The following is a 72089-nucleotide window of genomic DNA, read 5'->3' on the forward strand; positions in this document are numbered from 1 at the left end:
AAGTGAACCCCTGATCCAGCAGCTTCAGCAGCAGTGAGTGTAAAACTAAGTGAACCCCTGATCCAGCAGCTTCAGCAGCAGTGTGTTGAAAAACTAAGTGAACCCCTGATCCAGCAGCTTCAGCAGCAGCTTCAGCAGCAGTGAGTGTAAAACTAAGTGAACCCCTGATCCAGCAGCTTCAGCAGCAGTGTGTTGAAAAACTAAGTGAACCCCTGATCCAGCAGCTTCAGCAGCAGTGAGTGTAAAACTAAGTGAACCCCTGATCCAGCAGCTTCAGCAGCAGTGTGTTGAAAAACTAAGTGAACCCCTGATCCAGCAGCTTCAGCAGCAGTGAGTGTAAAACTAAGTGAACCCCTGATCCAGCAGCTTCAGCAGCAGTGAGAGTAAAACTAAGTGAACCCCTGATCCAGCAGCTTGCAGCAGCAGTGAGTGTAAAACTAAGTGAACCCCTGATCCAGCAGCTTGTAGCAGCAGTGAGTGTAAAACTAAGTGAACCCCTGATCCAGCAGCTTCAGCAGCAGTGAGTGTAAAACTAAGTGAACCCCTGATCCAGCAGCTTCAGCAGCAGTGAGTGAGAAACTAAGTGAACCCCTGATCCAGCAGCTTCAGCAGCAGTGAGTGTAAAACTAAGTGAACCCCTGATCCAGCAGCTTCAGCAGCAGTGAGTGTAAAACTAAGTGAACCCCTGATCCAGCAGCTTCAGCAGCAGTGAGTGAGAAACTAAGTGAACCCCTGATCCAGCAGCTTCAGCAGCAGTGAGTGTAAAACTAAGTGAACCCCTGATCCAGCAGCTTCAGCAGCAGTGAGAGAGAAACTAAGTGAACCCCTGATCCAGCAGCTTGCAGCAGCAGCAGAGCTTGATTTGGATGCCGACTGACCCACGAAAAACACTCTGATAAAACACTGACACACGCTGAGTTAATTTAGACGTCCAGGAAATCCTCTAAAAGGTCTTTTACAGAAAGAAAATGAGCTCCAGAAAGGTCACATCAATAATATTCAAGTCATCATGTGAAATTCAACTGAACTGAAACACCTGAAAATCTATTTGACCCATTATTCAACTCTCCCCAGCCGCCTCCCCCAGCTTTTCCCAAGCCAAGTGAGAGATAGAGTCTTTTTAGCAGGTCCTCGGTCTACCCCGAGGCATCGTCCCAGTAGGACATGTCCGAAACACCTAACCAGGGAGGCATCCCGAAGGATACCCGAACCACCCAAACTGGATCATTACAATGTGTAGGAGACTCACCTGATTGCTAAGGGTGAGCCTAGCAACCCTTTGGAAGAAGCTCATTTCTGCCAATTACAATTGTGATCCCATTCATTTGATTACTACCCACAGCTCATGGCCATAGATGAGAGATGGAACGCAGATCGGCCGGTAAATCAACAGTTTCGCCTTCCCTCTTATTCCGGCTGTACAGAGACCAAACAGCCTAGAAGAAGATGCACCATCATTATCCTTGTGAGGGTAAAGAGCTGCTCCAGTGTTAGACGACCAGGACGAAAACCTCATTGCTCCTCCTGAATCTGAGGTCCGCCTGAATGGCATCGATGAAAAGGTTTCCTTTGGTTTTAGACACTATCACAGCACTGAAACAGCTCTTTTAGGAGTTTTAATGACCTATTTTTAAATGTTGACTCAGAGAACTCTACTGTTCTTCTGCTTGTGATGCTATCAATGACACGATCCTCTTATCACAGCCTGAACTGTCACGGTTTATGTTCTGTTCCATGTCTCGTCATTTCCGGTTTTATTTTGAAAAACCACCGACCTTCTCCTCTCGTTTCAGGTATCTTGCCCTTCCTCCCGTGTCAAGCGTCTGATTGCCTTCCCTGATTCCCAAAGTGTTTCCACCTGTTCCTCTTGGTTCCTCATGTGTTCAAATAGTCTGCGTTTCCCTTGTCTTGTGCCAGTATTTTGTCTCCTTTTGAGCTTCATTATCAGCCCTTTGTCTAGTTCTTTGAGCCATAGTTTCCAGGAGCCTGCAGCGAGTGACTCTACTGCAGTGCTTTCTTGTTTTGTAACTTATTCTTACCCATAGCCTTAGTTTATTTATTCTAAAAGTTTCATAGCTTTGTTTTTCCTCCGTTTGCAAGGAGTGATTTTTGTTGTAACGTTTCACCTCTGTTAAAGGAGAATTTTAAGTTTATCGTTATAAAGCCTCTGTTTGGTCAGAGTGCGTCTTTTGTTTTGAAAGCGTGACTTTGTTTTGTTTAATGTTCACAGCTTTTCTGTTTTCCTCCCAGTTGGAGAGTTTTATGTTTGTAGCTTTCATAGCTGCGCTCTTCCTCCGCTTATCGGATGTGGAAGACCCTGTTCTACATAATAACTTAAATGATTTAAAGAAGTGAACAGTAGAGAAAATAGAGGAATAAAAAGTATAATTTCCTTGAATCTGCAATTCTTCTGGAGCTAGAATGAATAACATTTATATGGGCTTTCCAGCTAATTTCATCATCTGTTGAAATCAGTTTTTCTGTTGGTTAAGACGATCGCTCGAAAGGTTACGGGTGGATTTGCACGAAATTTTCCGATATGGAACATGGCCCAATTTACAAAGGGTTGAATTTTGGATTCAAGTCAAACGTTTGATTCTGTAAGTGTCAGATACAAAAAAAAGTTTTTTTCTGATTTCCTCATGGGAGCTTGTAAAATTCCACCTTTAAGGAAGAAATTTTAACTGGAAACCTTCAAAAGTTGGAAGAACCTCAGCAGCCCCAGCCTTAAAATCCAAAATGGTTGCCACGGACAGACCCGCATTAAGGCACCATGGGCCCCGGGCTAACCACTTTCTCAAGGCCCTCCACGGACTTACAAAAATATACATAATTTATTATAACCTAAGACAAAACACAGAAGCAGTGAGTGAAAAAGTAAGTGAATCCTTCCTGCTTCCACAGGAAATAAGATGTGTTTATCCACATTCTAAAATTGTATCCGTACTCATATTCTTTAAGGGTTTTAACAGAGGTGTAAAAAAGCTGTATTTTCTGATTTAAGGAGTGATGACGAGGAGCTAAAGCTGTCCTCTATGTGTATGTTTATATGACAATTTTAACCCTTTTTAACCCTCTTTTTCATTATCATAACATGGTTATGAGAATGTAATTACAGTGTAATAACACTTGTTATTGCAGTGTTAGAATCACTCTCAGTCGGTATAAATGAACAATGAGACATTCAGTGGTTTTGAATATGCTTTTATTGTTAGTAGACAGGAACTTCATTGTAAAATTAATTGAGTTACAGAGCAAAGGTAAAATCTCATTAATTTGAATCAAGAAAGACTGGGATTAGGTTCATTTCCATTATTTGAATTAACAGATTTAGTTTCCAGACAGAAAGGAAGCTTTAATGTGACCCTTGTGAGACAGTTTCTGGTTGTTTATTGACTGAAAATATTTGTAATTTATATAGAGAATAATTTAATCTTATTCTTCGTGCACTACTTTAAACAAATTAATTAATTAATTAGTTAGTCAGAAACGTTTATCTGTTATGGTTTAGTTTGTATAGAATTATCTGGGATATTGAAAAGGAATTTAATTCAAAAGTACTAAGACAAAACTTTGATTTGTTTTCTAAAGTTAAATAATTATTTCAACTAAAGTTCATGACAAAGTGTGGGCGGATAAATTATACATTACAGTTGGTATTTTATCACTTAAATAGTTTTGATATAACACAGAATGTTGTTTTAATCTAGTCATCTTATGTTGGGGAATTGTTGCCTTAAAGTGTTTAAACCATTTTTAAAGCCAATATCTAAATTATATATCATGTATAAATCAATGTCAATCTTTAAAATCTGAATTGGAAACTAGAGGGAAAAGTAGGCATTTAAGAATAAAGAATCTGATATTTTATTGATTAGATTATGAATTATACATTTTACGCATTTTCTTGACCTTAATGTTTAGTTTCTCCATTTTGCCAAATGATTAAAATGTATCCTGTATTTCAAGGAATCCTATTTATAAACATTTAGTTAATGATTTATCCCACAAAATCTTTAAAGCATTTTTCATCTGTTTAGTTCAGCCATTGATAAACCAAAAATGCTAAAAAAATCTGACTTTAAAAGCTCACACAAACCTCCATATCTGTGGAAAAAAATATCAAAATGTTGATTTCTGAATTAAATTGATTTTGAAGTAGAAAATTAATCACTGAAGAAGCTGTGTTCATCGGCTCTCTGCGCTCAGCCAGAAGTTTATAGACTAACGTTCACCTCAAGCGTTTCCTGCACCTGAAAAATAGATACAAATAAGAAGAAATTAATAAAACTTTGGTGTCAAAAGTATAAATTGTGACCACTTAAGGACATTAGTCCCTCATTGGGTTAGGGATAAGACCTGGACTACATGTTAAAACAAGCTAACGTATCAGTTTTTATTTTCCAAGTTTAACGTGCTAAAATGCAAATTAGCATGTTTAAAGACAGCAAAATGATGTAATCCATGAAGATTATTAGATGTATGATTTTTGCAATGCTACATAAATGGAGAGTAAAGTACAGAGTTGGAAATTAGCAGAAGGTCAGTTTTAACAACTGTTGGATGTTAAATCTATAGTGAACCTTGTTAGCAGGCATGCTAACACATACGTTACATTTCTCCTGCTAATCCTGAAGCTGATTTAATTTAGTAGCTGTGTTTTGAAATGGATACATATCACAGTAATAGTTAGCATGCTAATGATTAATTTCAGATATGAAATATTAGCATGTTGATGGTGAGCAAATTATTAGCAATTGATGCTCAAGATAAATCAAGTCAAACTGCATGCTTTACATGTTAGCACACTAGCTAACATCAAAAGAATGTAGAATAAAGTAATAAAGAGTATACTCGCTAAAAGATCCACTCGGAAGATTTGCTATTCTTTGCTGTGTCGGTTTCCCTTCTATTTACAAAGACAATAGTTGGGAGATCAAAGGGTAGCCCCAAGCTAATAACTCAAAGGATGCCATGCAGATGGTCGCACATATGAGTAATTAACATTTTGCTGCCTGAAGTGGGAAAAAGTATGCCTTATGTTGCAAAATACATCTACTAAAACACCATCATAGTAACACAAATATGTCTAATGAACATCTCCTGACAGTTAACGGGTGATAAAAGACCAGAACTCTTGTTTTTGGGGGACCAAAGGGGAATGTTAACGAGTAAACGACAGCATGTTACAGATGTCAATAAAGCTCGAGTAACTGATACCAGATAACACAAAAGTCCTCTGGGCAATGATTTTGAGGAGCTCCTGGAAGTTTAAGCAACTGTGAGCAGAGTTTTAGTTTCACTTACATCATTCAGGTTGTCGCAGTCCAGCTGTGCCACGATGTATTTGAGTCCCGGCTTCTTGGGCGTTAACTCCACAGTCTGGGAGATCTCAGCATTCGGTCCAATGACACTAAAACAAATAAAGATGTTGAATATACAGCACATGAGGTTGCAAGCTCAGGTGCTATCTGTGGCGTACTTACCTGTAGGGAAACACCCTCACATTCATCAGTCCAGCTGCCTCCATGGTCAGCGTGGCGTTGTGCAGGGTCATGTTGAGGGGGTTCTTGAACCGAACAGTCACAAACATTTTCTTTTGCACCTGGGGTGTGCCCATTACCTGGAGGAAGATCAGCACAATATGTTATGATTTTCATGTTTCCGTGCCATTTTTATAACTTAAAAATGCTCATTCCTACTGGATCGGAAAGTGGAATTGCACACAATTATTAAGGTATCGAGGTAATAAATGCTCTTTTTGCATTAAATCATCCTGTTTTTAATCTGTCTTTGGTTTTCATGTGATAACGATTAATAGTTGCTTGTTGTCGTCAGAGCTTTGGGTTTTTGAGCTTTGGGTCAGCTTGAAACACCTAATTTCATCGTACATTATGGCTAACTTAGAGGAGGATCTATGACATTAAGTCAAGGCATACATGTGTGATTCTGTTTTCTGGGCTGAGTTTAGTAAACGTCTGTTCTTGAGCTCAGACATTTTTTCAAGAGGTAAAGCAGCTACGCCGCAGCCTGTAGCTACCCTTCAGGCACTGAAAACAAACTTTTCCCGGGTCAAACTAACAAAATGTTAAAGGGATAGTTCGTGGGTTCTTGAAGTGGGATTGTGTGACATTCTTATGAGCAGTTCGTACCTTACCTTCAAAAGGAAAACTAAAAAACACTCAAACCTCAGGAAACCCTACGTTGTAGATTATTTTACAACTCGTTACTTTCGCTTATAGTTTTTTTTTGTTGCTATTTTCTTAATCGAAGAACATACGCGTTCCACAGCTGCGTATCCTCCAGCGGTTGTATCAGACTCGTTGGATATATTCCTGCTGAGCATCACTTCTGCAGAGATTCACAAGACGTTAAGTGTTTGATCTTTACAAGTTTGTTCCAATAATGCGATATCTTGGTCACCAAAGAGACTTCGTAGTCCTTCATTTTTACTGTCTCGTAGTTGTTGTTTTGGGATTAAAGCGGCGGAACTGTGAGTCACAGCTGATGAGTGGCGGGATACGCTAGTCGGCCGCAGTGCACGCAACATAACCCAGGTGTTGTTTGGTTGAGAGAATAGCGACAAAGTTAGTGACGGCCTGATGCATTAGTGATGGATTATTAAAAAATCTACAATTTTTGAGGTTTAAGTTGTAGCTGTTAGCTTGGTTTCTCCAAACAGAGAGTGTTCTGACCGCTGCCGACTGCAGGTAAGATACTAACTACTCATAAGTATGTTGCACAACCCCACCTAAAAAAACTGAATTATCCCTTTAACCTGTTATGTTAACCAGTCATCACTATGAAGTCTATGATCATATAAAAATATATTTTCAGTAATCTTTTGAATAATTTCACAGTACATTTAGACATTAATTTGAAAGATTTCTGCATAATTCCACGCTGAATATATCCAAACATTAACATGACAAAAAAATATATGAAAGATTCTTTTCAAGCTTTAATATTTGTGTTTTACCGTTATGGTGATGCGATGAGCTGTCAGCGAGACCACTTTGAAGTCAGACACTTCTTCATCACCACTATTTCCATTGACCACAAACTGCAGGGAGTTCTTAGAGCCCAGGAGAGGCATGTACACCTGAGGTGGGACCTCAAACACTGCACTGTTACCTGCCACACAAACACAAATCTGAGGTGTCAAAGGGTTCATCTTCAGATCCACGAAAAGGACTGTCATGGATATTTTGCTCACTCTGGTGGGCCGCCACATGAAGAGTGAAGTTCTCCTCTTTGAAGCTATTGGATGCGACTCCAGTGTAGAAGACGACCGATACTTCCAGGTGGGCTTGCACAGTTTTGTTGAGTTCACTCTGGTTGTTGAAGGTCACCAGCACTTTCACGGTGTCACCCAGAGAGCACTGGACACAGGGATGGAGGGGAAGATGGACAGTTACGGCCGAAATGTTTAGCTTTTTATTATTCAACTGTTAGCCAGTTGCCTCTCGGCTCCGTATATCTGGTACAGTTAATTTAAGGGAAGCACTTTTCTGTTCACTTGTTTGGATGGATGATTATGAAAACCCCGAGGTGTTCCTCAGGAAAGGATCCTTAGTTTATAGTAGATTCTATTTGCAAAGTTTGAGAGAGAGCATGAAAAAATTTGTTTTCCTGTCCCGCTTTTCTTTTCCTGTTTATAGATCCCAAACCTTTGTTTCATCTCTTACTTTGTCGCTATACAATTAAACTGACGCCTACAGGGACACAAATGAATCGGCTGATGGTAGCAGATATATTACCGGTTCAGCCGTGATCTCAACCGAGAACTTGGCCTCAGGCAGCTCGGGGTGGTCCCTCTCACAGCCGTACTGCTCCGCCAAAGTCATAGTCCTCTCGTCCTCTGGACTACCTGTAGACACAAATCAATGCACTGCTAAGTCGGATGATCACTTCATTTGTTAGACTGGTCATCTGGAAGTTACATCTCTGTGTATGTTACCTTCAGGGTACTTGTAGGTAAATGTGACGTTCTGAGCTGTCATTGAGCCGATAGCTTTGGTTAGAATCAGCTTTCCAATATAAGTGGTGTCCACCCTGAACGGGGTCATAGTGCCGTATCTGTCTCTCTTTAAGTAGATAATGTCACTGTTGACCTGGAAGAAGGACACTTTATCACATCTGAAGCCAAAGTCTGTCCTGATTTGGTTTTGCAGAGACAGTAAAGAAACATTACGGGAATGCCGTGGCATGTTCCCTGAACCAGTCTGATACAGTTCGAGCCCACTGAATCATCATCAAGACCGCATCTTTTGATGGAAAAACCTGGTCAGTCAGAATATTCAGGTAGTCAGCTGACCTAATCGTCAGACCACATGACCTTTTTCCATCGCTCCGTCACTAAAGCCGGATATTTACAGCTGCGACACTCGACCTCGTTCCCCACTAACCTCAGCAAAGACGAACCCACAGTCAAATGGGTGACACAGCTCACCGTCCTTGATGGCGATGACAGGGGCTGGACCACAGCGGTAATGTCCTTGAAAATAAACAGAGTCGATTGAATTGCACATTCAGCCATCTATGAGTTGATGTGTCCATCTTTTTGTCTGTCCTACCATCACTGGTCTCTTGGGGTGTGGCATCCACCACCTGCCATCCTTTGTATTTTGGTGGCAGGTCAAAGCGGTTCATGAACGCCTCACACCAGCAGTGGTAGTTCCTAAATAACGAGGGCTAGTTAGTACACTTGTATGGGTAAACACTGGGATGGAGACAACTGATCACAGAGACTGAAGAAAGGAGCGAGAAGACTTGAAAAATAAATATATTAAACAGTGAAATTACTTCAAATTCACATGAGAAAGAAAACAGAATAAGATTACATTATCTAAAAACAACTAAATGAAATGACAAGTTATTTTTACTGCTATAACAGTCAAACTACAAAATAACTGATATTCAGACATGTAGGCGCATTTTGAAGTTTCTGTTCTATTTAGATTGATTCAGCCAAAGTTGGGGCTAAAGGCCACTTTCAAATGTTCAAATACTTCAAAACCATCGAATATAAATTAATCAAGACCAAAAATGTCATATTGTGTGCTCTTAATGTGACTACAAGCTGTGAATTTGACAAGATTCTGTCTGAGATGGCTAATCTGCTAACATAGCTTAGCTGTTTTTTAGCTGCTTGTTTTTTATCCATCATAAGCGTCATTAAACCTCTGCATGTGAGAGAAATAATAAGTTATTGCAATACTGAAATGTACCTTTTTATTCATTAGGAAGGAAGGTAGAAAGTGGATTAATTAAACTGAGGCAAACTTTCGTTTTCTTGCTAACTAGCTTAAATTTAGCATCATTATCTTTATTGATAGCTGCCTGGTTTGGAGGTTTTAAAGGAAACCAGGACACATTGAGAGCTGTTTTACTGATATTGTATACGTCTAAGGTATTTTTTTTATGGTACAATAAAATCTAAAAAGGTGTTTGTGTAATTAATTGTTATCCTCAGATCTTAGCTGTAAAACTGCATGATTTCTGGAAGTGTTGTCAGAGTTTTTCATTAAAATCTGACCCAAAATGGAGTTTTGTTTGCTGACTGTGGAATACACTTCATTTGTGGGAAGTTAAGTGGCCTACCACAGGGCTTTCTTGAAGAAAATAGTTTTTTAATAAATCAACTCGCTGTTTTTCGCTGTTTTTAAATTCAGACCAACCAGATAGAGTCCCTGGTGTTGCGTCTGTCTGGAAGGCCAGCTTCGTTGAAGATGAGTTCACAGCTCAGGTTTCCTGTGTTGTCGTGGGCTGAGTTGAAGTTGGAGATGACCCTCCCTGGAATGCCGAGGCATCTTAGGACTGAAGAAACACAAAGTCAGTAATATTGTTTCATACAATTAATCTGGTTAAATGCCTTTGATGAATGTGGCTATGTCGAAAAAGTACTTAATTATGTACTTTACTACAATTTTGAGGCGCTCTACACCTAAGGACAAGAAAGTCTTTTACTTTCTAACTGTTGAGATAACATCTTAAACGACACTAGAACATTTCTGAAGAAATTTTGATTGGTGCCAAGCTACTTCCCGCCGAGACAGAGAGGCTCTGCTGTGCTGAGAGAGCTGCTTCTTGCCAGTCAAGCATTAGATATTTCAAATCCAGTCTGAAATATGAGATTCTGCCTTGTTATGGTGAAACCTGCCTGCTTTAGACAGCATAAGTGAGGTTAACCACACAGAAGATCGGCCTAAACCAGAGAGACTCAGAGGACAGGTTGTGCCCCCTGAGAACAAACAGCTGTTTGGATTTATAAGTCGCAGTAAAAAAAAAAAAGTTCAACCCGTTAAAAGCAGAATAGTCTGCTGAAGACTGTTATGTAATTTATATCAAGGTCCTGTGTAGAATACAGGTTTATGGCAGCCCTCACTATCAGTGTAAAGGAGAGAAGGACAGCTTCTTTATAATGGAAATGTGTGATGTGATGTGTAAGAGGCCGAGGCTGTCATGTTATTTTGTATTAGGAGCAGAGATAATACAGGTTGGCATGAAGCTTTTACAATAGGCCAGCCATGTTGGTCTGCCCTCATCAGCTGTATCAGAACAGGGCAGCCATCTTGGCTCTGGCCCCTCATTAGTTGCTATGGGCAACAGCTGCGTGTGCCAACTGTCAAATCTGCACCTGACTTTGTCCCCTTAAAATCATGGGCTTTAATAATGAAGCACAAGTCTGGAACAAACGGTTGCTGTTCGAAAAGTAGAAGACCTATCCGAATAATTCTTGAACCGTGAGCGCCAGAAGGGATGGGGGAAGCCAGCGGTGTAATTTTTATTCTGCTCTTGCGTGTGGCTCGTTTTTTTATGGCAGTTTAAAAATTAGTCTTTCACACTGATTTCATGGCTCGGCCTGTTTATAATTGAGAAGTATGGGAGTGCGCCTCTCCTCACTCAGAGGTGATTTGTGAGAAATATGTGAGGCCAAGCTCAATGAGAGTTACTTTGGGTGAAAGAGGACTAAAATACCTACATTTAGATGTAAAATTTGTCCAGATCAGGCAGATAGTTTGGACGTGAGAGGCATTTGTTTGAGAAAATCTTTTTAAATCATTGAGTTAGAGGGTGAGAGGCATGAGATGAGCTCCTCTGGCTACATAAAACGTAAACTGCCGTTGTTTCAAAGCTGTATAATCTATTGACAAGCCCTTTACCACAGTTAAAGTTGAGTCTTTCCTGTCACATACAAACTTTGAATGATGTGTCTGTGATGTTGTATGGCTGAGTTAGGAGGCCTCCAAGAGCAGGTAGTTGAGCCCAAAACTGCCTCGTTAAGGCCTTTTAAATGCATTATTCCAATGGAAATTTTCCAAGTTTTTCCCATGTAACGATGTGTTTTTTATTCCAGTCGGACAATCGTTGTGGAAGGAGTAGCGAGTCGAAATTTGTGACGGAAACAGGAAAATAATAAGTATTTACAATAGTAATATGTGGGCCTTGCCTTTGGCATTGGCACCCAAAATTAAAACTTTATGTCCATTTTAAACATCATTCACATTCACCAATGTTTGTACTTGAATATTATATTGAATCTTAATTACTTTTTCTGATTGCTTTTATGTTTCTTTGTTGTCATTTTAAGTCCCATCGTGGTCATGTTTTTTGTTGTTATGGTAAGCCGCTTTGTGTTCATATTTTTTCTTGTTATGTTCTTGTCAGTCTTTTTTAAGCTCTATTTTAGCTCTTTTTGCATCTCCCTTGAGGCTGTGTGGGATCTATTTTTGGTTCCTTAGTCTATCTGTACTTTAAATTCTTTAGAGACATGACAATAGCACTTTAAGGTGTATCGTGGTAACCATGCGTGCTCTTACAGGTGCAGAGAACTCCAGCAAACACCCAACACTGGGCATAACAGACAGGAACTCCGGTGGCGTAGTATCTCTGCAGAATTGCGATGCTGCCAATCCAAGCTGATGGGTTTCTACCCATGGAGTAGTCATCACTCCAGTTCCCAACCAACACACCTTGATCATCCAGAGAATTGATCTGAAACAAAAAGGAAGTCAAAGTTGAGTCAACATACATAAATGCCAAATATAATGATTTACTAAAAAAATTAGGCCCATTTCCTCTTCAAACCTAATTTCCAGAATTAAGGAGCACGTTTAAAGGCCTCCTTAAAAAATGCATGCACTTTTGTTTGGATTAAAAGTTTTAGTAAACATAGATCTAAATGTGACTGACTGGCTTCTTTATTTAGAAAATTTATATTTTTTATGCGACTATAATATCGGGTAAGTCTGTTTTCCCGCTCTGCGTCCTCACCATGGCAGATGCCTTCCGAACAATCTTGATTACATTGCCACGACTCTGGATTGGCATCTGACATGCATCCAAGATATAAATGCAGGCATCCAAAATGTGTTCCTCAAACTGCAGGGAGACAACACATAATCTGTTAACACTTGCCAGCTTTATCCTTTATGATATGATATCTCTGTTACCTGTACCTGTCCATAAATCCAGCTGCGTTGTCCTACAAAATCCGCTGAGCCCTGGTAGATAATACCAATTGGGTTCATGACGTACTCAAAGCGTCCAGCGTCATCAGGATAAAAGACGTCATCCTCTGCAAACAGTCCAACAGGAATCATTTCACTAACATCAGCTTAACTGCCTTCAACTTCAGAGCCAACAGTCTACGATGTTTCAACACTGAATCCAATTTCCATTATTTTACTTTGCTTCACTGTTTGTGTTGAGCAATAATGAATTAATCTGATCAAAAAGAAAATTGAGCTTAAAAAGATGGATGGAAACATTCTTCCACATTGTTTCTGAGGAGCAATGTCCTATGTTGTCATGTCAACATGAAACTGCAGCAGCTTTAACCCTCCAACCATCAGGTGGCAGTGAAAGCAGACGGGCTTCTACCTGGACACCAGGGGTTGAACAGCAGGTACATGTTGGTGTTGGGGTCCTTTCTGGTTCGTATCATGCCGTTGGCCGCTGATATGGCCACATACGTCCGATACATCCCCACAATAGCTTTGGCGTGCGGTTTGACACTGAGCGACATGATATTACCCTGAACGCCCAGTATCTCGCCCGACCATCGACCGCCTCGGCGGTTACCGAAGGTCACTACCACATGGGAGCCCCTGTTGGGTGAGGGGTAAGCACCTGGGGGATAGCAAACAGAGAGAGGGCGAACATATGAAATAAGCACTGTACCATTCATTTCACTGGTTCAGCAGAATTTCATGGTTGAATTACGTTGAATGAAAGTTTAGTAAAAGGTGATTTCTTTAGTCCCAACATGCGTCAATCCACTGAAAAAGAGCCATCCCTGTGTTCCGGTACCTTCTCATTTCAAAGGTCACGGGTTTTTCTCGCTTAATTTAGAAAATAAACGCTTCACAGCGCTTGAAATTCAAACTCACCAATGAGGAACTCCAACTGGAAGTCATCCTGTGGCATCAGTGGACGGCTGAGGGTGACGTCTATGACAAAACTCTGACCACGACGGACTACCAGGAGGTTGGTCATGTACTCCATTGTGTAGTGGTTCCGTGTATTGACGTCCTTACGCATGTTGACCTCAATCACCTGCAGGGGCTCTGAAAGAGGGAAAAATGCAGATTAAGGCAACTAAAGACGCTTAAATCGTCTACACGGACTGATGGTGAGTCGTGTGACTCTTACCACCACCATCAGGAAAACCTCTGGGCCCAGCATCAGGTGAACTGTCAAATGGTTCAAAGTCCTTAAAGTCGTCCTTATCATCTATGTGAAGGTTGGAAGTCGGTACCTACAAATCATCAGAAACAATAAACAAAGACATGGTGAACTATCCGTGCTTAGCTGCTCCGAATCAAGTGCAATGCTTTGATCGTGATGCGTACCGGCCCACTGTAGCGACCCTTGTAGTTGGATAATGGCATGATGGTTGAAGCTCAAAAGTTCCACTGCAAAAAGAGAGAAAACCCCAAATTCATCTTCAATAACTTAACCAGTAAAATGTTCCCATGGGGCATATGTTCATGCAAATTTTCATCATATTTTTATCATTTTCATCATATTTTTATCATTTTCATCAGATTTTTATCATTTTTATAAGATTTTTTATCAGATTTTTATCATTTTCATCACATTTTTATCATTTTCATTAGATTTTTAGCAGATTTGATCATTTTCATCAGATTTTTATCATATTCATCAGATTTTTTTATAAATTTCATCAGATTTTTTTTCATTTTCGTCAGATTTTTTTATAATTTTCATCAGATTTTTTTTATAATTTTCATAAGATTTTTTTAATCAGATTTTTATCATTTTCATCAGATTTTTATCAGCTTATACAAAGAAAAGTTACTTCTGTTCACCCCAAACCTTTACTGTATCACACAGCAGATAAAAAACACTCACGGTGCTATTTTAGTTTCCTCTCAATTCTGCACACTTTAAATACGAGAATATTTCTGATTCCAGATAAAACGGCTGAAACTTACCAGTCAGATGGAGAGAAGTTCGCCTGTCGGGTCTCTGATCCGATCAGATGATGATCAGACCGACTGCAGCATCACTTTATATATACACAATCTCTGCTTCCTCTTTTTACACACACACACTCAGGTTTCCATCACTTCTGAGGTCTTCACATTGAAATCCATTCATTTTCTGCAGACTCACACTAACCTTCAGAAAACTGACATGAAAACAATCAGACTTTAATTATCCACTTCATGAGAATTAGTTTAGTTACAGTGATGGAGGCAGACTGTAAGCCAATTCTCCACAAAGTGACTGTAAACATAAAAGTCCCCATAAGTTAAGTAAAACAGGAAATAATGAGTTTAATAGTGCTTGTTTGTCAGATAAAAACAGATTTTTTTACATTTAACTTATTGAATTTTTCACCCTACAAGCGCATCAAAAGTGATTCATACAACATGAAATATTTATAAATGACAAAGTAGAGATGTATTAAACCGTGAACGTAAAGGGTGACCTTGACCCAAATCAGCTGATGTCAGTCAAAACTTACATTAAAACAAATACAGAACAAACACAGTCAAATGGTTAGCTGATGAAATCAGTAGGTAAGATAATCAGTGCTGGATCAATATAAATCTGAATAAAGAACTTTTTATGTCTGTAGAAGTCTGATTTACTGAGACTGAAACCGTCTTCTGATGATGTGTAACTCAGCAGAATCGACCAATAGCTCAGCTGCTCATTAGGACATTTAGTCTGATTTAAACTGAAAATTCAAACGATGTCATGAAGAAATGAAGAGACTCCCTCTTTCAATTCTTATGTTTACATATCAGTACATATTAACAAAATAATTCAGTCCTCATGAACCCCTGATCCAGCAGCTTCAGCAGCAGTGTGTGGAAAAACTAAGTGAACCCCTGATCCAGCAGCTTCAGCAGCAGTGAGTGAGAAACTAAGTGAACCCCTGATCCAGCAGCTTCAGCAGCAGTGAGCTGCAGTGATGGTTTCCTGTGGGACGTTATCAGTCTCTCTCCTGGTTCTGGAGGAATCTCGGCCCTCTTCTCTCCAGCGCTGCTTCAGCTCATTGAGGTTTGCAGCAGTGGTTTCTGCACAGCTCTCTTAAGGTCCCACCACAGCATTTCAGTCAGGCTGAGGTCTGGACTCTGACTGGACCATTGCAACACCTTGATTCTGTTCTTTTTCCCACATTCTGCTGTAGATCTGCTGCTGTGTTTGGGATCTTTGTCCTGTTGATGAGCCAGTTTCAGCCCAGCTTTAGCTGTGGGACAGATGGCCTCACATCTGACTCTAGAATACTTTGGTATCCAGAGGAGTTCATGGTGGACTCAATGACTGCAAGGTGCCCAGGTCCTGTGGCTGCAGAACCAGCCCAGATCATCAGCCCTCCACCACCGTGCTTGACAGCTGGTATGAGGTGTTTGTGCTGATATGCTGTGTTTGGTTTCCTCCAAACGTGCTGCTGTGCATTAGGACCAAACATCTCCACTTTGCTCTGGTCTGTCCAAAGGACATTGTTCCAGAAGTCTTGAGCTTTGTTCAGATGCAGCTTTGCAAACCTAAGCTGTGCTGCCATGTTCTTTTTAGAGAGAAGAGGCTTTCTCCTGCAGCCCTTCCAAACAAGCCATCCTTGTTCAGTCTTTTTCTAACTGTGCTGTCATGACCTTTGACCTTTAACATGCTAACTGAGGCCTGTAGAGTCTGAGATGTAGCTCTGGGCTTTTTCACCTTGGGGTGACCTTTAACCTTTAACATGCTAACTGAGGCCTGTAGAGTCTGAGATGTATGACCTTTAACCTTTAACATGCTAACTGAGGCCTGTAGAGTCTGAGATGTAGCTCTGGGCTTCTTCACCTTGGGGTGACCTTTAACCTTTAACATGCTAACTGAGGCCTGTAGAGTCTGAGATGTATGACCTTTAACCTTTAACATGCTAACTGAGGCCTGTAGAGTCTGAGATGTAGCTCTGGGCTTCTTCACCTTGGGGTGACCTTTAACCTTTAACATGCTAACTGAGGCCTGTAGAGTCTGAGATGTAGCTCTGGGCTTTTTCACCTTGGGGTGACCTTTAACCTTTAACATGCTAACTGAGACCTGTAGAGTCTGAGATGTAGCTCTGGGCTTTTTCACCTTGGGGTGACCTTTGACCTTTAACATGCTAACTGAGGCCTGGAGAGTCTGAGATGTAGCTCTGGGCTTTTTCACCTTGGGGTGACCTTTAACCTTTAACATGCTAACTGAGGCCTGTAGAGTCTGAGATGTAGCTCTGGGCTTTTTCACCTTGGGGTGACCTTTGACCTTTAACATGCTAACTGAGGCCTGTAGAGTCTGAGATGTAGCTCTGGGCTTCTTCACCTTGGGGTGACCTTGCTGGGACGTCCACTCCTGGGAAGATTGACAGCTGTCCTGAATGTTTTCCACTTGTGAATAATCTTTCTCTCTGTAGAATGATGGACTCCAGATAGTTTGGAAATGGCCTTATAACCCTGAATATCAGGCTTGTCTGTTTTTAATTACGTCGCACCCACATGGAGACCATCCATCCAAAAAAACAACAGATTGGCCATTTTTCTGTCATTTGTTTCCATCCGTTATCTGTTTGTGGCTCGATGTGTTCAGATGCTAATTTTTATTCTTTTGGTTATTTGGTTATACAAATAAGGAGTGTAAAAAAGATTCTATTCAGTGATTTTTTATATTTTTTGAATGAGATTCAATCTTCAGGTCTTACAGATTCCACATTTATCCTGACAGTCCTGAAGTTGAGCCTTTGTGATGTTAAATCAGTAGTTTGTAGGTTTAACTTGTGTTTGATGTGTTTTCGTTGGAAGGTTAATCTTCTTTAACGAGGTTGTCACTGTTTAACAGTAGATTGCTGCTCATCAGTCATTTTTTCTGTTCTGATGTTTAATGTTTTTATTAAAAAAATCTGCTGAAGTCTCAAAGTTTGTTCCCTTTAAATGAACTTCCTCTGAGCAGGTTGTCCTGACACGCTGCTGCTGTTTGTTCAGATCATCCACTTCTTCTCTTTCTGACACGGAAACAGAAAATGACCAACAACAGATTTTAATAGGACACTGAAAAGGACAGACTCAGACACAGCAGATTCCAGTGGATAAGACTTATCCAACTTTGGGCTTAAGTGAACCCTCCAACAGATTCACAGTTGCTACAAAAGGATCTTTTTCAATGACTGTTTTAGAGGAAAATCCATTTAAAATCGAAGAATTCATTATTTTCCACCAGAAGAGCTCGATTTGGATGCCGACTGACCCACTGTCAGGGAACGGTGGTGAGAGGTTGGACCCAGATGCTGTTCTTTCAAATAATCAGAAAAGGTTTATTCCAAAAAACATTCAAAAATACCAAACATTAACAAAAACAACAAACAAGACTATGGATAAATAACATGAGTATGGAAACGAGACTATGAGACAAGACTAAACTGTGGCGACGAGTGAACACGAGTGAACCAGGAAACTAAATACTGAGGAGGGTGATCAGGAGAAAGGAATTTCATCATGTGAAATTCAACAGAACTGAAACACCTGAAAATCTATTTGACCCATTATTTAACTCTCCCCAGCCGCCTCCCCCAGCTTTTCCCAAGCCAAATGAGGGATAGAGTCTCTTTAGCGGGTCTTCGGTCTACCCCGAGGCATCGTCCCAGGAGAACATGTCCGAAACACCTAACCAGGGAGGCATCCCGAAGGATACCCGAACCACCCAAACTGGATCATTACAATGTGTAGGATTACCTTACCTTGTATCTTGCCCTTCCTCCTGTGTCAAGCGTCTGATTGTCTTCCCTGATTCCCAAAGTGTTTCCACCTGTTCCCCTTGGCTCCTCATGTCCTCAAATAGTCTGCGTCTCCCTTGTCTTGTGCCAGTGTTGTAACTTCCATGTTCCTCACTCTCGCGCCTTGAACCCACAGAATTTCCCAGCCCGTTTATCCACGAGCCTGTAGTCGAGCGACCCTCCAACAGAGCGTTCCTGGTTTGTTGATTTTTCATAGCCTAATTTTGTTCCTCCCTTTTTCTGGAGTGATTTTGAGTTGTAACCCTTTTTTATAGACGCCTCCGTTAGAGGAGCGTGGCGTCGGTTAAAGACTAAAGTTTCATAGTTTCTCATCGAGTGGAGTGATTTTGTGTTTGAGTTTTAGTATATCCTGTTTGCCTCCGTTAAAGGATCAGTGATAATTGTTAAGTTTGATAGTGTTGTAGCGTTTGTGCCCTGTTTATCAGGTGAGCGTCTTTTGTTTAAGTCCGCCTCATTAGGAGAGCGTGAAAAGCCCGTTCTGTTTTCCTCCTTGCTTGGAGAGAGTTTTTGTTCGATCATTTTCATAGCTGCACTCCCCTTCAAACATAGTTCTTGAGGACAGTGCCTCAGGAGTTTCACAGGCCTTTGCTCTAATCTGGAGTATCTCTAGTGCTTTATTGTAAATAAACACTCTTGTTCTGATAATTCCCTGCATTTGTGTCCTGTGTTCATCTGGGCCTTGACACCAGCAACATGTGGGAAAAACTAATTGGGAAAAGTTAAGTATTGATTATAAAATCTACTTGATGGAACATTAGGTCAGCAACAGGAATCTGGGAAATAGTTTGTAAAAGTTTGTTATATCATAACAGAATTTAGAGAATCAGAGAAATCTTAACATCAGAGACAAGGCTGGTGTTCAGGTTGTTAAACCTTAAAATCATACTTATTTACAGTTCCTAAATATCCTTCTAACTGGGACGTCTAAGAGTCACCAGATCAACTGATGAAACAGAAGCTGTTTTTTTATTATCTTCAAACCACAGTCTTCAGGTCTCTCACCTCCGACTGGTTTTAATCTGAATCATCTGGAGTCTGTCAGCACATCTGAAACCATCTGAACAGAATGAGGAACAAAAGGATGGAGAAGAAGAAAAACAAGATGATTAAAGTAAACTGTGTCGAGTCTTTAACCAGCTGCTTCAGGTCAACGTGTCTCTGAAACAGGAGGAAAGAGGAAGTGAGAGCAAGAGATCCTCCAACTTGTTGAACACATCAGCAAATTTTTACTGAGCTATCTGCTCTGCAGAGGACATCAGCAGATCCAAAAACTGACATTTTTAACCACTTGGTATGATCCCTGTAACCTGCATTGTAGATTAACCTGACTGTTGAGTGAGTGTGCTGTACTGCTACAGCAGGGATGTCCAAAGTTGGTCCTCGAGGGCCGCTGTCCTGCAGGTTTAAGATGTTTCCCTGCTTCAATGCACCTGATTCAGATGAAATGGATCTCTTCAAAAGATTGTTAAGTTCTGGACAAGCCTGCTGATGATGCATTGATCTGAATGAGGTGTGTTGAAGCAGGGAAACATCTAAAACCTTCAGGACAGCGGACATCGTGGATCGGATGTGGAAGACCCTGTTCTACACAATAATTTACATGATTTAAAGAAGTGAAAAGTAGAGAAAATAGAGGAATAAAAAGTCTAATTTGCTTGAATCTGCAATTCTTCTGGAGCTAGAATGAATAACATTTCTATGGGCTTTCCAGCTAATTTTATCATCTGTTGAAATCAGTTTTTCTGTTGGTTAAGACGATCGCTCAAAAGGTTACGGGTGGATTTGCACGAAATTTTCCGATATGGAACATGGCCCAATTTACAAAGGGTTGAATTTGGATTCAAGTCAAACGTTTGATTCTGTAAGTGTCAGATACAAAAAAAAGTTTATCTGTATATCGGTCACACACCAAAACATTTAGCATCCACTTAAGAAGGGGGCATTGTGTCAAACGCTTTGAACCCTGGCACGCTTTAAGACCAGTACTGTGGTCTTAATTTCCGATTTCCTCATGGGAGCTTGTAAAATTTCACCTTTAAGGAAGAAATTTCAACTGGAAACCTTCAAAAGTTGGAAGAACCTCAGCAGCCCCAGCCTTAAAAACAAAAATGGTTGCCACGGACAGACCCGCATTAAGGCACCATGGGCCCCGGGCTAACCACTTTCTCAAGGCCCTCCACGGACTTACAAAAATATACATCATTTATTATAACCTAAGACAAAACACAGAAGCAGTGAGTGAAAAAGTAAGTGAATCCTTCCTGCTTCCACAGGAACTAAGATATATCTATCCACATTCTAAAATTGTATCTGTACTCATATTCTTTAATGGTTTTAATAGAGGTGTAAAAAAACTGTATTTTGTGATTTAAGGAGTGATGACGAGGAGCTAAAGCTGTCCTCTATATGTATGTTTATATGACAGTTTTAACCCTTTTTAACCCTCTTTTTCATTATCATAACATGGTTATGAGATTGTAATAACACTTGTAATTACTGTTTAATAACACTTGTTATTACAGTGTTAGAATCACTCTCAGTCGGTTTTTCTGGACCTTATATTCCTGCAGATTTTGCTTCAATTACACAAATAATCTCAAACTGGTTGTGATAAAGTAAAGTTTAATATCTGAATGATTTCTGAAACAAAGATATAAATGAACAATGAGACATTCAGTGTTTTTTCAGACCAGTACTCTTAAGCTCACAGTTTAATACATCTCTACTTTGTCATTTATAAATATTTCATGTTGTATGGATCACTTTTGATGCACTTGTAGGGTGAAAAATTCAATAAGTTAAATGTAAAAAATCAGTTTTTACCTGACAAACAAGCGCTATTAAACTCATTATTTCTTGTTTTACTTACCTTATGGGGACTTTTATGTTTACAGTCACTTTGTGGAGAATTGGCTTACAGTCTGCCTCCATCACTGTAACTAAACTAATTCTCATGAAGTGGATAATTAAAGTCTGATTGTTTTCATGTCAGTTTTCTGAAGCTTAGTGTGAGTCTGCAGAAAATTAATGGATTTCAATGTGAAGACCTCAGAAGTGATGGAAACCTGAGTGTGTGTGTGTAAAAAGAGGAAGCAGAGATTGTGTATATATAAAGTGATGCTGCAGTCGGTCTGATCATCATCTGATCGGATCAGAGACCCGACAGGTGAACTTCTCTCCATCTGACTGGTGAGTTTCAGCCGTTTTATCTGGAATCAGAAATGTTCTCGTGTTTAAAGTGTGCAGAATTGAGAGGAAACTAAAATAGCACCCTGAGTGTTTTTTATCTGCTGTGTGATAAAGTAAAGGTTTGGGGTGAGCAGAAGTAACTTTTCTTTGTATAATCTGATAAAAATCTGATGAAAATCTGATGAAAATGATAAAAATCTGATAAAAAATCTGATGAAAATGATAAAAATCTGATGAAAAGGATAAAAATCTGATGAAAAGGATAAAAATCTGATAAAAAAAAATCTGATGAAAATGATAAAAGAATCTGATGAAAATCTTATGAAAATGATAAAAATCTGATAAAAAAAATCTGATGAAAAAGATTTTAAAAAATCTGATGAAAATGATTTTAAAAAATCTGATGAAAATCTGATGAAAATTATAAAAATCTGATAGAAAATCTGATGAAAATGATAAAAATCTGATAGAAAATCTGATAAAAATGATAAAAATCTGATAGAAAATCTGATGAAAATGATAAAAATCTGATGAAAATCTGATATAAACAATAAAAATCTTAAAATCTGAGGGAAATGATGAAAATCTGATGAAAATGATAAAAATCTGTTGAAAATTTGCATGAACATATGCCCCGTGGGAACATTTTACTGGTTAAGTTATTGAAGATGAATTTGGGGTTTTCTCTCTTCTTGCAGAGGAACTTTTGAGCTTCAACCATCATGCCATTATCCAACTACAAGGGTCGCTACAGTGGGCCGGTACGCATCACGATCAAAGCATTGCACTTGATTCGGAGCAGCTAAGCACGGATAGTTCACCATGTCTTTGTTTATTGTTTCTGATGATTTGTAGGTACCGACTTCCAACCTTCACATAGATGATAAGGATGACTTTAAGGACTTTGAACCATTTGACAGTTCACCTGATGCTGGGCCCAGAGGTTTTCCTGATGGTGGTGGTAAGAGTCACACGACTCACCATCAGTCCGTGGAGACGATTTAAGCGTCTTTAGTTGCCTTAATCTGCATTTTTCCCTCTTTCAGAGCCCCTGCAGGTGATGGAGGTCAACATGCGTAAGGACGTCAATACACGGAACCACTACACAACGGAGTACACGACCAACCTCCTGGTAGTCCGTCGTGGTCAGAGTTTTGTCATAGACGTCACCCTCAGCCGTCCACTGATGCAACAGGATGACTTCCAGTTGGAGTTCCTCATTGGTGAGTTTGAATTTCAAGCGCTGTGAAGCGTTTATTTTCTAAATGAAGCGAGAAAAACCCGTGATCTTTGAAATGAGAAGGTACCGGAACACAGGGATGGCTCTTTTTCAGTGGATTGACGCATGTTGGGACTAAAGAAATCACCTTTTACTAAACTTTCATTCAACATAATTCAACCATGAAATTCTGCTGAACCAGTGAAATGAATGGTACAGTGCTTATTTCATATCTTCGCCCTCTCTCTGTTTGCTATCCCCCAGGTGCTGACCCCTCACCCAACAGGGGCTCCCATGTGGTAGTGACCTTCGGTAACCGCCGAGGCGGTCGGTGGTCGGGCGAGATACTGGGCGTTCAGGGTAATATCATGTCGCTCAGTGTCAAACCACACGCCAAAGCTATTGTGGGGATGTATCGGACGTATGTGGCCATATCAGCGGCCAACGGCATGATACGAACCAGAAAGGACCCCAACACCAACATGTACCTGCTGTTCAACCCCTGGTGTCCAGGTAGAAGCCCGTCTGCTTTCACTGCCACCTGATGGTTGGAGGGTGTACTGCAGGTTTCCTGTCCTGCTCAGAGGGTTAAAGCTGCTGCAGTTTCATGTTGTCATGACAATGTAGGACATGACTCCTCAAAAACGATATGGAAGAATGTTTCCATCCATCTTTTTAAGCTCAATTTTCTTTTTGATCAGATTAATTCATTATTGCTCAACACAAACAGTGAAGCAAAGTAAAATAATGGAAATTGGATTCAGTGTTGAAACATCGTAGACTGTTGGCTCTGAAGTTGAATAAATGAAAGAACAAAGTAAAAGGACGACCTTAAAATAGTAAATAAAGACAATATAGTAAACTGACTTAACACGACCGCTTCATCCCTTCTTCAGCTGCATTTACTGCAGCCGCTCAAATGCAATTTTATTTCTGTGAAAAGTGACTTTTATACGTAAAAGTTTGTAATAACCAGGGGAAACTGAGGGATTTGTGCGCATAAACACATATTTATTATCAGTTTTCTTTTTAATTCTCAGTTTGGAGATTTTGCCCAAAATTCTGTCTGTAAAATTAATTAATTAACAACAGCTCAGTCTGTGGCTCCGTTCTGATCGATTTCTGTCAGTGTTGTTTCAGGTAACTGAAGGCAGTTCAGCTGATCTTTGATCAAAACCTGAAGGGACAAGTTTTCCTTCAGGAGGTGGTAGAGACCAAAGAGGGAGTTAAAAGAGAGTAAAAATTAGACACTGAGTCCATGGTAATGGCAGCGTAGGAAAATAGGTTATTGTTACAGTGTGACGATTCAGTTCTCGTCATTTATCCTTAAGCGGCTGCCCTTAATCTATGTTAGTGAAATGATTCCTGTTGGACTGTTTGCAGAGGATGACGTCTTTTATCCTGATGACGCTGGACGCTTTGAGTACGTCATGAACCCAGTTGGTATCATCTACCAGGGCTCAGCGGATTTTGTAGGACAACGCAGCTGGATTTATGGACAGGTACAGGTAACAGAGATATCATATCATAAAGGATAAAGCTGGCAAGTGTTAACAGATTATGTGTTGTCTCCCTGCAGTTTGAGGAACATATTTTGGATGCCTGCATTTATATCTTGGATGCATCTCAGATGCCAATCCAGAGTCGTGGCAATGTAATCAAGATTGTTCGGAAGGCATCTGCCATGGTGAGGACGCAGAGCGGGAAAACAAACTTACCCGATATTATAGTCGCATAAAAAATATCAATTTTCTAAATAAAGAAGCCAGTCAGTCACATTTAGATCTATGTTTACTAAAACTGTTAATCCAAACAAAAGTGCACGCATTTTTTAAGGAGGCCTTTAAACGTGCTCCTTAATGCTGGAAATTAGGTTTGAAGAGGAAATGGGCCTAATTTTTTTAGTAAATCATTATATTTGGCATTTATGTATGTTGACTCAACTTTGACTTCCTTTTTGTTTCAGATCAATTCTCTGGATGATCAAGGTGTGTTGGTTGGGAACTGGAGTGATGACTACTCCATGGGTAGAAACCCATCAGCTTGGATTGGCAGCATCGCAATTCTGCAGAAATACTACGCCACCGGAGTTCCTGTCCGTTATGCCCAGTGTTGGGTGTTTGCTGGAGTTCTCTGCACCTGTAAGAGCACGCATGGTTACCACAATACACCTTAAAGTGCTATTGTCATGTCTCTAAAGAATTTAAAGTACAGATAGACTAAGGAACCAAAAATAGATCCCACACAGCCTCAAGGGAGATGCAAAAAGAGCTAAAATAGAGCTTAAAAAAGACTGACAAGAACATAACAAGAAAAAATATGAACACAAAGCGGCTTACCATAACAACAAAAAACATGACAACGATGGGACTGAAAATGACAGTCAAGAAACATAAAAGCAATCAGAAAAAGTAATTAAGATTCAATATAATATTCAAGTACAAACATTGGTGAATATGAAGATGTTTAAAATGGACATAAAGCTGTAATTATGGGTGCCAATGCCAAAGGCAAGGCCCACATATTACTGTTGTAAATACTTATTATTTTCCTGTTTCCGTCACAAATTTCGGCGCGCTACTCCTTCCACAACAATTGTCCGATTGGAATAAAAACACATCGTTACGTGCACATCGATCGGGATCGGTGTGCTTCAATTTTTCTCTGTCGTTACTCGAAAGGAATTCCGGAAAATTGGGAAACTGGGAAAAACTTGGAAAGTTTCCAATGGAAAAATGCATTTAAAAGGCCTTAACGAGGCAGTTTTGGGCTCAACTACCTGCTCTTGGAGGCCTCCTAACTCAGCCATACAGCATCACAGACACATCATTCAAAGTTTGTATGTGACAGGAAAGACTCTACTTTAACTGTGGTAAAGGGCTTGTCAATAGATTATACAGCTTTGAAACAACGGCAGTTTACGTTTTATGTAGCCAGAGGAGCTCATCTCATGCCTCTCACCCTCTAACTCAATGATTTAAAAAGATTTTCTCAAACAAATGCCTCTCACGTCCAAACTATCTGCCTGATCTGGACAAATTTTACATCGAAATGTAGGTATTTTAGTCCTCTTTCACCCAAAGTAACTCTCATTGAGCTTGGCCTCACATATTTCTAACAAATCACCTCTGAGCGCAGAGAGGCGCACTCCAGCTCCCATACTTTTCCATTATAAACAGGCCGAGCCATGAAATCAGTGTGAAAGACTAATTTTTAAACTGCCATAAAAAAAAAACCGCGCCACACGCAGGAGCAGAATAAAAATAACACCGCTGGCTTCCCCCGTCCCTTCTGGTGCTCACGGTTCAAGAATTATTTGGATAGGACTTCTACTTTTCGAACAGCAACCGTTTGTTCCAGACTTGTGCTTCATTATTAAAGCCCATGATTTTAAGGGGACAAAGTCAGGTGCAGATTTGACAGTTGGCACACGCAGCTGTTGCCCATAGCAACTAATGAGGGGCCAGAGCCAAGATGGCTGCCCTGTTCTAATACAGCTGATGAGGGCAGACCAACATGGCTGGCCTATTGTAACAGCTTCATGCCAACCTGTATTATCTCTGCTCCTAATACAAAATAACATGACAGCCTCGGCCTCTTACACATCACATTACACATTTCCATTATAAAGAAGCTGTCCTTCTCTCCTTTACACTGATAGTGAGGGCTGCCATAAACCTGTATTCTACACAGGACCTTGATATAAATTACATAACAGTCTTCAGCAGACTATTCTGCTTTTAACGGGTTGAACTTTTTTTTTTTACTGCGACTTATAAATCCATTGAAACAGCTGTTTGTTCTCAGGGAGCACAACCTGTCCTCTGAGTCTCTCTGGTTTAGGCCGTCCTTCTGTGTGGTTAACCTCACTTATGCTGTCTAAAGCAGGCAGGTTTCACCATAACAAGGCAGAATGTCATATTTCAGACTGGATTTGAAATATCTCATGCTCGACTGACAAGAAGCAGCTCTCTCAGCACAGCACAGCCTCTCTGTCTCGGCGGGAAGTAGCTTGGCACCCATCAAAATTTCTTCAGAAATTTTCTAGTGTTGTTTAAGATGTTATCTCAACAGTTAGAAAGTAAAAGACTTTCTTGTCCTTAGGTGTAGAGTGCCTCAAAATTGTAGTAAAGTACATAATTAAGTACTTTTTCGACATAGCCACATTCATCAAAGGCATTTAACCAGATTAATTGTATGAAACAATATTACTGACTTTGTGTTTCTTCAGTCCTAAGATGCCTCGGCATTCCAGGGAGGGTCATCTCCAACTTCAACTCAGCCCACGACAACACAGGAAACCTGATCTGTGAACTCATCTTCAACGAAGCTGGCCTTCCAGACAGACGCAACACCAGGGACTCTATCTGGTTGGTCCGAATTTATTGGTTAAACACCGAAAAACAGCGAGTTGATTTATGAAAAAACTATTTTCTTCAAGAAAGCCCTGTGGTAAGCCACTTAACTTCCCACAAATGAAGTGTATTCCACAGTCAGCAAACAAAACTCTCCTTTGGGTCAGATTTTAATGAAAAACTCTGACAATACTTCCAGAAATCATGCAGTTTTACAGCTGAGATCTGAGGATAACAATTAATTACACGAACACCTTTTTAGATTTTATTGTACCATAAAAAAATACCTTAGACGTATACAATATCAGTAAAACAGCTCTCAGTGTCTCCTGGTTTCCTTTAAATCTTCCAAACCAGGCAGCTATCAATAAAGAGAATGATGCAAAATTTTAGCTAGTTAGCAAGGCAACGAAAGTTTGCCTTAGTTTAATTAATCCACTTCCTACCTTCCTTCCTATTGAATAAAAGGTACATTTCAGTATTGCAATAACTTATTATTTCTCTCACACGCAGAGGTTTAATGAAGCTTATGATGGATAAAAAACAAGCAGCTAAAAAACAGCGAACCTATGTTAGCAGATTAGCCATCTCAGACAGAATCTTGTCAAATTCACCGCTTGTAGTGACATTAAGAGCACACAATATGACATTTTTGGTCTTGATTAATCTATATTCGATGGTTTGGAAGTATTTGAACATTTGAAAGTGGCCTTTAGCCCCAACTTTGGCTGAATTAATCTAAATAGAACAGAAACTTCAAAATGCGCCTACATGTCTGAATATCAGTTATTTTGTAATTAGACTGTTGTAGCATGTTGTAGTTGTTGTAACTGTGGTATCATCTCATGTGAATTTGAAGTCATTTAACTGTTTTTCAAGTCTTCTCGCTCACATTTTATTTAGTTTTCCATTTATTTACACTTGTGTTATATTCTACCTTTACCCATGTAAGATTCTGAAATAAGTTGTGCCCAAAAACAAAAAGCTCCTTTCTTCAGTCTCTGTGATCAGTTGTCTCCATCCCAGTGTTTACCCATGCAAGTGTACTAACTAGGCCTCGTTATTTAGGAACTACCACGCCTGGTGTGAGGCGTTCATGAACCGCTTTGACCTGCCACCAAAATACAAAGGATGGCAGGTGGTGGATGCCACACCCCAAGAGACCAGTGATGGTAGGACAGACAAAAAGATGGACACATCAACTCATAGATGGCTGAATGTGCAATTCAATCGACTCTGTTTACTTTCAAGGACATTACCGCTGTGGTCCAGCCCCGGTCATCGCCATCAAGGACGGTGAGCTGTGTCACCCATTTGACTGTGGGTTCGTCTTTGCTGAGGTTAGTGGGGAACGAGGTCGAGTGTCGCAGCTGTAAATATCCTGCTTTAGTGAAGGAGCGATGGAAAAAGGTCATGTGGTCTGACGATTAGGTCAGCTGACTACCTGAATATTCTGACTGACCAGGTTCATCCATCAAAAGATACTCTCTTGATGATGATGCTCGAACTGTATCAGACTGGTTCAGGGAACATGCCACGGCATTCTCGTAATGTTTCTTTAATGTCTCTGCAAAACCAAATCAGGACAGACTTTGGCTTCAGAGTGATAAAGTGTCCTTCTTCCAGGTCAACAGTGACATTATCTACATAAAGAGAGACAGATACGGCACTATGACCCCGTTCAAGGTGGACACCACTTATATTGGAAAGCTGATTCTAACCAAAGCTATCGGCTCAATGACAGCTCAGAACGTCACATTTACCTACAAGTACCCTGAAGGTAACATACACAGAGATGTAACTTCCAGATGACCAGTCTAACAAATGAAGTGATCATCTGACTTAGCAGTGCATTGATTTGTGTCTACAGGTAGTGCAGAGGACGAGAGGACTATGACTTTGGCGGAGCAGTACGGCTGTGAGAGGGACCACCCCGAGCTGCCTGAGGCCAAGTTCTCGGTCGAGATCACGGCTGAACCGGTAATATATCTGCTACCATCAGCCGATTCATTTGTGTCCCCGTAGGCGTCAGTTTAATTGTATAGCGTAAGAGTAAGAGATGAAACAAAGGTTTGGGATCTATAAACAGGAAAAGAAAAGCAGGACAGGAAAACAAAACTACAAATTTTTTCATGCTCTCTCTCAAACTTTGCAAATAGAATCTACTATAAATTAAGGATCCTTTCCTGAGGAACACCTCGGGGTTTTCATAATCATCCATCCAAACAAGCGAACAGAAAAGTGCTTCCCTTACATTAACTGTACCAGATATACGGAGCCGAGAAGCAACTGGCTAACAGTTGAACAATAAAAAGCTAAACATTTCGGCCATAACTGTCCATCTTCCCCTCCATCCCTGTGTCCAGTGCTCTCTGGGTGACACCGTGAAAGTGCTGGTGACCTTCAACAACCAGAGTGAACTCAACAAAACTGTGCAAGCCCACCTGCAAGTATCGGTCGTCTTCTACACTGGAGTCGTATCCAATAGCTTCAAAGAGGAGAACTTCACTCTTCATGTGGCGGCCCACCAGAGTGAGCAAAATATCCATGACAGTCCTTTTCGTGGATCTGAAGATGAACCCTTTGACACCTCAGATTTGTGTTTGTGTTGCAGGTAACAGTGCAGTGTTTGAGGTCCCACCTCAGGAGTACATGCCTCTCCTGCGCTCTAAGAACTCCCTGCACTTTTTGGTCAATGGAAAGAGTGGTGATGAAGAAGTATCTGACTTCAAGGTGGTCTTGCTGACGGCTCCTCGCATCACCATAACGGTAAAACACAAATATTAAAGCTTGAAAAGAATCTTTCATATATTTTTTTGTCATGTTAATGTTTGGATATATTCAGCGTGGAATTATGCAGAAATCTTTCAAATTAATGTCTAAATGTACTGTGAAATTATTCAAAAGATTACTGAAAATATATTTTTATATGATCATAGACTTCATAGTGATGACTGGTTAACATAACAGGTTAAAGGGATAATTCAGTTTTTTTAGGTGGGGTTGTGCAACATACTTATGAGTAGTTAGTATCTTACCTGCAGTCGGCAGCGTTCAGAACACTCTCTGTTTGGAGAAACCAAGCTAACAGCTACAACTTAAACCTCAAAAATTGTAGATTTTTTAATAATCCATCACTAATGCATCAGGCCGTCACTAACTTTGTCGCTATTCTCTCTACCAAACAACACCTGGGTTATGTTGCGTGCACTGCGGCCGACTAGCGTATCCCGCCACTCATCAGCTGTGACTCACAGTTCCGCCGCTTTAATCCCAAAACAACAACTACGAGACAGTAAAAATGAAGGACTACGAAGTCTCTTTGGTGACCAAGATATCGCATTATTGGAACAAACTTGTAAAGATCAAACACTTAACGTCTTGTGAATCTCTGCAGAAGTAATGCTCAGCAGGAAGATATCCAACGAGTCTGATACAACCGCTGGAGGATACGCAGCTGTGGAACGCGTATGTTCTTCGATTAAAAAAATAGCAACAAAAAAAACTATAAGCGAAAGTAACGGGTTGTAAAATAATCTACAACGTAGGATTTCTTGAGGTTTGAGTGTTTTTTAGTTTTCCTTTTGAAGGTAAGGTACGAACTGCTCATAAGAACGTCACACAACCCCACTTCAAGAACCCACGAACTATCCCTTTAACATTTTGTTAGTTTGACCCGGGAAAAGTTTGTTTTCAGTGCCTGAAGGGTAGCTACAGGCTGCGGCGTAGCTGCTTTACCTCTTGCAAAAATGTCTGAGCTTAAGAACAGACGTTTACTAAACTCAGCCCAGAAAACAGAATCACACATGTATGCCTTGACTTAATGTCATAGATCCTCCTCTAAGTTAGCCATAATGTACGATGAAATTAGGTGTTTCAAGCTGACCCAAAGCTCAAAAACCCAAAGCTCTGACGACAACAAGCAACTATTAATCGTTATCACAAGAAAACAAAAGACAGATTAAAAACAGGATGATTTAATGCAAAAAGAGCATTTATTACCTCGATACCTTAATAATTGTGTGCAATTCCACTTTCCGCTCCAGTAGGAATGAGCATTTTTAAGTTATAAAAATGGCACAAAAACATGAAAATCATGACATATTGTGCTGATCTTCCTACAGGTAAAGGGCACACCCCAGGTGCAAAAGAAAATGTTTGTGACTGTTCGGTTCAAGAACCCCCTCAACATGACCCTGCACAACGCCACGCTGACCATGGAGGCAGCTGGACTGATGAATGTGAGGGTGTTTCCCTACAGGTAAGTACGCCACAGATAGCACCTGAACTTGCAACCTCATGTGCTCTATATTCAACATCTTTATTTGTTTTAGTGTCATTAGTCCGAATGCTGAGATCTCCCAGACTGTGGAGGTAACGCCCAAGAAGCCGGGACTCAAATACATCGTGGCACAGCTGGACTGCGACAACCTGAATGATGTAAGTGAAACTGAACCTCTGCTCACAGTTGCTTAAACTTCCAGGAGCTCCTCAAAATCATTGTCCAGAGGACTTTTGCGTTATCTGGTATCAGTTACTCGAGCTTTATTGACATCTGTAACATGCTGTCGTTTACTCGTTAACATTCCCCTTTGGTCCCCCAAAAACAAGAGTTCTGGTCCTTTATCACCCGTTAACTGTCAGGAGATGTTCATTAGACATATTTGTGTTAATATGATGGTGTTTTAGTAGATGTATTTTGCAATATAAGGCATACTTTTTCCCACTTCAGGTAGCAAAATGTTAATTCCTCATATGTACGACCATCTGCATGGCATCCTTTGAGTTATTAGCTTGGGGCTACCCTTTGATCTCCCAACTATTGTCTTTGTAAATAGAAGGGAAACCGACACAGCAAAGAATAGCAAATCTTCCGAGTGGATCTTTTAGCGAGTGTACTCTTTATTACTTTATTCTACATTCTTTTGATGTTAGCTAGCGTGCTAACATGTAAAGCATGCAGTTTGACTTGATTTATCTTGAGCATCAACTGCTAATAATTTGCTCACCATCAACATGCTAATATTTCATGTCTAAAATTACTCATTAGCATGCTAACTATTACTGTGATATGCATCCATTTCAAAACACAGCTACTAAATTAAATCAGCTTCAGGATTAGCAGGAGAAATGTAACGTATGTGTTAGCATGCCTGCTAACAAGGTTCACTATAGATTTAACATCCAGCAGTTGTTAAAACTGACCTTCTGCTAATTTCCAACTCTGTATCTTTACTCTCCATTTATGTAGCATTGCAAAAATCATACTTCTAATAATCTTCATGGATTACATCATTTTGCTGTCTTTAAACATGCTAATTTGCATTCTAGCACGTTAAACCTGGAAAATAAAAACTGATACGTTAGCTTGTTTTAACATGTAGTCCAGGTCTTATCCCTAACCCAATGAGGGACTAATGTCCTTAAGTGGTCACAATTTATACTTTTGACACCAAAGTTTTATTAATTTCTTCTTATTTGTATCTATTTTTCAGGTGCAGGAAACCCTTGAGGTGAACGTTAGTCCATAAGCTTCTGGCTGAGCGCAGAGAGCCGATGAACACAGCTTCTTCAGTGATTTGTTTTCTTCTTTAAAATCAATTTAATTCAGAAATCAACATTTTGATATTTTTTTCCACAGATATGGAGGTTTGTGTGAGCTTTTAAAGTCAGATTTTTTGAGCATTTTTGATTTGGCCTTTTTTGGTTTATCAATGGCTGAACTAAACAGATAAAAAATGCTTTAAAGCTTTTGTGGGATAAATCATTAACTAAATGTTTATAAATAGGATTCCTTGAAATACAGGATACATTTTAATCATTTGGCAAAATGGAGAAACTAAACATTAAAGTCAAGAAAATGCGTAAAATGTAAAATTCATAATCTAATCAATAAAATATCAGATTATTTATTCTTAAATGCCTACTTTTCCCTCCAGTTTCTAATTCAGATTTTAAAGATTGACATTGATTTATACATGATATATAATTTAGATATTGGCTTTAAAAATGGTTTAAACACTTTAAGGCAACAATTCCCCAACATAAGATTACTAGATTAAAACAACATTCTGTGTTATATCAAAACTATTTAAGCGATAAAATACCAACTACAAGAGACACGTTGGTTAGGAATTGAATTCACATCCAAAATAAGTTCATTATCTCCCAAAATTGAATCTAATTTGGAAAACATAACATTTTCTTGGGTAGTTTCACATTAAAGAAACTTCTTCATCTTTAAAGAAGTATAAATTCAAGTTGGATCATTTAGCTCTTCACTCTAGCAGACATGACATATTAATCAATCAGAAATATTTTCAGTCAATAAACAACCAGAAACTGTCTCACAAGGGTCACATTAAAGCTTCCTTTCTGTCTGGAAACTAAATCTGTTAATTCAAATAATGGAAATGAACCTAATCCCAGTCTTTCTTGATTAAAACGAATGAGATTTTACCTTTTAACTTAGCTCTGTAACTCAATTAATTTTACAATGAAGTTCCTGTCTACTAACAATAAAAGCATATTCAAAACCACTGAATGTCTCATTGTTCATTTATATCTTTGTTTCAGACATTAAACTTTACTTTATCACAACCAGTTTGAGATTATTTGTGTAATTAAAGCAAAATCTGCAGGAATGTAAGGTCCAGAAAAACCGACTGAGAGTGATTCTAACACTGTAATAACAAGTGTTATTGAGCTGTTATAACAATTGTATGTAATTACAATCTCATATCCATGTAATGATATTGAAAAAGAGGGTTAAAAAGGGTTAAAATTGTCATATAAACACACATATAGAGGACAGCTTTAGCTTCTCGTCATCACTCCTTAAATCAGAAAATACAGCTCTTTTACACCTCTATTAAAACCATTAAAGAATATGAGTACGGATACAATTTTAGAATGTGGATAAACACATCTTAGTTCCTGTGGAAGCAGGAAGGATTCACTTAGTTTTTCACTCACTGCTTCTGTGTTTTGTCTTAGGTTATGTTCAATAAATTATCTATATTTTTGTAAGTCCGTGGAGGGCCTTGAGAAAGTGGTTAGCCCGGGGCCCATGGTGCCTTAATGCGGGTCTGTCCGTGGCAACCATTTTGGATTTTAAGGCTGGGGCTGCTGAGGTTCTTCCAACTTTTAAAAGTTTCCAGTTGAAATTTCTACCTTAAAGGTGGAATTTTACAAGCTCCCATGAGGAAATCGGAAATTAAGACCACAGTACTGGTCTTAAAGCGTGCCAGGGTTCAAAGCGTTTGACACAATGCCCCCTTCTTAAGTGGATGCTAAATGTTTTGGTGTGTGACCGATATACAGATAAACTTTTTTTTGTATCTGACACATACAGAATCAAACGTTTGACTTGAATCCAAATTCAACCCTTTGTAAATTGGGCCATGTTCCATATCGGAAAATTTCGTGCAAATCCACCCGTAACCTTTCGAGCGATCGTCTTAACCAACAGAAAAACTGATTTCTTGGTGCAATAATAGATGATAAAATTAGCTGGAAAGCACATATAAATGTTATTCATTCTAGATCCAGAAGAATTGCAGATTCAAGCAAATTAGACTTTTTATTCCTCTATTTTCTCTACTTTTCACTTCTTTAAATCATGTAAATTATTGTGTAGAACAGGGTTTTCCACATCCGATCCTCGAGGGCCGCTGTTCTGCAGGTTTTAGATGTTTCCCTGCTTCAACACACCTCATTCAGATCAATGCATCATCAGCAGGCTTGTCCAGAACTTAACAATCTTTTGAAGAGATCCATTTCATCTGAATCAGGTGTGTTGAAGCAGGGAAACATCTAAAACCTGCAGGACAGCGGCCCTCGAGGACCAACTTTGGACATCCCTGCTGTAGCAGTACAGCACACTCACTCAACAGTCAGGTTAATCTACAATGCAGGTTACAGGGATCATACCAAGTGGTTAAAAATGTCAGTTCTTGGATGCGTCTTTCTCATTATAGCTTATTCACGTGATTTATGAGTACTCGCTCCAATTTAGGGAAGCGCGGATGGGCTTTGCACATTTGGCACAAACACACAGCCGTTGCAAGGCTTTATACAGCCTGTTGATATCTTAAGGACTTAACTGGTCACACCTGGGAGTAAATGTCATGTAGAGATTGTTTTTACATGACATTACAGCTGAACATATAGCTTTCATCCACAAACCAACGTGGGAGAGCCCGAAGACGCATGTGCCAGACGCACATAGGCATGCGTAAAACCAATTTTGACCACTTCATGCTGTTTATTTGCTTTCTTTTAGTTAACTTTCATTTCTTTTGGATTCTTGTGCGTATTATGGAGCCGTTTCGGTCCATATTTGTAAGCCTTTTTTTCCTGGATTAAATTTTCGGAAGTTGAAACAAGTGGCATTGGAGTGTGATTGAAAACCACCGCGGTCTGCTTCTCCTCCTCCAGTTGCCGAGACTTTGTGTCTTTAATAACGCTTATCTGGAAACATGTGTTAAACATAGAAATTGCATGAAGAGAAAGAAGGGACTCACCTGTTGAGTAACGCACATTTCCTTATACGGAAAGCCTTGCCTGAATGGTGGGAAGTTTGAATGGCGGAATGGCGGGATTTCGGATTGGGTTTTGCCACCCACCACACTCAAAGGATCATACCAAGTGGTTAAAAATGTCAGTTTTTGGATCTGCTGATGTCCTCTGCAGAGCAGATAGCTCAGTAAAAATCTGCTGATGTGTTCAACAAGTTGGAGGATCTCTTGCTCTCACTTCCTCTTTCCTCCTGTTTCAGAGACACGTTGACCTGAAACAGCTGGTTAAGGACCCGACACAGTTTACTTTGATCATCTTGTTTTTCTTCTCCATCCTTTTGTTCCTCATTCTGTTCAGATGGTTTCAGATGTGCTGACAGACTCCAGATGATTCAGATTAAAACCAGTCGGAGGTGAGAGACCTGAAGACTGTGGTTTGAAGATAATAAAAAAACAGCTTCTGTTTCATCAGTTGATCTGGTGACTCTTAGACGTCCCAGTTAGAAGGATATTTAGGAACTGTAAATAAGTATGATTTTAAGGTTTAACAACCTGAACACCAGCCTAGTCTCTGATGTTAAGATTTCTCTGATTCTCTAAATTCTGTTATGATATAACAAACTTTTACAAACTATTTCCCAGATTCCTGTTGCTGACCTAATGTTCCATCAAGTAGATTTTGTAAGAAACACTTAACTTTTCCCAATTAGTTTTTCCCACATGTCGCTGGGATGAAAATTAGAATTATCAAAACCCAACGCATACACAACAGACGTCTTTTACACCCAAAAAAAGATGGAAATTGATGTAAAAATTATTTCTGTGCTAGATTCAATTGCTTAAAAATCAATAAAATGACTCCAAATGGTTAAAAACCAACAATAAATCTTGAAATCAATCAAGAAACAAAAAGGAAGCCATTCGAGTGTTGAAATGATGGTTTAAATGACTGATTCAATATCTCTAAAAACAGATCTAATTCCTTATTGTGGTTAAAAGCCTGTTCGGACAGCTGAGCTGATCTGTCAAGATCACTAACAGATCAATAATAGAAGCCAAAGAATAACAAACCATCCGTCTGATCTTCCAAATTGAATTTATCCCAAATCTTATTTTCATAAAGAAACCTAAGATTAATCGGTTCATAATCTAAGCAGTCGAATACAGGCTGAAAGGAATTTTTGTTTTGATTGTTATCAGCAGGTAGATTTGAAAGTCATCTGTTAAGCTAAATAAAGAAATACAAATTATGTATAATAAGACCAGGACCGGGCCCAGGACCAGAGCGAAGGCGAAACTGTTGATTTACCGGGCGATCTGCGTTCCATCTCTCATCTATGGCCATGAGCTGTGGGTAGTAATCAAATGAATGGGATCACAATTGTAATTGGCAGAAATTAGCTTCTTCCAAAGGGTTGCTAGGCTCACCCTTAGCAATCAGGTGAGTCTCCTACACATTGTAATGATCCAGTTTGGGTGGTTCGGGTATCCTTCGGGATGCCTCCCTGGTGAGGTGTTTCGGACATGTCCTACTGGGACGATGCCTCGGGGTAGACCGAGGACCTGCTAAAAAGACTCTATCTCTCACTTGGCTTGGGAAAAGCTGGGGGAGGCGGCTGGGGAGAGTTGAATAATGGGTCAAATAGATTTTCAGGTGTTTCAGTTCTGTTGAAGTTCACATGATGACTTGAATATTATTGATGTGACCTTTCTGGAGCTCATTTTCTTTCTATAAAAGACCTTTTAGAGGATTTCCTGGACGTCTAAATTAACTCAGCATGTGTCAGTGTTTTATCAGAGTGTGTTTCGTGGGTCAGTCGGCATCCAAATCGAGCTCTTTTGGTGGAAAATAATGAATTGTTCTATTTTGAAGGGATTTACCTCTAAAACAGTCATTGAAAAAGATCCTTTTGTAGCAACTGTGAATCTGTTGGAGGGTTCACTTAAGCCCAAAGTTAAATAAGTCTTATCCACTGGAATCTGTTGTGTCTGAGTCTGTCCTTTTCAGTGTCCTATTAACCCTATAAGCGCCATGGTCGACTTAAGTCGACAAAATGGCGCCTTGAATAAAACGTCCCATTGTGGCAAAAATAACGTCATATTTTGTTCCTACTCTCCACTTCTGGTTGGCAGACATGTCACACTTGACATTTGACGCAAAAAACGTCATCCTTCAATATAATTGTCAGTCTCACTCCAGATGGGCCAGACGTGGTGTACCACAGCGTTCCAAGCAGTTGACCCGGGTTCGATTCCCGGCCAACGCAGTGACCGTTTTCAGGAGAACCAGCAGAGTTACTGGGCTGGAAACATATCAGTGATGACTGAGAAATAACTACTGAAAAAAGATCAACAAGTCTTGCTGCACTTCTAATTTGTGGCCACATACGCTGTCCACATGTATCACGGACTCAGATGTTTCCATACCCTAATTCCATTCCATACAAAGAAGTGTTATTGAACCACTGCCATTGCATCACAGGTCAGTAATGAACCTGATGGGATTTGAACACACAACCTTCTGATCTGGAGTCACACCACAGGAGTGCACCACAGAGTCACACGAAGCTATTCGGTGGACCTCAGATGGGCCGGATGTGGTGTACCACAGCCTTGGTGGTGTAGTGGTGAGCATAGCTGCCTTCCAAGCAGTTGACCCGGGTTCGATTCCCGGCCAGGAGAAACATATCAGTGATGACTTAGAAATAACTACTGAACTCTTCTCCTACTAAAGCCAATCAGAGTGAGCGTACAGACAACTCACAGCTCAGTCAATCAGAGATCGACCAATTAAAGATCAGCCAATTAGAGGTAGGGTATAGACCGACCAATCAGGGCGCAGCTAAAGTTCGGCCAATCAGAACGTAGCTAAAGATCAGCCAATCAGAGTGAGAGAACAGACCGATCAATCAGTTAGAGTTAGCCAGTTAGAGTACCGACCAGACCGACCCCCCAGCTAAAATCAGCAACTGTAGTCTCACTCAGAGCTATAGAGCTATACAGAGAGTATCTCAGAGAGTGAGAGTACAGACCGATCAATCAGAACGCAGCTAAAGATCAGCCAATCAGAGTGAGAGAACCGACCGACCAATCAGTTAGAGTTAGCCAGTTAGAGTACCGACCAGACCGACCCCCCAGCTAAAATCATCAACTGTAGTCTCACTCAGAGCTATAGAGCACTCTGTGAGAGTACAGACCGATCAATCAGAACGCAGCTAAAGATCGGCCAATCAGAGTGAGAGTACCGACCGACCAATCAGATTGCAGCTAAAGATCGGCCAATCAGAGAGCAGCTAAAGATCAGCCAATCAGAGTGAGAGTACAGACCGACCAATATGATCACTCTCACCTTATTACTGTAATAAGTCTGTTAAACACTTTTGATTGTGGTGTCTCAGGAAACAATCAAGGCGCCAATCTGATTTGAACTCACAACCTTCTGATCTGAAGTCAGACGCACTACCATTGCGCCACAGAGTCACACGAAGTTGCTCGGTGGACCTCTGGTGTGAAGTATGGGCCGCATGATGTGACCGCAGCTGACCCTGAAGCACTTAGTATTCGGACTCACTCCAGATGGGCCAGATGTGGTGTACTACAGCGTTGGTGGTATAGTGGTGAGCACAGCTGCCTTCCAAGCAGTTGACCCAGGTTCGATTGCCGGCCAACGCAGGGACCGTTTTCAGGAGACCCAGCAGAGTTACTGGGCTGGAAACATATCAGTGACGACTTAGAAGTAACTACTGAAAAAAGATCAACAAGTCTTGCTGCACAGATGTTTCCATACCCTAATCCAGGCGTTGGCCTGCCAGATGCAGCTCTTCTCATGACTGTATCTTGCACGCAAATAAATCTTAGCTGACACTTCTTAACTCTGTCAGTAATGAAAAATTCCGCTGAAACTTTAACACAACCGAAATCCCAGTGTTAAAAATAAGGTTGAAAATATGAAACATTTTCATGCAGGAAGTAATCACATTACAGTAATCTTATAAAAAATCAGATTACACTAATAATTTTTTAAGTAATCAGATTACAGTAATATTTCTAAAAGTAATCAGATTACAGTAATATTTTTAAAAGTAATCAGATTACAGTAATCTTACTAAAGTAATCAGATTACAGTAATCTTATAAAAGTAATCAGATTACAGTAATAATTAAAAAGTAATCAGCTAAAGATCGGCCAATCAGAGAGCAGCTAAAGATCAGCCAATGAGAGTGAGAGTACACACCGATCAATCAGAACGCAGTTAAAGATCAGCCAATCAGAGTGAGAGTACCGACCGACCAATCAGAGCGCAGCTAAAGATCGGCCAATCAGAGTGAGAGTACAGCCCGACCAATCAGAGCGCAGCTAAAGGTCGGCCAATCAGAGTGAGAGTACAAACCGACCAACACAGAGTTACGACTAATCTGATCACTCTCACCTTATTACTGTAATAAGTCTGTTAAACACTTTTGATTGTGGTGTCTCAGGAAATAATCAAGGCGCCAATCTGATTACGACAGTGTTAAAAATAACGTTGAAAATATGAAAAATTTTCATGCAGGAAGTAATCACATTACAGTAATCTTATAAAAAATCAGATTACACTAATAATTTTTATAAGTAATCAGATTACAGTAATATTTCTAAAAGTAATCAGATTACAGTAATATTACTAAAGTAATCAGATTACAGTAACATTTTAAAAAAGTAATCAGATTACAGTAATATTATTAAAGTAATCAGATTACAGTAATATTTTAAAAAGTAATCAGATTACAGTAATTTTACTAAAGTAATCAGATTACAGTAATAATTCAAAAGTAATCAGATTACAGTAATCTTTTAAAAAGTAATGATATTATAATTCATTCATGGGGTGCATTGACACTGCAGATCAAAGAATGAAGACCTAACTCTTTCCCCACAGATCAAGAAAGTGGTATAACAGAATTTTAAATGCTATTCTTAGCATAGGTATGGTGAATGCTCACATAATTTACTGAAGCTGTAGACCGACCAATCAGAGCTCAGCTAAAGATCGGCCAATCAGAGAGCAGCTAAAGATCAGCCAATCAGAGTGAGAGTACAGACCGACCAATATGATCACTCTCACCTTATTACTGTAATAAGTCTGTTAAACACTTTTGATTGTGGTGTCTCAGGAAACAATCAAGGCGCCAATCTGATTTGAACTCACAACCTTCTGATCTGAAGTCAGACGCACTACCATTGCGCCACAGAGTCACATTAGACATTACACATTACAGTCACATTACAGTAATCTTATAAAAAATCAGATTACACTAATAATTTTTTAAGTAATCAGATTACAGTAATATTTCTAAAAGTAATCAGATTACAGTAATATTTTTTAAAGTAATCAGATTACAGTAATCTTACTAAAGTAATCAGATTACAGTAATCTTATAAAAGTAATCAGATTACAGTAATAATTAAAAAGTAATCAGCTAAAGATCGGCCAATCAGAGAGCAGCTAAAGATCAGCCAATGAGAGTGAGAGTACACACCGATCAATCAGAACGCAGTTAAAGATCAGCCAATCAGAGTGAGAGTACCGACCGACCAATCAGAGCGCAGCTAAAGATCGGCCAATCAGAGTGAGAGTACAGCCCGACCAATCAGAGCGCAGCTAAAGATCGGCCAATCAGAGAGCAGCTAAAGATCAGCCAATCAGAGTGAGAGTACAGACCGACCAATATGATCACTCTCACCTTATTACTGTAATAAGTCTTTTAAACACTTTTGATTGTGGTGTCTCAGGAAATAATCAAGGCGCCAATCTGATTTGAACTCACAACCTTCTGATCTGAAGTCAGACGCACTACCATTGATTACGACAGTGTTAAAAATAACGTTGAAAATATGAAAAATTTTCATGCAGGAAGTAATCACATTACAGTAATCTTATAAAAAATCAGATTACACTAATAATTTTTATAAGTAATCAGATTACAGTAATATTTCTAAAAGTAATCAGATTACAGTAATATTACTAAAGTAATCAGATTACAGTAACATTTAAAAAAGTAATCAGATTACAGTAATATTATTAAAGTAATCAGATTACAGTAATATTTTAAAAAGTAATCAGATTACAGTAATTTTACTAAAGTAATCAGATTACAGTAATAATTCAAAAGTAATCAGATTACAGTAATCTTTTAAAAAGTAATGATATTATAATTCATTCATGGGGTGCATTGACACTGCAGATCAAAGAATGAAGACCTAACTCTTTCCCCACAGATCAAGAAAGTGGTATAACAGAATTTTAAATGCTATTCTTAGCATAGGTATGGTGAATGCTCACATAATTTACTGAAGCTGTAGACCGACCAATCAGAGCTCAGCTAAAGATCGGCCAATCAGAGAGCAGCTAAAGATCAGCCAATCAGAGTGAGAGTACAGACCGACCAATATGATCACTCTCACCTTATTACTGTAATAAGTCTGTTAAACACTTTTGATTGTGGTGTCTCAGGAAACAATCAAGGCGCCAATCTGATTTGAACTCACAACCTTCTGATCTGAAGTCAGACGCACTACCATTGCGCCACAGAGTCACACGAAGTTGCTCGGTGGACCTCTGGTGTGAAGTATGGGCCGCATGATGTGACCGCAGCTGACCCTGAAGCACTTAGCATTCGGACTCACTCCAGATGGGCCAGATGTGGTGTACTACAGCGTTGGTGGTATAGTGGTGAGCACAGCTGCCTTCCAAGCAGTTGACCCAGGTTCGATTGCCGGCCAACGCAGGGACCGTTTTCAGGAGACCCAGCAGAGTTACTGGGCTGGAAACATATCAGTGACGACTTAGAAGTAACTACTGAAAAAAGATCAACAAGTCTTGCTGCACAGATGTTTCCATACCCTAATCCAGGCGTTGGCCTGCCATATGCAGCTCTTCTCATGACTGTATCTTGCACGCAAATAAATCTTAGCTGACACTTCTTAACTCTGTCAGTAATGAAAAATTCCGCTGAAACTTTAACACAACCGAAATCCCAGTGTTAAAAATAAGGTTGAAAATATGAAACATTTTCATGCAGGAAGTAATCACATTACAGTAATCTTATAAAAAATCAGATTACACTAATAATTTTTTAAGTAATCAGATTACAGTAATATTTCTAAAAGTAATCAGATTACAGTAATATTTTTAAAAGTAATCAGATTACAGTAATCTTACTAAAGTAATCAGATTACAGTAATCTTATAAAAGTAATCAGATTACAGTAATAATTAAAAAGTAATCAGCTAAAGATCGGCCAATCAGAGAGCAGCTAAAGATCAGCCAATGAGAGTGAGAGTACACACCGATCAATCAGAACGCAGTTAAAGATCAGCCAATCAGAGTGAGAGTACCGACCGACCAATCAGAGCGCAGCTAAAGATCGGCCAATCAGAGTGAGAGTACAGCCCGACCAATCAGAGCGCAGCTAAAGATCGGCCAATCAGAGAGCAGCTAAAGATCAGCCAATCAGAGTGAGAGTACAGACCGACCAATATGATCACTCTCACCTTATTACTGTAATAAGTCTTTTAAACACTTTTGATTGTGGTGTCTCAGGAAATAATCAAGGCGCCAATCTGATTTGAACTCACAACCTTCTGATCTGAAGTCAGACGCACTACCATTGCGCCACAGAGTCACACGAAGTTGCTCGGTGGACCTCTGGTGTGAAGTATGGGCCGCATGATGTGACCGCAGCTGACCCTGAAGCACTTAGCATTCGGACTCACTCCAGATGGGCCAGATGTGGTGTACTACAGCGTTGGTGGTATAGTGGTGAGCACAGCTGCCTTCCAAGCAGTTGACCCAGGTTCGATTGCCGGCCAACGCAGGGACTGTTTTCAGGAGACCCAGCAGAGTTACTGGGCTGGAAACATATCAGTGACGACTTAGAAATAACTACTGAAAAAAGATCAACAAGTCTTGCTGCACAGATGTTTCCATACCCTAATCCAGGCGTTGGCCTGCCAGATGCAGCTCTTCTCATGACTGTATCTTGCACGCAAATAAATCTTAGCTGACACTTCTTAACTCTGTCAGTAATGAAAAATTCCGCTGAAACTTTAACACAACCGAAATCCCAGTGTTAAAAATAAGGTTGAAAATATGAAACATTTTCATGCAGGAAGTAATCACATTACAGTAATCTTATAAAAAATAAGATTACACTAATAATTTTTTAAAGTAATCAGATTACAGTAATATTTCTAAAAGTAATCAGATTACAGTAATCTTATAAAAGTAATCAGATTACAGTAATAATTAAAAAGTAATCAGCTAAAGATCGGCCAATCAGAGAGCAGCTAAAGATCAGCCAATGAGAGTGAGAGTACACACCGATCAATCAGAACGCAGTTAAAGATCAGCCAATCAGAGTGAGAGTACCGACCGACCAATCAGAGCGCAGCTAAAGATCGGCCAATCAGAGTGAGAGTACAGCCCGACCAATCAGAGCGCAGCTAAAGGTCGGCCAATCAGAGTGAGACTACAAACCGACCAATACAGAGTTACGACTAATCTGATCACTCTCACCTTATTACTGTAATAAGTCTGTTAAACACTTTTGATTGTGGTGTCTCAGGAAATAATCAAGGCGCCAATCTGATTACGACAGTGTTAAAAATAACGTTGAAGATATGAAAAATTTTCATGCAGGAAGTAATCACATTACAGTAATCTTATAAAAAATCAGATTACACTAATAATTTTTATAAGTAATCAGATTACAGTAATATTTCTAAAAGTAATCAGATTACAGTAATATTACTAAAGTAATCAGATTACAGTAACATTTTAAAAAGTAATCAGATTACAGTAATATTTCTAAAAGTAATCAGATTACAGTAATATTTTTAAAAGTAATCAGATTACAGTAATTTTACTAAAGTAATCAGATTACAGTAATAATTCAAAAGTAATCAGATTACAGTAATCTTTTAAAAAGTAATGATATTATAATTCATTCATGGGGTGCATTGACACTGCAGATCAAAGAATGAAGACCTAACTCTTTCCCCACAGATCAAGAAAGTGGTATAACAGAATTTTAAATGCTATTCTTAGCATAGGTATGGTGAATGCTCACATAATTTACTGAAGCTGTAGACCGACCAATCAGAGCTCAGCTAAAGATCGGCCAATCAGAGTGAGAGTACCGACCGACCAATCAGAGCGCAGCTAAAGATCGGCCAATCAGAGTGAGAGTACCGACCGACCAATCAGATTGCAGCTAAAGATCGGCCAATCAGAGAGCAGCTAAAGATCAGCCAATCAGAGTGAGAGTACAGACCGACCAATATGATCACTCTCACCTTATTACTGTAATAAGTCTGTTAAACACTTTTGATTGTGGTGTCTCAGGAAATAATCAAGGCGCCAATCTGATTACGACAGTGTTAAAAATAACGTTGAAAATATGAAAAATTTTCATGCAGGAAGTAATCACATTACAGTAATCTTATAAAAAATCAGATTACACTAATAATTTTTATAAGTAATCAGATTACAGTAATATTTCTAAAAGTAATCAGATTACAGTAATATTACTAAAGTAATCAGATTACAGTAACATTTTAAAAAGTAATCAGATTACAGTAATATTTCTAAAAGTAATCAGATTACAGTAATATTTTTAAAAGTAATCAGATTACAGTAATTTTACTAAAGTAATCAGATTACAGTAATAATTCAAAAGTAATCAGATTACAGTAATCTTTTAAAAAGTAATGATATTATAATTCATTCATGGGGTGCATTGACACTGCAGATCAAAGAATGAAGACCTAACTCTTTCCCCACAGATCAAGAAAGTGGTATAACAGAATTTTAAATGCTATTCTTAGCATAGGTATGGTGAATGCTCACATAATTTACTGAAGCTGTAGACCGACCAATCAGAGCTCAGCTAAAGATCGGCCAATCAGAGTGAGAGTACCGACCGACCAATCAGAGCGCAGCTAAAGATCGGCCAATCAGAGTGAGAGTACCGACCGACCAATCAGATTGCAGCTAAAGATCGGCCAATCAGAGAGCAGCTAAAGATCAGCCAATCAGAGTGAGAGTACAGACCGACCAATATGATCACTCTCACCTTATTACTGTAATAAGTCTGTTAAACACTTTTGATTGTGGTGTCTCAGGAAACAATCAAGGGGCCAATCTGATTTGAACTCACAACCTTCTGATCTGAAGTCAGACGCACTACCATTGCGCCACAGAGTCACACGAAGTTGCTCGGTGGACCTCTGGTGTGAAGTATGGGCCGCATGATGTGACCGCAGCTGACCCTGAAGCACTTAGCATTCGGACTCACTCCAGATGGGCCAGATGTGGTGTACTACAGCGTTGGTGGTATAGTGGTGAGCACAGCTGCCTTCCAAGCAGTTGACCCAGGTTCGATTGCCGGCCAACGCAGGGACCGTTTTCAGGAGACCCAGCAGAGTTACTGGGCTGGAAACATATCAGTGACGACTTAGAAGTAACTACTGAAAAAAGATCAACAAGTCTTGCTGCACAGATGTTTCCATACCCTAATCCAGGCGTTGGCCTGCCAGATGCAGCTCTTCTCATGACTGTATCTTGCACGCAAATAAATCTTAGCTGACACTTCTTAACTCTGTCAGTAATGAAAAATTCCGCTGAAACTTTAACACAACCGAAATCCCAGTGTTAAAAATAAGGTTGAAAATATGAAACATTTTCATGCAGGAAGTAATCACATTACAGTAATCTTATAAAAAATCAGATTACACTAATAATTTTTTAAGTAATCAGATTACAGTAATATTTCTAAAAGTAATCAGATTACAGTAATATTTTTAAAAGTAATCAGATTACAGTAATCTTACTAAAGTAATCAGATTACAGTAATCTTATAAAAGTAATCAGATTACAGTAATAATTAAAAAGTAATCAGCTAAAGATCGGCCAATCAGAGAGCAGCTAAAGATCAGCCAATGAGAGTGAGAGTACACACCGATCAATCAGAACGCAGTTAAAGATCAGCCAATCAGAGTGAGAGTACCGACCGACCAATCAGAGCGCAGCTAAAGATCGGCCAATCAGAGTGAGAGTACAGCCCGACCAATCAGAGCGCAGCTAAAGATCGGCCAATCAGAGAGCAGCTAAAGATCAGCCAATCAGAGTGAGAGTACAGACCGACCAATATGATCACTCTCACCTTATTACTGTAATAAGTCTTTTAAACACTTTTGATTGTGGTGTCTCAGGAAATAATCAAGGCGCCAATCTGATTTGAACTCACAACCTTCTGATCTGAAGTCAGACGCACTACCATTGCGCCACAGAGTCACACGAAGTTGCTCGGTGGACCTCTGGTGTGAAGTATGGGCCGCATGATGTGACCGCAGCTGACCCTGAAGCACTTAGCATTCGGACTCACTCCAGATGGGCCAGATGTGGTGTACTACAGCGTTGGTGGTATAGTGGTGAGCACAGCTGCCTTCCAAGCAGTTGACCCAGGTTCGATTGCCGGCCAACGCAGGGACCGTTTTCAGGAGACCCAGCAGAGTTACTGGGCTGGAAACATATCAGTGACGACTTAGAAATAACTACTGAAAAAAGATCAACAAGTCTTGCTGCACAGATGTTTCCATACCCTAATCCAGGCGTTGGCCTGCCAGATGCAGCTCTTCTCATGACTGTATCTTGCACGCAAATAAATCTTAGCTGACACTTCTTAACTCTGTCAGTAATGAAAAATTCCGCTGAAACTTTAACACAACCGAAATCCCAGTGTTAAAAATAACGTTGAAAATATGAAACATTTTCATGCAGGAAGTAATCACATTACAGTAATCTTATAAAAAATAAGATTACACTAATAATTTTTTAAAGTAATCAGATTACAGTAATATTTCTAAAAGTAATCAGATTACAGTAATATCATTAAAGTAATCAGATTACAGTAATATTACTAAAGTAATCAGATTACAGTAATCTTATAAAAGTAATCAGATTACAGTAATAATTAAAAAGTAATCAGCTAAAGATCGGCCAATCAGAGAGCAGCTAAAGATCAGCCAATGAGAGTGAGAGTACACACCGATCAATCAGAACGCAGTTAAAGATCAGCCAATCAGAGTGAGAGTACCGACCGACCAATCAGAGCGCAGCTAAAGATCGGCCAATCAGAGTGAGAGTACAGCCCGACCAATCAGAGCGCAGCTAAAGGTCGGCCAATCAGAGTGAGACTACAAACCGACCAATACAGAGTTACGACTAATCTGATCACTCTCACCTTATTACTGTAATAAGTCTGTTAAACACTTTTGATTGTGGTGTCTCAGGAAATAATCAAGGCGCCAATCTGATTACGACAGTGTTAAAAATAACGTTGAAAATATGAAAAATTTTCATGCAGGAAGTAATCACATTACAGTAATCTTATAAAAAATCAGATTACACTAATAATTTTTATAAGTAATCAGATTACAGTAATATTTCTAAAAGTAATCAGATTACAGTAATATTACTAAAGTAATCAGATTACAGTAACATTTTAAAAAGTAATCAGATTACAGTAATATTTCTAAAAGTAATCAGATTACAGTAATATTTTTAAAAGTAATCAGATTACAGTAATTTTACTAAAGTAATCAGATTACAGTAATAATTCAAAAGTAATCAGATTACAGTAATCTTTTAAAAAGTAATGATATTATAATTCATTCATGGGGTGCATTGACACTGCAGATCAAAGAATGAAGACCTAACTCTTTCCCCACAGATCAAGAAAGTGGTATAACAGAATTTTAAATGCTATTCTTAGCATAGGTATGGTGAATGCTCACATAATTTACTGAAGCTGTAGACCGACCAATCAGAGCTCAGCTAAAGATCGGCCAATCAGAGTGAGAGTACCGACCGACCAATCAGAGCGCAGCTAAAGATCGGCCAATCAGAGTGAGAGTACCGACCGACCAATCAGATTGCAGCTAAAGATCGGCCAATCAGAGAGCAGCTAAAGATCAGCCAATCAGAGTGAGAGTACAGACCGACCAATATGATCACTCTCACCTTATTACTGTAATAAGTCTGTTAAACACTTTTGATTGTGGTGTCTCAGGAAACAATCAAGGGGCCAATCTGATTTGAACTCACAACCTTCTGATCTGAAGTCAGACGCACTACCATTGCGCCACAGAGTCACACGAAGTTGCTCGGTGGACCTCTGGTGTGAAGTATGGGCCGCATGATGTGACCGCAGCTGACCCTGAAGCACTTAGCATTCGGACTCACTCCAGATGGGCCAGATGTGGTGTACTACAGCGTTGGTGGTATAGTGGTGAGCACAGCTGCCTTCCAAGCAGTTGACCCAGGTTCGATTGCCGGCCAACGCAGGGACCGTTTTCAGGAGACCCAGCAGAGTTACTGGGCTGGAAACATATCAGTGACGACTTAGAAGTAACTACTGAAAAAAGATCAACAAGTCTTGCTGCACAGATGTTTCCATACCCTAATCCAGGCGTTGGCCTGCCAGATGCAGCTCTTCTCATGACTGTATCTTGCACGCAAATAAATCTTAGCTGACACTTCTTAACTCTGTCAGTAATGAAAAATTCCGCTGAAACTTTAACACAACCGAAATCCCAGTGTTAAAAATAAGGTTGAAAATATGAAACATTTTCATGCAGGAAGTAATCACATTACAGTAATCTTATAAAAAATCAGATTACACTAATAATTTTTTAAGTAATCAGATTACAGTAATATTTCTAAAAGTAATCAGATTACAGTAATATTTTTAAAAGTAATCAGATTACAGTAATCTTACTAAAGTAATCAGATTACAGTAATCTTATAAAAGTAATCAGATTACAGTAATAATTAAAAAGTAATCAGCTAAAGATCGGCCAATCAGAGAGCAGCTAAAGATCAGCCAATGAGAGTGAGAGTACACACCGATCAATCAGAACGCAGTTAAAGATCAGCCAATCAGAGTGAGAGTACCGACCGACCAATCAGAGCGCAGCTAAAGATCGGCCAATCAGAGTGAGAGTACAGCCCGACCAATCAGAGCGCAGCTAAAGATCGGCCAATCAGAGAGCAGCTAAAGATCAGCCAATCAGAGTGAGAGTACAGACCGACCAATATGATCACTCTCACCTTATTACTGTAATAAGTCTTTTAAACACTTTTGATTGTGGTGTCTCAGGAAATAATCAAGGCGCCAATCTGATTTGAACTCACAACCTTCTGATCTGAAGTCAGACGCACTACCATTGCGCCACAGAGTCACACGAAGTTGCTCGGTGGACCTCTGGTGTGAAGTATGGGCCGCATGATGTGACCGCAGCTGACCCTGAAGCACTTAGCATTCGGACTCACTCCAGATGGGCCAGATGTGGTGTACTACAGCGTTGGTGGTATAGTGGTGAGCACAGCTGCCTTCCAAGCAGTTGACCCAGGTTCGATTGCCGGCCAACGCAGGGACCGTTTTCAGGAGACCCAGCAGAGTTACTGGGCTGGAAACATATCAGTGACGACTTAGAAATAACTACTGAAAAAAGATCAACAAGTCTTGCTGCACAGATGTTTCCATACCCTAATCCAGGCGTTGGCCTGCCAGATGCAGCTCTTCTCATGACTGTATCTTGCACGCAAATAAATCTTAGCTGACACTTCTTAACTCTGTCAGTAATGAAAAATTCCGCTGAAACTTTAACACAACCGAAATCCCAGTGTTAAAAATAAGGTTGAAAATATGAAACATTTTCATGCAGGAAGTAATCACATTACAGTAATCTTATAAAAAATAAGATTACACTAATAATTTTTTAAAGTAATCAGATTACAGTAATATTTCTAAAAGTAATCAGATTACAGTAATATCATTAAAGTAATCAGATTACAGTAATATTACTAAAGTAATCAGATTACAGTAATCTTATAAAAGTAATCAGATTACAGTAATAATTAAAAAGTAATCAGCTAAAGATCGGCCAATCAGAGAGCAGCTAAAGATCAGCCAATGAGAGTGAGAGTACACACCGATCAATCAGAACGCAGTTAAAGATCAGCCAATCAGAGTGAGAGTACCGACCGACCAATCAGAGCGCAGCTAAAGATCGGCCAATCAGAGTGAGAGTACAGCCCGACCAATCAGAGCGCAGCTAAAGGTCGGCCAATCAGAGTGAGACTACAAACCGACCAATACAGAGTTACGACTAATCTGATCACTCTCACCTTATTACTGTAATAAGTCTGTTAAACACTTTTGATTGTGGTGTCTCAGGAAATAATCAAGGCGCCAATCTGATTACGACAGTGTTAAAAATAACGTTGAAGATATGAAAAATTTTCATGCAGGAAGTAATCACATTACAGTAATCTTATAAAAAATCAGATTACACTAATAATTTTTATAAGTAATCAGATTACAGTAATATTTCTAAAAGTAATCAGATTACAGTAATATTACTAAAGTAATCAGATTACAGTAACATTTTAAAAAGTAATCAGATTACAGTAATATTTCTAAAAGTAATCAGATTACAGTAATATTTTTAAAAGTAATCAGATTACAGTAATTTTACTAAAGTAATCAGATTACAGTAATAATTCAAAAGTAATCAGATTACAGTAATCTTTTAAAAAGTAATGATATTATAATTCATTCATGGGGTGCATTGACACTGCAGATCAAAGAATGAAGACCTAACTCTTTCCCCACAGATCAAGAAAGTGGTATAACAGAATTTTAAATGCTATTCTTAGCATAGGTATGGTGAATGCTCACATAATTTACTGAAGCTGTAGACCGACCAATCAGAGCTCAGCTAAAGATCGGCCAATCAGAGTGAGAGTACCGACCGACCAATCAGAGCGCAGCTAAAGATCGGCCAATCAGAGTGAGAGTACCGACCGACCAATCAGATTGCAGCTAAAGATCGGCCAATCAGAGAGCAGCTAAAGATCAGCCAATCAGAGTGAGAGTACAGACCGACCAATATGATCACTCTCACCTTATTACTGTAATAAGTCTGTTAAACACTTTTGATTGTGGTGTCTCAGGAAATAATCAAGGCGCCAATCTGATTACGACAGTGTTAAAAATAACGTTGAAAATATGAAAAATTTTCATGCAGGAAGTAATCACATTACAGTAATCTTATAAAAAATCAGATTACACTAATAATTTTTATAAGTAATCAGATTACAGTAATATTTCTAAAAGTAATCAGATTACAGTAATATTACTAAAGTAATCAGATTACAGTAACATTTTAAAAAGTAATCAGATTACAGTAATATTTCTAAAAGTAATCAGATTACAGTAATATTTTTAAAAGTAATCAGATTACAGTAATTTTACTAAAGTAATCAGATTACAGTAATAATTCAAAAGTAATCAGATTACAGTAATCTTTTAAAAAGTAATGATATTATAATTCATTCATGGGGTGCATTGACACTGCAGATCAAAGAATGAAGACCTAACTCTTTCCCCACAGATCAAGAAAGTGGTATAACAGAATTTTAAATGCTATTCTTAGCATAGGTATGGTGAATGCTCACATAATTTACTGAAGCTGTAGACCGACCAATCAGAGCTCAGCTAAAGATCGGCCAATCAGAGTGAGAGTACCGACCGACCAATCAGAGCGCAGCTAAAGATCGGCCAATCAGAGTGAGAGTACCGACCGACCAATCAGATTGCAGCTAAAGATCGGCCAATCAGAGAGCAGCTAAAGATCAGCCAATCAGAGTGAGAGTACAGACCGACCAATATGATCACTCTCACCTTATTACTGTAATAAGTCTGTTAAACACTTTTGATTGTGGTGTCTCAGGAAACAATCAAGGGGCCAATCTGATTTGAACTCACAACCTTCTGATCTGAAGTCAGACGCACTACCATTGCGCCACAGAGTCACACGAAGTTGCTCGGTGGACCTCTGGTGTGAAGTATGGGCCGCATGATGTGACCGCAGCTGACCCTGAAGCACTTAGCATTCGGACTCACTCCAGATGGGCCAGATGTGGTGTACTACAGCGTTGGTGGTATAGTGGTGAGCACAGCTGCCTTCCAAGCAGTTGACCCAGGTTCGATTGCCGGCCAACGCAGGGACCGTTTTCAGGAGACCCAGCAGAGTTACTGGGCTGGAAACATATCAGTGACGACTTAGAAGTAACTACTGAAAAAAGATCAACAAGTCTTGCTGCACAGATGTTTCCATACCCTAATCCAGGCGTTGGCCTGCCAGATGCAGCTCTTCTCATGACTGTATCTTGCACGCAAATAAATCTTAGCTGACACTTCTTAACTCTGTCAGTAATGAAAAATTCCGCTGAAACTTTAACACAACCGAAATCCCAGTGTTAAAAATAAGGTTGAAAATATGAAACATTTTCATGCAGGAAGTAATCACATTACAGTAATCTTATAAAAAATCAGATTACACTAATAATTTTTTAAGTAATCAGATTACAGTAATATTTCTAAAAGTAATCAGATTACAGTAATATTTTTAAAAGTAATCAGATTACAGTAATCTTACTAAAGTAATCAGATTACAGTAATCTTATAAAAGTAATCAGATTACAGTAATAATTAAAAAGTAATCAGCTAAAGATCGGCCAATCAGAGAGCAGCTAAAGATCAGCCAATGAGAGTGAGAGTACACACCGATCAATCAGAACGCAGTTAAAGATCAGCCAATCAGAGTGAGAGTACCGACCGACCAATCAGAGCGCAGCTAAAGATCGGCCAATCAGAGTGAGAGTACAGCCCGACCAATCAGAGCGCAGCTAAAGATCGGCCAATCAGAGAGCAGCTAAAGATCAGCCAATCAGAGTGAGAGTACAGACCGACCAATATGATCACTCTCACCTTATTACTGTAATAAGTCTTTTAAACACTTTTGATTGTGGTGTCTCAGGAAATAATCAAGGCGCCAATCTGATTTGAACTCACAACCTTCTGATCTGAAGTCAGACGCACTACCATTGCGCCACAGAGTCACACGAAGTTGCTCGGTGGACCTCTGGTGTGAAGTATGGGCCGCATGATGTGACCGCAGCTGACCCTGAAGCACTTAGCATTCGGACTCACTCCAGATGGGCCAGATGTGGTGTACTACAGCGTTGGTGGTATAGTGGTGAGCACAGCTGCCTTCCAAGCAGTTGACCCAGGTTCGATTGCCGGCCAACGCAGGGACCGTTTTCAGGAGACCCAGCAGAGTTACTGGGCTGGAAACATATCAGTGACGACTTAGAAATAACTACTGAAAAAAGATCAACAAGTCTTGCTGCACAGATGTTTCCATACCCTAATCCAGGCGTTGGCCTGCCAGATGCAGCTCTTCTCATGACTGTATCTTGCACGCAAATAAATCTTAGCTGACACTTCTTAACTCTGTCAGTAATGAAAAATTCCGCTGAAACTTTAACACAACCGAAATCCCAGTGTTAAAAATAAGGTTGAAAATATGAAACATTTTCATGCAGGAAGTAATCACATTACAGTAATCTTATAAAAAATAAGATTACACTAATAATTTTTTAAAGTAATCAGATTACAGTAATATTTCTAAAAGTAATCAGATTACAGTAATATCATTAAAGTAATCAGATTACAGTAATATTACTAAAGTAATCAGATTACAGTAATCTTATAAAAGTAATCAGATTACAGTAATAATTAAAAAGTAATCAGCTAAAGATCGGCCAATCAGAGAGCAGCTAAAGATCAGCCAATGAGAGTGAGAGTACACACCGATCAATCAGAACGCAGTTAAAGATCAGCCAATCAGAGTGAGAGTACCGACCGACCAATCAGAGCGCAGCTAAAGATCGGCCAATCAGAGTGAGAGTACAGCCCGACCAATCAGAGCGCAGCTAAAGGTCGGCCAATCAGAGTGAGACTACAAACCGACCAATACAGAGTTACGACTAATCTGATCACTCTCACCTTATTACTGTAATAAGTCTGTTAAACACTTTTGATTGTGGTGTCTCAGGAAATAATCAAGGCGCCAATCTGATTACGACAGTGTTAAAAATAACGTTGAAGATATGAAAAATTTTCATGCAGGAAGTAATCACATTACAGTAATCTTATAAAAAATCAGATTACACTAATAATTTTTATAAGTAATCAGATTACAGTAATATTTCTAAAAGTAATCAGATTACAGTAATATTACTAAAGTAATCAGATTACAGTAACATTTTAAAAAGTAATCAGATTACAGTAATATTTCTAAAAGTAATCAGATTACAGTAATATTTTTAAAAGTAATCAGATTACAGTAATTTTACTAAAGTAATCAGATTACAGTAATAATTCAAAAGTAATCAGATTACAGTAATCTTTTAAAAAGTAATGATATTATAATTCATTCATGGGGTGCATTGACACTGCAGATCAAAGAATGAAGACCTAACTCTTTCCCCACAGATCAAGAAAGTGGTATAACAGAATTTTAAATGCTATTCTTAGCATAGGTATGGTGAATGCTCACATAATTTACTGAAGCTGTAGACCGACCAATCAGAGCTCAGCTAAAGATCGGCCAATCAGAGTGAGAGTACCGACCGACCAATCAGAGCGCAGCTAAAGATCGGCCAATCAGAGTGAGAGTACCGACCGACCAATCAGATTGCAGCTAAAGATCGGCCAATCAGAGAGCAGCTAAAGATCAGCCAATCAGAGTGAGAGTACAGACCGACCAATATGATCACTCTCACCTTATTACTGTAATAAGTCTGTTAAACACTTTTGATTGTGGTGTCTCAGGAAACAATCAAGGGGCCAATCTGATTTGAACTCACAACCTTCTGATCTGAAGTCAGACGCACTACCATTGCGCCACAGAGTCACACGAAGTTGCTCGGTGGACCTCTGGTGTGAAGTATGGGCCGCATGATGTGACCGCAGCTGACCCTGAAGCACTTAGCATTCGGACTCACTCCAGATGGGCCAGATGTGGTGTACTACAGCGTTGGTGGTATAGTGGTGAGCACAGCTGCCTTCCAAGCAGTTGACCCAGGTTCGATTGCCGGCCAACGCAGGGACCGTTTTCAGGAGACCCAGCAGAGTTACTGGGCTGGAAACATATCAGTGACGACTTAGAAATAACTACTGAAAAAAGATCAACAAGTCTTGCTGCACAGATGTTTCCATACCCTAATCCAGGCGTTGGCCTGCCAGATGCAGCTCTTCTCATGACTGTATCTTGCACGCAAATAAATCTTAGCTGACACTTCTTAACTCTGTCAGTAATGAAAAATTCCGCTGAAACTTTAACACAACCGAAATCCCAGTGTTAAAAATAAGGTTGAAAATATGAAACATTTTCATGCAGGAAGTAATCACATTACAGTAATCTTATAAAAAATCAGATTACACTAATAATTTTTTAAGTAATCAGATTACAGTAATATTTCTAAAAGTAATCAGATTACAGTAATATTTTTAAAAGTAATCAGATTACAGTAATCTTACTAAAGTAATCAGATTACAGTAATCTTATAAAAGTAATCAGATTACAGTAATAATTAAAAAGTAATCAGCTAAAGATCGGCCAATCAGAGAGCAGCTAAAGATCAGCCAATGAGAGTGAGAGTACACACCGATCAATCAGAACGCAGTTAAAGATCAGCCAATCAGAGTGAGAGTACCGACCGACCAATCAGAGCGCAGCTAAAGATCGGCCAATCAGAGTGAGAGTACAGCCCGACCAATCAGAGCGCAGCTAAAGATCGGCCAATCAGAGAGCAGCTAAAGATCAGCCAATCAGAGTGAGAGTACAGACCGACCAATATGATCACTCTCACCTTATTACTGTAATAAGTCTTTTAAACACTTTTGATTGTGGTGTCTCAGGAAATAATCAAGGCGCCAATCTGATTTGAACTCACAACCTTCTGATCTGAAGTCAGACGCACTACCATTGCGCCACAGAGTCACACGAAGTTGCTCGGTGGACCTCTGGTGTGAAGTATGGGCCGCATGATGTGACCGCAGCTGACCCTGAAGCACTTAGCATTCGGACTCACTCCAGATGGGCCAGATGTGGTGTACTACAGCGTTGGTGGTATAGTGGTGAGCACAGCTGCCTTCCAAGCAGTTGACCCAGGTTCGATTGCCGGCCAACGCAGGGACCGTTTTCAGGAGACCCAGCAGAGTTACTGGGCTGGAAACATATCAGTGACGACTTAGAAATAACTACTGAAAAAAGATCAACAAGTCTTGCTGCACAGATGTTTCCATACCCTAATCCAGGCGTTGGCCTGCCAGATGCAGCTCTTCTCATGACTGTATCTTGCACGCAAATAAATCTTAGCTGACACTTCTTAACTCTGTCAGTAATGAAAAATTCCGCTGAAACTTTAACACAACCGAAATCCCAGTGTTAAAAATAACGTTGAAAATATGAAACATTTTCATGCAGGAAGTAATCACATTACAGTAATCTTATAAAAAATAAGATTACACTAATAATTTTTTAAAGTAATCAGATTACAGTAATATTTCTAAAAGTAATCAGATTACAGTAATATCATTAAAGTAATCAGATTACAGTAATATTACTAAAGTAATCAGATTACAGTAATCTTATAAAAGTAATCAGATTACAGTAATAATTAAAAAGTAATCAGCTAAAGATCGGCCAATCAGAGAGCAGCTAAAGATCAGCCAATGAGAGTGAGAGTACACACCGATCAATCAGAACGCAGTTAAAGATCAGCCAATCAGAGTGAGAGTACCGACCGACCAATCAGAGCGCAGCTAAAGATCGGCCAATCAGAGTGAGAGTACAGCCCGACCAATCAGAGCGCAGCTAAAGGTCGGCCAATCAGAGTGAGACTACAAACCGACCAATACAGAGTTACGACTAATCTGATCACTCTCACCTTATTACTGTAATAAGTCTGTTAAACACTTTTGATTGTGGTGTCTCAGGAAATAATCAAGGCGCCAATCTGATTACGACAGTGTTAAAAATAACGTTGAAGATATGAAAAATTTTCATGCAGGAAGTAATCACATTACAGTAATCTTATAAAAAATCAGATTACACTAATAATTTTTATAAGTAATCAGATTACAGTAATATTTCTAAAAGTAATCAGATTACAGTAATATTACTAAAGTAATCAGATTACAGTAACATTTTAAAAAGTAATCAGATTACAGTAATATTTCTAAAAGTAATCAGATTACAGTAATATTTTTAAAAGTAATCAGATTACAGTAATTTTACTAAAGTAATCAGATTACAGTAATAATTCAAAAGTAATCAGATTACAGTAATCTTTTAAAAAGTAATGATATTATAATTCATTCATGGGGTGCATTGACACTGCAGATCAAAGAATGAAGACCTAACTCTTTCCCCACAGATCAAGAAAGTGGTATAACAGAATTTTAAATGCTATTCTTAGCATAGGTATGGTGAATGCTCACATAATTTACTGAAGCTGTAGACCGACCAATCAGAGCTCAGCTAAAGATCGGCCAATCAGAGTGAGAGTACCGACCGACCAATCAGAGCGCAGCTAAAGATCGGCCAATCAGAGTGAGAGTACCGACCGACCAATCAGATTGCAGCTAAAGATCGGCCAATCAGAGAGCAGCTAAAGATCAGCCAATCAGAGTGAGAGTACAGACCGACCAATATGATCACTCTCACCTTATTACTGTAATAAGTCTGTTAAACACTTTTGATTGTGGTGTCTCAGGAAATAATCAAGGCGCCAATCTGATTACGACAGTGTTAAAAATAACGTTGAAAATATGAAAAATTTTCATGCAGGAAGTAATCACATTACAGTAATCTTATAAAAAATCAGATTACACTAATAATTTTTATAAGTAATCAGATTACAGTAATATTTCTAAAAGTAATCAGATTACAGTAATATTACTAAAGTAATCAGATTACAGTAACATTTAAAAAAGTAATCAGATTACAGTAATATTATTAAAGTAATCAGATTACAGTAATATTTTAAAAAGTAATCAGATTACAGTAATTTTACTAAAGTAATCAGATTACAGTAATAATTCAAAAGTAATCAGATTACAGTAATCTTTTAAAAAGTAATGATATTATAATTCATTCATGGGGTGCATTGACACTGCAGATCAAAGAATGAAGACCTAACTCTTTCCCCACAGATCAAGAAAGTGGTATAACAGAATTTTAAATGCTATTCTTAGCATAGGTATGGTGAATGCTCACATAATTTACTGAAGCTGTAGACCGACCAATCAGAGCTCAGCTAAAGATCGGCCAATCAGAGAGCAGCTAAAGATCAGCCAATCAGAGTGAGAGTACAGACCGACCAATATGATCACTCTCACCTTATTACTGTAATAAGTCTGTTAAACACTTTTGATTGTGGTGTCTCAGGAAACAATCAAGGCGCCAATCTGATTTGAACTCACAACCTTCTGATCTGAAGTCAGACGCACTACCATTGCGCCACAGAGTCACACGAAGTTGCTCGGTGGACCTCTGGTGTGAAGTATGGGCCGCATGATGTGACCGCAGCTGACCCTGAAGCACTTAGCATTCGGACTCACTCCAGATGGGCCAGATGTGGTGTACTACAGCGTTGGTGGTATAGTGGTGAGCACAGCTGCCTTCCAAGCAGTTGACCCAGGTTCGATTGCCGGCCAACGCAGGGACCGTTTTCAGGAGACCCAGCAGAGTTACTGGGCTGGAAACATATCAGTGACGACTTAGAAGTAACTACTGAAAAAAGATCAACAAGTCTTGCTGCACAGATGTTTCCATACCCTAATCCAGGCGTTGGCCTGCCAGACTGTATCTTGCACGCAAATAAATCTTAGCTGACACTTCTTAACTCTGTCAGTAATGAAAAATTCCGCTGAAACTTTAACACAACCGAAATCCCAGTGTTAAAAATAACGTTGAAAATATGAAACATTTTCATGCAGGAAGTAATCACATTACAGTAATCTTATAAAAAATAAGATTACACTAATAATTTTTTAAAGTAATCAGATTACAGTAATATTTCTAAAAGTAATCAGATTACAGTAATATCATTAAAGTAATCAGATTACAGTAATATTACTAAAGTAATCAGATTACAGTAATCTTATAAAAGTAATCAGATTACAGTAATAATTAAAAAGTAATCAGCTAAAGATCGGCCAATCAGAGAGCAGCTAAAGATCAGCCAATGAGAGTGAGAGTACACACCGAACAATCAGAACGCAGTTAAAGATCAGCCAATCAGAGTGAGAGTACCGACCGACCAATCAGAGCGCAGCTAAAGATCGGCCAATCAGAGTGAGAGTACAGCCCGACCAATCAGAGCGCAGCTAAAGGTCGGCCAATCAGAGTGAGAGTACAAACCGACCAACACAGAGTTACGACTAATCTGATCACTCTCACCTTATTACTGTAATAAGTCTGTTAAACACTTTTGATTGTGGTGTCTCAGGAAATAATCAAGGCGCCAATCTGATTACGACAGTGTTAAAAATAACGTTGAAAATATGAAAAATTTTCATGCAGGAAGTAATCACATTACAGTAATCTTATAAAAAATCAGATTACACTAATAATTTTTATAAGTAATCAGATTACAGTAATATTTCTAAAAGTAATCAGATTACAGTAATATTACTAAAGTAATCAGATTACAGTAACATTTAAAAAAGTAATCAGATTACAGTAATATTATTAAAGTAATCAGATTACAGTAATATTTTAAAAAGTAATCAGATTACAGTAATTTTACTAAAGTAATCAGATTACAGTAATAATTCAAAAGTAATCAGATTACAGTAATCTTTTAAAAAGTAATGATATTATAATTCATTCATGGGGTGCATTGACACTGCAGATCAAAGAATGAAGACCTAACTCTTTCCCCACAGATCAAGAAAGTGGTATAACAGAATTTTAAATGCTATTCTTAGCATAGGTATGGTGAATGCTCACATAATTTACTGAAGCTGTAGACCGACCAATCAGAGCTCAGCTAAAGATCGGCCAATCAGAGAGCAGCTAAAGATCAGCCAATCAGAGTGAGAGTACAGACCGACCAATATGATCACTCTCACCTTATTACTGTAATAAGTCTGTTAAACACTTTTGATTGTGGTGTCTCAGGAAACAATCAAGGCGCCAATCTGATTTGAACTCACAACCTTCTGATCTGAAGTCAGACGCACTACCATTGCGCCACAGAGTCACACGAAGTTGCTCGGTGGACCTCTGGTGTGAAGTATGGGCCGCATGATGTGACCGCAGCTGACCCTGAAGCACTTAGCATTCGGACTCACTCCAGATGGGCCAGATGTGGTGTACTACAGCGTTGGTGGTATAGTGGTGAGCACAGCTGCCTTCCAAGCAGTTGACCCAGGTTCGATTGCCGGCCAACGCAGGGACCGTTTTCAGGAGACCCAGCAGAGTTACTGGGCTGGAAACATATCAGTGACGACTTAGAAGTAACTACTGAAAAAAGATCAACAAGTCTTGCTGCACAGATGTTTCCATACCCTAATCCAGGCGTTGGCCTGCCAGACTGTATCTTGCACGCAAATAAATCTTAGCTGACACTTCTTAACTCTGTCAGTAATGAAAAATTCCGCTGAAACTTTAACACAACCGAAATCCCAGTGTTAAAAATAACGTTGAAAATATGAAACATTTTCATGCAGGAAGTAATCACATTACAGTAATCTTATAAAAAATAAGATTACACTAATAATTTTTTAAAGTAATCAGATTACAGTAATATTTCTAAAAGTAATCAGATTACAGTAATATCATTAAAGTAATCAGATTACAGTAATATTACTAAAGTAATCAGATTACAGTAATCTTATAAAAGTAATCAGATTACAGTAATAATTAAAAAGTAATCAGCTAAAGATCGGCCAATCAGAGAGCAGCTAAAGATCAGCCAATGAGAGTGAGAGTACACACCGAACAATCAGAACGCAGTTAAAGATCAGCCAATCAGAGTGAGAGTACCGACCGACCAATCAGAGCGCAGCTAAAGATCGGCCAATCAGAGTGAGAGTACAGCCCGACCAATCAGAGCGCAGCTAAAGGTCGGCCAATCAGAGTGAGAGTACAAACCGACCAACACAGAGTTACGACTAATCTGATCACTCTCACCTTATTACTGTAATAAGTCTGTTAAACACTTTTGATTGTGGTGTCTCAGGAAATAATCAAGGCGCCAATCTGATTACGACAGTGTTAAAAATAACGTTGAAAATATGAAAAATTTTCATGCAGGAAGTAATCACATTACAGTAATCTTATAAAAAATCAGATTACACTAATAATTTTTATAAGTAATCAGATTACAGTAATATTTCTAAAAGTAATCAGATTACAGTAATATTACTAAAGTAATCAGATTACAGTAACATTTAAAAAAGTAATCAGATTACAGTAATATTATTAAAGTAATCAGATTACAGTAATATTTTAAAAAGTAATCAGATTACAGTAATTTTACTAAAGTAATCAGATTACAGTAATAATTCAAAAGTAATCAGATTACAGTAATCTTTTAAAAAGTAATGATATTATAATTCATTCATGGGGTGCATTGACACTGCAGATCAAAGAATGAAGACCTAACTCTTTCCCCACAGATCAAGAAAGTGGTATAACAGAATTTTAAATGCTATTCTTAGCATAGGTATGGTGAATGCTCACATAATTTACTGAAGCTGTAGACCGACCAATCAGAGCTCAGCTAAAGATCGGCCAATCAGAGAGCAGCTAAAGATCAGCCAATCAGAGTGAGAGTACAGACCGACCAATATGATCACTCTCACCTTATTACTGTAATAAGTCTGTTAAACACTTTTGATTGTGGTGTCTCAGGAAACAATCAAGGCGCCAATCTGATTTGAACTCACAACCTTCTGATCTGAAGTCAGACGCACTACCATTGCGCCACAGAGTCACACGAAGTTGCTCGGTGGACCTCTGGTGTGAAGTATGGGCCGCATGATGTGACCGCAGCTGACCCTGAAGCACTTAGCATTCGGACTCACTCCAGATGGGCCAGATGTGGTGTACTACAGCGTTGGTGGTATAGTGGTGAGCACAGCTGCCTTCCAAGCAGTTAACCCAGGTTCGATTGCCGGCCAACGCAGGGACCGTTTTCAGGAGACCCAGCAGAGTTACTGGGCTGGAAACATATCAGTGACGACTTAGAAGTAACTACTGAAAAAAGATCAACAAGTCTTGCTGCACAGATGTTTCCATACCCTAATCCAGGCGTTGGCCTGCCAGATGCAGCTCTTCTCATGACTGTATCTTGCACGCAAATAAATCTTAGCTGACACTTCTTAACTCTGTCAGTAATGAAAAATTCCGCTGAAACTTTAACACAACCGAAATCCCAGTGTTAAAAATAAGGTTGAAAATATGAAACATTTTCATGCAGGAAGTAATCACATTACAGTAATCTTATAAAAAATCAGATTACACTAATAATTTTTTAAGTAATCAGATTACAGTAATATTTCTAAAAGTAATCAGATTACAGTAATATTTTAAAAAGTAATCAGATTACAGTAATCTTACTAAAGTAATCAGATTACAGTAATCTTATAAAAGTAATCAGATTACAGTAATAATTAAAAAGTAATCAGCTAAAGATCGGCCAATCAGAGAGCAGCTAAAGATCAGCCAATGAGAGTGAGAGTACACACCGATCAATCAGAACGCAGTTAAAGATCAGCCAATCAGAGTGAGAGTACCGACCGACCAATCAGAGCGCAGCTAAAGATCGGCCAATCAGAGTGAGAGTACAGCCCGACCAATCAGAGCGCAGCTAAAGATCGGCCAATCAGAGAGCAGCTAAAGATCAGCCAATCAGAGTGAGAGTACAGACCGACCAATATGATCACTCTCACCTTATTACTGTAATAAGTCTGTTAAACACTTTTGATTGTGGTGTCTCAGGAAATAATCAAGGCGCCAATCTGATTACGACAGTGTTAAAAATAACGTTGAAAATATGAAAAATTTTCATGCAGGAAGTAATCACATTACAGTAATCTTATAAAAAATCAGATTACACTAATAATTTTTATAAGTAATCAGATTACAGTAATATTTCTAAAAGTAATCAGATTACAGTAATATTACTAAAGTAATCAGATTACAGTAACATTTAAAAAAGTAATCAGATTACAGTAATATTATTAAAGTAATCAGATTACAGTAATATTTTAAAAAGTAATCAGATTACAGTAATTTTACTAAAGTAATCAGATTACAGTAATAATTCAAAAGTAATCAGATTACAGTAATCTTTTAAAAAGTAATGATATTATAATTCATTCATGGGGTGCATTGACACTGCAGATCAAAGAATGAAGACCTAACTCTTTCCCCACAGATCAAGAAAGTGGTATAACAGAATTTTAAATGCTATTCTTAGCATAGGTATGGTGAATGCTCACATAATTTACTGAAGCTGTAGACCGACCAATCAGAGCTCAGCTAAAGATCGGCCAATCAGAGAGCAGCTAAAGATCAGCCAATCAGAGTGAGAGTACAGACCGACCAATATGATCACTCTCACCTTATTACTGTAATAAGTCTGTTAAACACTTTTGATTGTGGTGTCTCAGGAAACAATCAAGGCGCCAATCTGATTTGAACTCACAACCTTCTGATCTGAAGTCAGACGCACTACCATTGCGCCACAGAGTCACACGAAGTTGCTCGGTGGACCTCTGGTGTGAAGTATGGGCCGCATGATGTGACCGCAGCTGACCCTGAAGCACTTAGCATTCGGACTCACTCCAGATGGGCCAGATGTGGTGTACTACAGCGTTGGTGGTATAGTGGTGAGCACAGCTGCCTTCCAAGCAGTTGACCCAGGTTCGATTGCCGGCCAACGCAGGGACCGTTTTCAGGAGACCCAGCAGAGTTACTGGGCTGGAAACATATCAGTGACGACTTAGAAGTAACTACTGAAAAAAGATCAACAAGTCTTGCTGCACAGATGTTTCCATACCCTAATCCAGGCGTTGGCCTGCCAGACTGTATCTTGCACGCAAATAAATCTTAGCTGACACTTCTTAACTCTGTCAGTAATGAAAAATTCCGCTGAAACTTTAACACAACCGAAATCCCAGTGTTAAAAATAACGTTGAAAATATGAAACATTTTCATGCAGGAAGTAATCACATTACAGTAATCTTATAAAAAATAAGATTACACTAATAATTTTTTAAAGTAATCAGATTACAGTAATATTTCTAAAAGTAATCAGATTACAGTAATATCATTAAAGTAATCAGATTACAGTAATATTACTAAAGTAATCAGATTACAGTAATCTTATAAAAGTAATCAGATTACAGTAATAATTAAAAAGTAATCAGCTAAAGATCGGCCAATCAGAGAGCAGCTAAAGATCAGCCAATGAGAGTGAGAGTACACACCGAACAATCAGAACGCAGTTAAAGATCAGCCAATCAGAGTGAGAGTACCGACCGACCAATCAGAGCGCAGCTAAAGATCGGCCAATCAGAGTGAGAGTACAGCCCGACCAATCAGAGCGCAGCTAAAGGTCGGCCAATCAGAGTGAGAGTACAAACCGACCAACACAGAGTTACGACTAATCTGATCACTCTCACCTTATTACTGTAATAAGTCTGTTAAACACTTTTGATTGTGGTGTCTCAGGAAATAATCAAGGCGCCAATCTGATTACGACAGTGTTAAAAATAACGTTGAAAATATGAAAAATTTTCATGCAGGAAGTAATCACATTACAGTAATCTTATAAAAAATCAGATTACACTAATAATTTTTATAAGTAATCAGATTACAGTAATATTTCTAAAAGTAATCAGATTACAGTAATATTACTAAAGTAATCAGATTACAGTAACATTTAAAAAAGTAATCAGATTACAGTAATATTATTAAAGTAATCAGATTACAGTAATATTTTAAAAAGTAATCAGATTACAGTAATTTTACTAAAGTAATCAGATTACAGTAATAATTCAAAAGTAATCAGATTACAGTAATCTTTTAAAAAGTAATGATATTATAATTCATTCATGGGGTGCATTGACACTGCAGATCAAAGAATGAAGACCTAACTCTTTCCCCACAGATCAAGAAAGTGGTATAACAGAATTTTAAATGCTATTCTTAGCATAGGTATGGTGAATGCTCACATAATTTACTGAAGCTGTAGACCGACCAATCAGAGCTCAGCTAAAGATCGGCCAATCAGAGAGCAGCTAAAGATCAGCCAATCAGAGTGAGAGTACAGACCGACCAATATGATCACTCTCACCTTATTACTGTAATAAGTCTGTTAAACACTTTTGATTGTGGTGTCTCAGGAAACAATCAAGGCGCCAATCTGATTTGAACTCACAACCTTCTGATCTGAAGTCAGACGCACTACCATTGCGCCACAATCAGAGTGAGAGTACCGACCGACCAATCAGAGCGCAGCTAAAGATCGGCCAATCAGAGTGAGAGTACCGACCGACCAATCAGATTGCAGCTAAAGATCGGCCAATCAGAGAGCAGCTAAAGATCAGCCAATCAGAGTGAGAGTACAGACCGACCAATATGATCACTCTCACCTTATTACTGTAATAAGTCTGTTAAACACTTTTGATTGTGGTGTCTCAGGAAACAATCAAGGCGCCAATCTGATTTGAACTCACAACCTTCTGATCTGAAGTCAGACGCACTACCATTGCGCCACAGAGTCACACGAAGTTGCTCGGTGGACCTCTGGTGTGAAGTATGGGCCGCATGATGTGACCGCAGCTGACCCTGAAGCACTTAGTATTCGGACTCACTCCAGATGGGCCAGATGTGGTGTACTACAGCGTTGGTGGTATAGTGGTGAGCACAGCTGCCTTCCAAGCAGTTGACCCAGGTTCGATTGCCGGCCAACGCAGCGACCGTTTACAGGAGACCCAGCAGAGCTGGGCTGGAAACATATCAGTGACGACTTAGAAATAACTACTGAAAAAAGATCAACAAGATCTTGCTGCACAGATGTTTCCATACCCTAATCCAGGCGTTGGCCTGCCAGATGCAGCTCTTCTCATGACTGTATCTTGAACGCAAATAAATCTTTACTGACACTTCTTAACTCTGTCAGTAATGAAAAATTCCGCTGAAACTTTAACACAACCGAAATCCCAGTGTTAAAAATAACGTTGAAAATATGAAACATTTTCATGCAGGAAGTAATCACATTACAGTAATCTTATAAAAAATAAGATTACACTAATAATTTTTTAAAGTAATCAGATTACAGTAATATTTCTAAAAGTAATCAGATTACAGTAATATCATTAAAGTAATCAGATTACAGTAATATTATTAAAGTAATCAGATTACAGTAATATCATTAAAGTAATCAGATTACAGTAATATTTCTAAAAGTAATCAGATTACAGTAATATTACTAAAGTAATCAGATTACAGTAACATTTTTAAAAGTAATCAGATTACAGTAATAATTCAAAAGTAATCAGATTACAGTAATCTTTTAAAAAGTAATGATATTATAATTCATTCATGGGGTGCATTGACACTGCAGATCAAAGAATGAAGACCTAACTCTTTCCCCACAGATCAAGAAAGTGGTATAACAGAATTTTACATGCTATTCTTAGCATAGGTATGGTGAATGCTCACATAATTTACTGAAGCTGTAGACCGACCAATCAGAGCTCAGCTAAAGATCGGCCAATCAGAGTGAGAGTACCGACCGACCAATCAGAGCGCAGCTAAAGATCGGCCAATCAGAGTGAGAGTACCGACCGACCAATCAGATTGCAGCTAAAGATCGGCCAATCAGAGAGCAGCTAAAGATCAGCCAATCAGAGTGAGAGTACAGACCGACCAATATGATCACTCTCACCTTATTACTGTAATAAGTCTGTTAAACACTTTTGATTGTGGTGTCTCAGGAAACAATCAAGGCGCCAATCTGATTTGAACTCACAACCTTCTGATCTGAAGTCAGACGCACTACCATTGCGCCACAGAGTCACACGAAGTTGCTCGGTGGACCTCTGGTGTGAAGTATGGGCCGCATGATGTGACCGCAGCTGACCCTGAAGCACTTAGCATTCGGACTCACTCCAGATGGGCCAGATGTGGTGTACTACAGCGTTGGTGGTATAGTGGTGAGCACAGCTGCCTTCCAAGCAGTTGACCCAGGTTCGATTGCCGGCCAACGCAGCGACCGTTTTCAGGAGACTCAGCAGAGTTACTGGGCTGGAAACATATCAGTGACGACTTAGAAATAACTACTGAAAAAAGATCAACAAGATCTTGCTGCACAGATGTTTCCATACCCTAATCCAGGCGTTGGCCTGCCAGATGCAGCTCTTCTCATGACTGTATCTTGAACGCAAATAAATCTTTACTGACACTTCTTAACTCTGTCAGTAATGAAAAATTCCGCTGAAACTTTAACACAACCGAAATCCCAGTGTTAAAAATAACGTTGAAAATATGAAACATTTTCATGCAGGAAGTAATCACATTACAGTAATCTTATAAAAAATAAGATTACACTAATAATTTTTTAAAGTAATCAGATTACAGTAATATTTCTAAAAGTAAGCAGATTACAGTAATATCATTAAAGTAATCAGATTACAGTAATATTATTAAAGTAATCAGATTACAGTAATATCATTAAAGTAATCAGATTACAGTAATATTTTAAAAAGTAATCAGATTACAGTAATATTATTAAAGTAATCAGATTACAGTAATATTTTTTAAAGTAATCAGATTACAGTAATCTTACTAAAGTAATCAGATTACAGTAATCTTATAAAAGTAATCAGATTACAGTAATAATTCAAAAGTAATCAGATTACAGTAATCTTTTAAAAAGTAATGATATTATAATTCATTCATGGGGTGCATTGACACTGCAGATCAAAGAATGAAGACCTAACTCTTTCCCCACAGATCAAGAAAGTGGTATAACAGAATTTTACATGCTATTCTTAGCATAGGTATGGTGAATGCTCACATAATTTACTGAAGCTGTAGACCGACCAATCAGAGCTCAGCTAAAGATCGGCCAATCAGAGTGAGAGTACCGACCGACCAATCAGAGCGCAGCTAAAGATCGGCCAATCAGAGTGAGAGTACCGACCGACCAATCAGATTGCAGCTAAAGATCGGCCAATCAGAGAGCAGCTAAAGGTCGGCCAATCAGAGTGAGAGTACAAACCGACCAATACAGAGTTACGACTAATCTGATCACTCTCACCTTATTACTGTAATAAGTCTGTTAAACCCTTTTGATTGTGGTGTCTCAGGAAATAATCAAGGCGCCAATCTGATTACGACAGTGTTAAAAATAACGTTGAAAATATGAAAAATTTTCATGCAGGAAGTAATCACATTACAGTAATCTTATAAAAAATCAGATTACACTAATAATTTTTATAAGTAATCAGATTACAGTAATATTTCTAAAAGTAATCAGATTACAGTAATATTACTAAAGTAATCAGATTACAGTAACATTTAAAAAGTAATCAGATTACAGTAATATTATTAAAGTAATCAGATTACAGTAATATTTTTAAAAGTAATCAGATTACAGTAATTTTACTAAAGTAATCAGATTACAGTAATAATTCAAAAGTAATCAGATTACAGTAATCTTTTAAAAAGTAATGATATTATAATTCATTCATGGGGTGCATTGACACTGCAGATCAAAGAATGAAGACCTAACTCTTTCCCCACAGATCAAGAAAGTGGTATAACAGAATTTTAAATGCTATTCTTAGCATAGGTATGGTGAATGCTCACATAATTTACTGAAGCTGTAGACCGACCAATCAGAGCTCAGCTAAAGATCGGCCAATCAGAGTGAGAGTACCGACCGACCAATCAGAGCGCAGCTAAAGATCGGCCAATCAGAGTGAGAGTAAAGCCCGACCAATCAGAGCGCAGCTAAAGGTCGGCCAATCAGAGTGAGAGTACAGACCGATCAATCAGAAAGCAGTTAAAGATCAGCCAATCAGAGTGAGAGTACAGACCGATCAATCAGAAAGCAGTTAAAGATCAGCCAATCAGAGTGAGAGTACCGACCGACCAATCAGAGCGCAGCTAAAGATCGGCCAATCAGAGTGAGAGTAAAGCCCGACCAATCAGAGCGCAGCTAAAGGTCGGCCAATCAGAGTGAGAGTACAAACCGACCAATACAGAGTTACGACTAATCTGATCACTCTCCCCTTATTACTGTAATAAGTCTGTTAAACACTTTTGATTGTGGTGTCTCAGGAAATAATCAAGGCGCCAATCTGATTACGACAGTGTTAAAAACAACGTTGAAAATATGAAAAATTTTCATGCAGGAAGTAATCACATTACAGTAATCTTATAAAAAATCAGATTACACTAATAATTTTTATAAGTAATCAGATTACAGTAATATTTTAAAAAGTAATCAGATTACAGTAATATCATTAAAGTAATCAGATTACAGTAACATTTTAAAAAGTGATCAGATTACAGTAATATTATTAAAGTAATCAGATTACAGTAATATTTTTAAAGTAATCAGATTACAGTAATCTTACTAAAGTAATCAGATTACAGTAATAATTCAAAAGTAATCAGATTACAGTAATCTTTTAAAAAGTAATGATATTATAATTCATTCATGGGGTGCATTGACACTGCAGATCAAAGAATGAAGACCTAACTCTTTCCCCACAGATCAAGAAAGTGGTATAACCGAATTTTACATGCTATTCTTAGCATAGGTATGGTGAATGCTCACATAATTTACTGAAGCTGTAGACCGACCAATCAGAGCTCAGCTAAAGATCGGCCAATCAGAGTGAGAGTACCGACCGACCAATCAGAGCGCAGCTAAAGATCGGCCAATCAGAGTGAGAGTACCGACCGACCAATCAGATTGCAGCTAAAGATCGGCCAATCAGAGAGCAGCTAAAGGTCGGCCAATCAGAGTGAGAGTACAAACCGACCAATACAGAGTTACGACTAATCTGATCACTCTCACCTTATTACTGTAATAAGTCTGTTAAACCCTTTTGATTGTGGTGTCTCAGGAAATAATCAAGGCGCCAATCTGATTTGAACTCACAACCCTCTGATCTGAAGTCAGACGCACTACCATTGAGCCACAGAGTCACACGAAGTTGCTCGGTGGACCTCTGGTGTGAAGTAAGGGCCGCATGATGTGACCGCAGCTGACCCTGAAGCACTTAGCATTCGGACTCACTCCAGATGGGCCAGATGTGGTGTACTACAGCGTTGGTGGTATAGTGGTGAGCACAGCTGCCTTCCAAGCAGTTGACCCAGGTTCGATTGCCGGCCAACGCAGCGACCGTTTTCAGGAGACCCAGCAGAGTTACTGGGCTGCAAACATATCAGTGACGACTTACAAATAACTACTGAAAAAAGATCAACAAGTCTTGCTGCACAGATGTTTCCATACCCTAATCCAGGCGTTGGCCTGCCAGATGCATCTCTTCTCATGACTGTATCTTGAACGCAAATAAATCTTTGTTGACACTTCTTAACTCTGTCAGTAATGAAAAATTCCGCTGAAACTTTAACACAACCGAAATCCCAGTGTTAAAAATAACGTTGAAAATATGAAACATTTTCATGCAGGAAGTAATCACATTACAGTAATCTTATAAAAAATAAGATTACACTAATAATTTTTTTAAGTAATCAGATTACAGTAATATTTCTAAAAGTAATCAGATTACAGTAATATCATTAAAGTAATCATATTACAGTAATATTATTAAAGTAATCAGATTACAGTAATTTTACTAAAGTAATCAGATTACAGTAATAATTCAAAAGTAATCAGATTACAGTAATCTTTTAAAAAGTAATGATATTATAATTCATTCATGGGGTGCATTGACACTGCAGATCAAAGAATGAAGACCTAACTCTTTCCCCACAGATCAAGAAAGTGGTATAACAGAATTTTAAATGCTATTCTTAGCATAGGTATGGTGAATGCTCACATAATTTACTGAAGCTGTAGACCGACCAATCAGAGCTCAGCTAAAGATCGGCCAATCAGAGTGAGAGTACCGACCGACCAATCAGAGCGCAGCTAAAGATCGGCCAATCAGAGTGAGAGTACCGACCGACCAATCAGATTGCAGCTAAAGATCGGCCAATCAGAGAGCAGCTAAAGATCAGCCAATCAGAGTGAGAGTACAGACCGACCAATATGATCACTCTCACCTTATTACTGTAATAAGTCTGTTAAACACTTTTGATTGTGGTGTCTCAGGAAACAATCAAGGCGCCAATCTGATTTGAACTCACAACCTTCTGATCTGAAGTCAGACGCACTACCATTGCGCCACAGAGTCACACGAAGTTGCTCGGTGGACCTCTGGTGTGAAGTATGGGCCGCATGATGTGACCGCAGCTGACCCTGAAGCACTTAGTATTCGGACTCACTCCAGATG

At 39.1% G+C, this 72089-nt stretch overlaps 2 protein-coding genes and 1 non-coding gene across 3 annotated transcripts; 2 read left to right on the forward strand and 1 right to left on the reverse strand.

Moving 5' to 3' along the window:
• Positions 1-4165: 4165 nt before the first annotated feature.
• LOC140285003 (coagulation factor XIII A chain-like) lies at positions 4166-13920 on the reverse strand. Its single transcript, XM_072379061.1, has 17 exons — positions 13857-13920; positions 13657-13762; positions 13395-13571; positions 12886-13134; positions 12462-12580; positions 12277-12384; positions 11823-11997; positions 9681-9819; positions 8577-8680; positions 8409-8497; positions 7961-8114; positions 7761-7870; positions 7217-7382; positions 6980-7134; positions 5487-5623; positions 5308-5413; positions 4166-4253 (listed from the first exon to the last, which is right to left on the reverse strand). Exons 1-17 carry the CDS (start codon positions 13893-13895, stop codon positions 4218-4220), a joined length of 2169 nt encoding a protein of 722 aa, XP_072235162.1. The 5' UTR covers positions 13896-13920; the 3' UTR covers positions 4166-4217.
• Positions 13921-22200: 8280 nt separating this feature from the next.
• LOC140285004 (coagulation factor XIII A chain-like) lies at positions 22201-32583 on the forward strand. The gene is made up of 17 exons (XM_072379062.1): positions 22201-22239; positions 22334-22439; positions 22525-22701; positions 22962-23210; positions 24081-24199; positions 24277-24384; positions 24664-24838; positions 26929-27067; positions 28121-28224; positions 28304-28392; positions 28679-28832; positions 28923-29032; positions 29419-29584; positions 29667-29821; positions 31177-31313; positions 31387-31492; positions 32548-32583. The coding sequence occupies exons 1-17, from the start codon at positions 22201-22203 to the stop codon at positions 32581-32583; spliced, it is 2169 nt and encodes a 722-aa protein (XP_072235163.1).
• A 5598-nt stretch (positions 32584-38181) lies between these two features.
• trnag-ucc (transfer RNA glycine (anticodon UCC)) lies at positions 38182-38257 on the forward strand. Its single transcript has one exon. It is a non-coding gene; the product is annotated as a tRNA-Gly (tRNA).
• The last annotated feature ends 33832 nt before the right edge of the window (positions 38258-72089 follow it).

Source organism: Leuresthes tenuis, unplaced genomic scaffold, assembly GCF_036924035.1.
Source record: "Leuresthes tenuis unplaced genomic scaffold, fLeuTen1.0.hap1 SCAF_24, whole genome shotgun sequence".
NCBI classification, from domain to species: domain Eukaryota; kingdom Metazoa; phylum Chordata; class Actinopteri; order Atheriniformes; family Atherinopsidae; genus Leuresthes; species Leuresthes tenuis.

Coding starts and splice junctions, on each gene's coding strand:
- LOC140285004 (XM_072379062.1), top strand. CDS start 22,201: ATGCCATTATCCAACTACAAGGGTCGCTACAGTGGGCCG. Junction 23,211..24,080: donor GTTCAACCCCTGGTGTCCAG/GTAGAAGCCCGT, acceptor GACTGTTTGCAG/AGGATGACGTCTTTTATCCT. Junction 27,068..28,120: donor AACACCAGGGACTCTATCTG/GTTGGTCCGAAT, acceptor CTCGTTATTTAG/GAACTACCACGCCTGGTGTG.
- LOC140285003 (XM_072379061.1), bottom strand. CDS start 13,895: ATGCCATTATCCAACTACAAGGGTCGCTACAGTGGGCCG. Junction 12,581..12,885: donor GTTCAACCCCTGGTGTCCAG/GTAGAAGCCCGT, acceptor GACTGTTTGCAG/AGGATGACGTCTTTTATCCT. Junction 9,820..11,822: donor TGCTGGAGTTCTCTGCACCT/GTAAGAGCACGC, acceptor GTGTTTCTTCAG/TCCTAAGATGCCTCGGCATT.